The sequence below is a fragment of the Arachis hypogaea genome, chromosome 15, assembly GCF_003086295.3.
Source record: "Arachis hypogaea cultivar Tifrunner chromosome 15, arahy.Tifrunner.gnm2.J5K5, whole genome shotgun sequence".
Lineage (NCBI taxonomy): Eukaryota > Viridiplantae > Streptophyta > Magnoliopsida > Fabales > Fabaceae > Arachis > Arachis hypogaea.
In genome coordinates, this window is record NC_092050.1 from 107,397,034 (window position 1) to 107,469,122 (window position 72,089).

The 72,089-nt window shown below is 39.6% G+C and overlaps 2 non-coding genes across 2 annotated transcripts; both read right to left on the minus strand.

Annotated features, from left to right (window-relative positions):
• Positions 1-24,801: 24,801 nt before the first annotated feature.
• On the minus strand, positions 24,802-24,905 carry LOC112753195 (small nucleolar RNA R71). The gene has a single exon (XR_003177589.1). It is a non-coding gene; the product is annotated as a small nucleolar RNA R71 (small nucleolar RNA).
• Positions 24,906-46,871: 21,966 nt separating this feature from the next.
• On the minus strand, positions 46,872-46,975 carry LOC112753218 (small nucleolar RNA R71). Its single transcript, XR_003177611.1, has one exon. It is a non-coding gene; the product is annotated as a small nucleolar RNA R71 (small nucleolar RNA).
• Between the last annotated feature and the right edge of the window lie 25,114 nt (positions 46,976-72,089).

Here is a 72,089-nt window from a genome sequence, read left to right on the forward strand (position 1 = left end):
GGAGAACATTCCCTTCGATGAGAAGAGATTCAAGACTGCCTTCCATGAACGAGATTTGAGCGGATAAAGCTCAAAAAGATACTGCCCGAGTTAACCTTCCAAATCAATGAAGATGAATGCCCACAGATTCGGGAGAAGATTAAAGAAAGAGGGTGGCAATTGCTCACCAATCCAGAGGGGAAGATCAATGCAAACCTCATCAAAGATTTCTATGCAAATGTGGTCAGAGAAGACAAAACCAGAGCCCCAATCTTCAAAAGCTATGTAAGGGGAAAGGAGGTAGATTTCAATCCAAATGCTAAAATAAGAACTCTTCACCTGAAATCACCACACTTTGATGAGCCTAGCTATCATACAAGGATAAGTAAAAGCCAAGACAATGATGAGCTCACTGAGATAGTGACTGACATCTGTGTTATAGCAGCTGACTGGGAGAGGTATGGAGATGGGAGACCCCGTTTCATCAAGAGGGGAGACCTTAGCCCAGAAGCCAAGGGGTGGTTTGAACTCGTGAGGAGGTCTATTCTCCCAGCTGCAAATAATTCAAAGGTAAATATTAATCGAGCAACTATGGTACATTGCCTAGTACAAGGTGGAGAAATCAATGTGCATGAGCTTATAGCTGAGGGAATTCAAGATTCAGCTGAGAAGCTTGAATCAGGTGCCAGGCTTTGGTATCCCAGCACCATTCTCCGATTGTGCACAAAGGCCAAGGTGGTCTTTGAGGATAGTAATCCAGACTGGGTTAACCCAGGGAGGCTAATGACAACCCAGCGTATGGCCTATACTACACCTGCTCAGCAACAAAGAAGGCCACAAATAGGGAAACTAAAAGCAAGGGAAGGAACTCACCAAGAGGAGTCTCATCAGGAAGAATATCAACAGGGAGAGCATCCTTACCCAGCCGATCTGAATATAAATCATCTTCTAAGAGCTATTGAAGATTTGGGGATGAGACATATAGAAGGACAAGACCAAATATTGAACTGGATGAGCCAACAAGAAGATGGAAGATGGTGGTTTCTGGAAGAAGCTGCTTGGAAAAGGCAAGGGAAGTGGGAGCACAAGCAATCAAGAAGGAGAGCATGGACATCCACAAGAGTAAAAGGTGGTGGAGTTCCTTCTTTAGTCCATCTTTCTCTATGCTTTAAATAAGGAAGATCTTGTATGAAATAGAACTTGCTTCCATTTCAGTTTAAACATTTCTAAATTCCTTCTTTTAAGTTCTTGTTGAAGAGGTTTATGATATCTAGTCCTTATGTCACTGCATCTTTACCGTGCTTACTTGTATGTTTGTCCCTTTAAATCAGATGAAAAAGAGAATGAGTGTGTTTTTAAAAAGACCAGAGTGGAGTTCATAATATGGAAGTGCATTCCTGAGTTTTTGGTGTGATCATAAGTTAGCTAAGTTAGTTCAACCATAAGGTGGGAAGACAACTATCTGTCATGAATACTATACTTTAGACACACCCCATGAGACTAGATAAATAAAAAGATCCTAATAAGAAAAAGGGAAAGAACAATCAAAGTTGAGGAATAAAAGAAAAAGACTAAGCAATTAGGCTAGGCACCAATGGTTTTAAATCTTGAGGGATGTGTCTGTGGTGTTCCTGTGTGAGGGATCTACTTGGATGAATAAGCTCTTAGGGGTGCCTTATCACTTGGTAACTTGGGTTAACTAACTCGGGATTATCAGCTGAAAGTCCACTATCAATAGTAACCCTCACCACAGAACATTTAGTAACCCAAAGAGGTGCTGGACACCAAGGCCTCAAGAAAAGAAAATGAATAAACTATATGCCTGTGGTGTGTATGTATGGGGGAGAGACTTGAGGGAGTAAGTCCTTAGGGGTGTCTCAACACTTAGCACCTTGAACCAACTGGTTCGGGAGTGTTGGCTGAAAGCTTATCTTAAAGAGTTGCCCCCTTATAGAACACTTAGCCTAAGAACACAAATAAGCCCTGAAATAACAACAAAAGGATCAATAAATAAAAGTTTCATGGGATGCAATCATAGTGAGTATTCTAGGATATGATAAAGGTCTGAAAGCCAGGAATGAACCTAAGTTGCTATGCATGAAACCACCATAAAACCAAGGACATGACTTCCACAAGAATGACTCATTTCTCTTGGTATCCCATTCATCATTCTCTTGTTCCAGTACTTGCTTAGGGACAAGCAAGCTTTAAGTTTGTTGTTGTGATGCCAGGGCATTTTGGCCAATTTTACTGACCTTTTCTTTACTGTTTTTAGGATAGTTGCATGCATTTTCTTAGGAAATAAGCTAGTTTTGGGTAGATATTCACTTACACCTTGATTCAAGCATATATTGTGCATTTTACATGATTTCATGAGGATTTTGCATGAGTTTAGTGATAAATTGTATTCTGCATTACCCATGACTTGGACTAGAACTTTGATGCACTCTATTGCCTGATTTTAGGACCAAAGGAAGCAAGGAATGGGAGGTAACTTGCAAAGTTAATGAGAAAAGTGACTGCCAATGACGCTCTCGAAGCCATCATTACCCACGTTAAGAGTCACGTTAACTAAGTTAACGTGAACTCTAATGTGAAGAAGGGAATTTGAGCCAACGTTAGTGACACTTAACATTATCACTAACGTTGGCCAATGCTCACAAGCGGCCACGTTAGAGTCCACGTTAACTTAGTTAACGTGGTCTCTAACGTTAAAAGGGGGAAAGGAAGCAAACGTTAGTGACATTCAACATTGTCACTAACGTTGGCCTAAGTGCACAATGCCACGTTAACTCCCACGTTAACTTGGTTAACGTGGAAGCTAACGTGAAGAGGCAAGAGTGGTCGACAACGTTAGTGACACCCAACATTGCCACTATCGTTGGAAGCAACCACACAACCCCAAGGAGCCACGTTAACTTAGTTAACGTGGAGGCTAACGTGAGAGAAGAAGGTGATGGCCAACGTTAGTGACACTCAACATCGTCACTAACGTTGGAAGGAGCCACACAAGCCACTATGAGTCACGTTAACTCCCACGTTAACTTAGTTAACGTGGAAGCTAACGTGGATGAGGAATGATGAGCCAACGTTAGTGACACTCAACATTGTCACTAACGTTGGGGATGGCTAAGTATTGCCACGTTATAAGCCATGTTAACCTAGTTAACATGGATTCTAACGTGAGACATGGGGGCACATTGGAACGTTAGTGACAATGTTGAATGTCACTAACGTTCTCGAAGGATGGCAAGCCCACGTTAAAGAGCCACGTTAACTAAGTTAACGTGGGCTCTAACGTAGGAGCAATGGGGGCTTTTCAACGTTATTGGGAAAGTTAAGTCCCAATAACGTGTGCGAAGGACCTAGAGGCAACGTTGGTGACAACGTTTGTGCCACTAACATTGAGGTTAACGTGGCTTTTACTTAGGAACGTTAGTGAGAAAGTTGATTGTCACTAACGTTCTCGAACTCATATTTTCACTAAACGTTAACAACCGTAACGTCCTGAGCTAAAATCTCTGCCCACTTCACACTTTCTCTCTGCAAGTACAGCCAAGCCCAAATGAAGAAGAGAACTGCTTCAAACTCAAGATCCAAAGGCCCAAGACTTGAAGAGCCAACTAGAAGATGAGAAGAGTAGTATATATAGGAGTAGCTTTGAATTATTTTGGGGAGTTGCTGGGAGTTGGAAAATAGCATAGAACTACTTCCTGTATTTTACTTTCTTTGCTCTTCTAGTTTTCATCATGTATTCTCCATCTTTGTTTTCATTTTCCAGAGCTATGAACAACTAAACCCCTTTCATTGGGTTAGGGAGTTGTAATTTGATGGATCAATACTAGTTTTCATTATTCTTCTCCTATCTTTTCTCTTGATTTTACTTGAAAGCTTTCGATCTTCATCCAATTGGGTAGTTATCTTGGAAAAGAAACTATTCATACTTGGATCTCTTCTGAACCTTGGAAGAGGAATGAAGAGATCAAGCTAGAAAGGCTTTCTCTTGCTGGACCAAATTGGGTTTGGATGGATATGTGACTATAATCCTCTCAATGCTTGATTTGGGAAATGCATGTGGTATAATCAGTGACCATACTTCATCTCTTCTCATGAGCAATTGACCAAGGAATTGGCTATTGACCAAGATTTGAGAGATTGAATTACAAGAAATTGTAATTCAATCACTTAAGATTGCCAAGGAGATCAATGAGTGCATTGATTGAGGAAGAGATGTAAATGAGATTGATCCGGAGAATGCAACATCTCCTAAGCCCAATGAACTCCCCATTTCTGATCTTACCCATTCTCTTTAATTTCTGTCATTTACATTTATGAGCAATTCCCCCATTCCCATTTAAGATTCTGCAATTTACTTTCTGTCATTTACTTTCCCGCATTTAACTTTCTGCAATTCACAACTCAATTTCTGATTTGCTCAACTAGAACATTCCTCTAATTAAAGTTGCTTGATCAATCAATCCTTGTGGGATTCGACCTCACTCTATTGTGAGTTTTTACTTGACGACAAATTCGGTACACTTGCCGAAGGAAATTTGTTATGAGACAAGTTTTCCGTGCATCAAGTTTATGGCGCCGTTGCCGGGGATTGATTGTGCATCAATAATGATTAGATTGGAGGATAACTAAATTGAGCATTTTATTTTTGTTTGATTTAAATTTCTGTTTCAGTTATTTACTTACTGTTTTAGTTAATTTCTTCCCTTCCCCCTACTTTGTTTGATATATTGCATCACTCACACTAACAGAAATTCTGACAGATATACTTTTTGCACCTATTCTCTTTGCTTGTACTTGTTGGTTGTATGATAGGGAGAAGAAGCGGGGCTTCAACTTCCTTTGATTCTGAACCTGAGAGAACCTTCCTTAGACTAAGGAGGGAGGCAAGAGACAAACGTGTAGTTGGTGCTGAAGAAGAGGAGGAACACTTTGAGGAATACTTTGAACCAAACATAGAAGAAAACATGGAAAACCATCATGAAGAAGAAGCTCACAACCATGGCGGAAGAGGTCGAGCAAATCATACTGGGGAGGATAGAAGAGTTTTAGGCTCTTATATCAATTCAAACCCAGGAAACTGTGGAAGTAGCATTCAAAAGCCAACCATCCATGCCAACAATTTTGAACTGAAGCCACAGCTCATCACCCTTGTGCAGAACAACTGTTCGTTCAGAGGAAGTGTCCAAGAGGACCCAAATCAACATTTAACCACCTTCCTGAGAATATGTGACACAGTGAAGTCTAATGGTGTTCATCCTGACACCTATAGACTGCTTTTATTTCCATTCTCACTCAGGGATAAGGCAGCCAAGTGGCTAGAATCTTTCCCAAGGGAAAGCTTGACAACTTAGGAAGACATGGTGAACAAATTCTTAGCAAGATTTTACCCTCCTCAAAGAATCAATAGGCTGAGAGCTGAGGTCCAAACCTTCAGGCAACAAGATGGAGAGACTCTATATGAAGCATGGGAGAGGTTTAAAGACCTAACAAGGAGTGTCCACCTGACATGTTCAACGAATGGGTGCAGCTGCACATTTTCTATAAAGGGCTCTCTTACGAGTCAAAGAAGGCCGTAGACCATTCATCCGGAGGATCTTTGAACAAGAAGAAAACCATTGAGGAGGCTATAGATGTCATTGAAACAGTAGGAAAGAACGACTACTTCTATGTTCCGAAAGAGGGAACACAAGAGGAGTAATGGAGCTAAACAATGTAGATGCTCTGTTGGCCCAAAACAAGCTCATTACCCAACAGCTGGCTGACCTCACGAAGAAGATGGAGAGGAACCAAGTGGCAGCAATCTCCACTTCATCAACAACCTAAGAAGGAGTGAATGAAGAACCAGAGGGTAGTCAGGAGCAAGCCAACTACATTGGGAATTCACCTAGGCAGAACCATGATCCTTACTCCAAGAATTACAACCCTGGATGGAGGAATCACCCAAACTTTGGGTGGGGAAATCAACAAAACCAAAGCCTGGATCAAAGACGCCCAAATCCAAACAATTTCACATCTAGACCATATCAACATCCCAATAACAACACCTCTCCATGTTCATATCAAGGCCAGAACAACCCTCCTCAGCCTGACTTATCATCACTTGATGAAAGAATCTCAAGGATTGAAAATCTACTTGAAGGCATATGCAAGGATATCCAAGACAACAAGGTGTTCAAGGAGGAAGTGCGAGCCAGTTTCAAGAACCAGGGAGACACAATCAAGAGGTTGGAATCTCAAGTAAGATATCTTTCTGAGCAAATTTCCAAACCCACAGATGGATTCCCAAGTGACACAGAGAAAAATCCGAGAGGTGAAACAAAGAAAGTAAGATGGGAAGATTGCAAGATGGTCACTATAAGTGATAAGAAGATTGAGGACAAGCCAAGTAAGCTGTCAGAACAACCTGAAGATACCTTAGTAGAGGAGGTGGAAAAAGATTACCAAGAACCAGAAATCTCAAAACAGGAGTTGTTGAGACTCTATGCACATTTTCCCCAAATGCTCAATGGTGCTGTGGAGAAGAGAATATACTCAAGATTTCTTGACTTGTTTGCATCTTTGCATGTGAACATACCATTCATCAAGACTATCCAACAAATGCCTGCATATATCAAGTATATGAAGGAGCTGCTTCCTAGGAAAAGCTCACTCAAGGGAGGCCAGACTATAGTGATGAACAAGGGGTGTAGTGCCCTTATTCAACCACAGTTGCCTACGAAAAGAAAAGATCCAGGGAGTTTTCATGTCCCCTGTGCCATAGGAGAAACAATGTTTGATAGAGCACTCTGCGATTTGGGAGCAAGCATCAACTTAATGCCCTTAGCCCTGGTGAAGAGACTGCAGATCAATGAGATATTGCCCACAGATGTGGTCATCAGGCTGGCTGACAAAACTCAAAAACAAGCAATAGGGGTGGTGGAAAATGTGTTGTTAAAGGTTGGGAAATACTACCTCCCAACAGACTTTGTCATCTTGGACATGGAAGAGAGTCACACTCACCCAATCATATTGGGAAGACCATTCCTAGCTACAGCCAGAGCACTCATAGATGTGGAGCGAGGGGAGCTAATATTGAGGATCCATGATGAACAACTCAGCTTCAATGTCTTCAAACTCTCCCAAGAAGCTGACCAAGAAAATAAAGAACCAAGCAATGATCATAATGAGACAAGCACTGAGGCACCACCAACGCATCCAAAAACCCCACTGAATGATGAACAAGGCAAACAGCAATCGTCACAGCTCAAGGAGAAGCTGGAGGAACCTAAACCACCAGAGGCATGTGAAGACAACAACAAAATTCACTTAGAAGAAGAAGTCGCCAAGAGCAGGGAAGCATCAAAAGAGACAAATAAGAAGGTACCAAGGGGTGGAGGAACAAGAAGATCCCTACGGAAGATTTCTCTCCAGGAGATAAAGTGATCTCAGCTTACTTCCCAGATATCCCACCTGATCTCCCCACTGTACCATCTCAGTTACCTAAGGTCTTCACTATTAACAGAGTTCTCTCCTTGGAATATGTAGAGATCATTGATACAACCAATGGATATAAGTCCAAGGCAAGAGGGGAGGACTTGAAGCATTATCAACCTCCCTGATGAAGGAGAAACGTCAAGCTAGTGACGCTAAAGAAGCGCTTCTTGGGTGGCAACCCATATTTTATTAGCTTTTACTATTGAATAAGTCAATATTCATGAATTCCAACCCAAACTTGGTGAAGTCCTTATATTGCAGTATATAGTGAAGAACAAGTTTGGTGTTCAAAGCGTACCAAGAAAGCATGAATGCAACAGAGAGCATGCTAGTCTTGGAGCTTTGAACAAGACTTTTGATCACAGTGCTCCAAACTAAGTTTGGTGTCACCCCATGGTGCCACCAAAATGCATATAAGGATACATAGTTAGTTAGTTAGTTGGAGTTCATGAATAAACAATCTCATCTTTTCATCTCTTTATTATTTTAGCCGTAAAAATTTAAAGTGATTTTTTTTGTGATAATTCTTACTTTTCTTTTTTTATCTTTATAGGGAAAGGAAAGGAGCATTGAAAGAGATTGATTGGATAATTTAATGGGAAAGGTTCGGCCACTTCATGAAGAGGGCACTACACACGTGCCTCAAGGGGAATGCATTGGGAATGGTTGCCATTCAACATTGGAGGAAGAACAAACTTGGAAAGTGAACCAACTCCATCATAAAGTTGAGAATCCTCGTGCTTACTCCATATAAAACCCCATCCGTTCATCATACACTAATCCCATCAATCCACACCTTTCATCTCTTCATCACTTCCGTATATAAGTGAATCAAATCCACACCATCTCCACATTCGAAATTCGTACCCCTTGCACTTCACTTTCCAGCAACCAATTCTTCAACTTCTCACTCTCTAAATCCCACACCTCTTCCCTTCACTACACCCTTTTTGCTTTAACTTCATTCATGGCATCATCAAGCTCCAAGAGGCAGAAGAGAAAGGAACCAACGGAGAACATTCCCTTTGATGAGAAGAGATTCAAGACTGCCTTCCATGAATGAGAATTTGAGCGGATAAAGCTCAAAAAGATACTGCCCGAGTTAACCTTCCAAATCAATGAAGACGAATGCCCACAGATTCGGGAGAAGATTGAAGAAAGAGGGTGGCAATTGCTCACCAATCCAGAGGGGAAGATCAATGCAAACCTCATCAAAGAGTTCTATGCAAATGTGGTCAGAGAAGAGAAAACCAGAGCCCCAATCTTCAAAAGCTATGTAAGGGGAAAGGAAGTAGACTTCAGTCCAAATGCTATAATAAGAACTCTTCACCTAAAATCACCACACTTTGATGAGCCTAGCTATCATACAAGGATAAGTAAAAGCCAAGATGATGAGCGGATAATTTATACGCTTTTTGACATTGTTTTTAGTATGTTTTTAGTAGGATCTAGTTACTTTTAGGGATGTTTTCATTAGTTTTTATGTTAAATTCACATTTCTGGACTTTACTATGAGTTTGTGTATTTTTCTGTGATTTCAGGTATTTTCTGGTTGAAATTGCGGGACTTGAGCAAAAATCAAATTCAGAGGTTGAAGAAGGACTGCTGATGCTGTTGGATTCTGACCTCCCTGCACTCAAAGTGGATTTTCTGGAGCTACAGAACTTGAAATGGCGCGCTTTCAATTGAGTTGGAAAGTAGACATCCAGGGCTTTCCAGAAATGTATAATAGTCCATACTTTGGCCAAGTTTAGTTGACGCAAACTGGCGTTCAACGCCAGCTCTCTGCCCAAATCTGGCATCCAGCGCCAGAAAAGGAGCCAAAACCAGAGTTGAACGACAGAAATGGATCAAAACCAGGCGTTCAACTCCAAGAAGGACCTCTACACGTGCAACACTCAAGCTCAGCCCAAGCACACACCAAGTGGGCCCCGAAAGTGGATTTATGCATCAATTACTTACTTCTGTAAACCCTAGTAGCTAGTTTATTATAAATAGGACCTTTTACTATTGTATTAGGTATCTTTGATCAGTTGTATGCTATCTTAGATCACGTTTGAGGGCTGGCCTCTCGGCCATGCCTGGACTTTCACTTATGTATTTTTAACGGTAGAGTTTCTACACTCCATAGATTAAGGTGTGGAGCTCTGCTGTTCCTCAAAGATTAATGCAAAGTACTATTGTTTCTATCCAATTCATCTTGTTTTGCTTCTAAGATATTCATTCATACTTCAATCTGAATGTGATGAACGTGACAATCATCATCATTCCCTATGAACGCGTGCCTGACAACCACTTCAGTTCTACCTTAGACTGAATGAGTATCTCTTAGATCTCCTAACCAGAATCTTCGTGGTGTAAGCTAGAATGATGGCGGCATTCAAGAGAATCCGGAAGGTCTAAACCTTGTCTATGGTATTCCGAGTAGGATTCAACGATTGGATGACAGTGACGAGCTCCAAACTCGCGATTGCGGGGCGTTAGTGACAGACGCAAAAGGATAGTAAATCCTATTCCAGCATGATCGAGAACCGACAGATGAATAGCCGTGCCGTGATAGGGTGCGTTGACCATTTTCACTGAGAGGATAAGATGAAGCCATTGACAAGGGTGATGCCTCCAGACGATTAGCCGTGCCGTGACAGGGCATTTGGATCATTTTCCCGAGAGAAGACCGAAAGTAGCCATTGACAATGGTGATGTATCACATAAAGCCAGCCATGGAAAGGAGTAAAACTGATTGGATGAAGATAGCAGGAAAGCAGAGGTTCAGAGGAACGAAAGCATCTCCATTCGCTTATCTGAAATTCTCACCAACGAATTACATAAGTATTTCTATCCCTATTTTATTATATTATTTTCGAAAACCCCATTACTATTTTATATCTACCTGACTGAGATTTACAAGGTGACCACAGCTTGCTTCATACCGACAATCTCCGTGGGATTCGACCCTTACTCACGTAAGGTATTACTTGGACGACCCAGTGCACTTGCTGGTTAGTTATGCGAAGTTGTGAAGATATGTTTAGACCATGGTCCTGTGCATCCGTTTTTGGTGCCATTGCCAGGGAATCAATTTCGAACAACAATTCACAACCTGAGTAGCAATTTTGCATACCAAGTTTTTGGCGCCGTTGCCGGGGATTGTTCGAGTTTGGACAACTAACGGTTCATCCTGTTGCTCAGATTAGGTAATTTTCTTTTTGTTTTCTTTTCAAAAACTTTTCAAAAATGTTTCAAAAATTTTCTCATCTGTTTTCGAAAAAAAAAATGTGTTTTCAAAAATATATTTTTCTTCAGAATTTTTAAGAATGAATTCTAGTGTTTCATGAAGCATGGCTGGTTGTAAAGCCATGTCCAATACGACTGTAGGGTATGTCAGGCATGTCATGTCTGATTTACATGCTGAAGCTTGGCTGGCCATTGGCCATGTCTAGTGTTTTGGACCGGAGCTTTCATTGAAAGCTTGGCTGGCTAGTGAGCCATGTCTAATCCCTGGACTGAAGCTTTAGACTAAGAATGCAAGATTCCTGGAATTCATGTTAAAAATTTTGGAATCTTTATTTTTTCTTTTTCATATAATTTTCGAAAAAATCCAAAAAAATTAGAAAATCATAAAAATCAAAAATATTTTTTGTGTTTCTTGTTTGAGTCATGAGTCATGTCATAAGTTTGGTGTCACTTGCATATGCATCTTGCATTTTTTGAAAATTTCCATGTATTCATAGTGTTCTTCATGATCTTCAAGTTGTTCTTGGTAAGTCTTCTTGTTTGATCTTGATGTTTTCATGTTTTGTGTCTTTTCTTGTTTTACATATGCATTCTTGAATTCTTAGTGTCTAAGCATTAAAGAATTCTAAGTTTGGTGTCTTGCATATTTTCTTTGCATTAAAAATTTTTCAAAAATATGTTCTTGATGTTCATCTTGACATTCATAGTGTTCTTGGTGTTCATCTTGACATTCATAGCATTCTTGCATGCATCACATGTTTTGATCTAAAAATTTCATGCATTGCATCTTTTTAGTGTTTTTCTCTTTCATCATAAAAAATTCAAAAATCAAAAAAATATCTTTCCTTTTTTTTTCTCTCATCAAATTCGAAAATTTGGATTGACTTGTTCAAAAATTTTTAAAAATCAAGTTGTTTCTTATGAGTCAAATCAAATTTTTAATTTGAAAATCTCATCTTTTTCAAAATATTTTTCAAAAATCAAATCTTTTTCAAACTTCTTAGTTATTTTCGAAAATTCCAAAAATATTTTTCAAAAACCTTTTTCTTAATTTTATATCAAATTTTCGAAAATAACATAATCAATTAATGTTTTGATTCAAAAATTTCAAGTTTGTTACTTGCTTGTTAAGAAAGATTCAAACTTTAAGTTCTAGAATCATATCTTGTGATTTCTTATGAATCAAGTCATTAATTGTGATTTTAAAAATCAAATCTTTTTCAAAAAAATAAATTCAATCATATCTTTTCAAAATATCTTCTTATCTTATCTTTTTCAAAAATTTGATTTCAAAATATCTTTTCTAACTTCCTAACTTCTTATCTTTTCAAAATTTGTTTCAACTAACTAACTAACTCTTTGTTTGTTTCCTATCTTTTTCAAAACTACCTAACTAACTCTCTCTCTCTCTAATTTTCGAAAATATCTTCCCTCTTTTTCAAAAATTTCTTTTTTATTAACTAATTATTTTTATTTTTGATTTTAAAAAAAAAATTTCGAAAAAAAAAATACTAACCTTTTTCAAAAACTATTTTCGAAAATCACTAACTCTTTTTCAAAAATTATTTTCGAAAATTCTCCCTCTCCCATCTTATTCTATTTATCTATTCATTTACTAACATCTCATCTCACATCTCTGCCCTCTTCACAGTTGTGTTTCTTTCTTTACATCACATTCTTTGTCTCCCTCTTTTCTTCCACTCACAAAGGGATCCCTATACTGTGGTATAAAGAATCCATATTCTTATTATTATTTTTTTGTGCCCTCTTCTTTGTCATATGAGCAGGAGGAAGGACAAGAACATTCTTGTTGAAGCAGATCCAGAACCTGAAAGGACTCTGAAGAGAAAATTAAGAGAAGCTAAATTACAACAATCCAGAGATAACCTTTCAGAAATTTTCGAACAGGAAGAGGAGATGGCATCCGAAAATAATAATAATGCAAGGAGGATGCTTGGTGACTTTACTGCACCTAATTCCAATTTACATGGAAGAAGCATCTCCATTCCTGCCATTGGAGCAAACAACTTTGAGCTGAAACCTCAATTAGTTTCTCTGATGCAGTAGAACTGCAAGTTTCATGGACTTCCATCTGAAGATCCTTTTCATTTCTTAACTGAATTCTTGCAGATATGTGATATTGTTAAGACTAATGGAGTAGATCCTGAAGTCTACAGGCTCATTATTTTCCCTTTTGCTGTAAGAGACAGAGCTAGAATATGGTTGGACTCTCAACCTAAAGATAGCCTGAACTCTTGGGATAAGCTGGTCACGACTTTCTTAGCCAAGTTCTTTCCTCCTCAAAAGCTGAGCAAGCTTAGAGTAGATGTTCAGACCTTCAAACAGAAAGAATATGAATCCCTCTATGAAGCTTGAGAAAGATACAAACAGTTGACCAAAAAGTGTCCTTCTAACATGCTTTCAGAATGGACCATCTTGGATATATTCTATGATGGTCTGTCTGAGTTATCTAAGATGTCATTAGATACCTCTGCAGGTGGATCCATTCACCTAAAGAAAACGCTTGCAGAAGCTCAAGAACTCATTGACATGGTTGCTAATAACCAGTTCATGTACACTTCTGAGAGGAATCCTGTGAGTAATGGGACGCCTATGAAGAAGGGAGTTCTTGAAGTTGATACTCTGAATGCCATATTGGCTCAGAATAAAATATTGACTCAGCAAGTCAATATAATCTATCAGAGTCTGCATGGAATGTAAGCTGCATCCAGCAGTACTCAAGAGGCTTCTTATGAAGAAGAAGCTTATGATCCTGAGAACCCTGCAATAGCAGAGGTGAATTACTTAGGTGAACCTTATGGAAACACCTATAACTCATCATGGAGAAATCATCCAAATTTCTCATGGAAGGATCAAAAGCCTCAACAAGGCTTTAATAATGGTGGAAGAAACAGGTTTAACAATAATAAACCTTTTCCATCATCCAATCAGCAACAGACAGAGAACTCTGAACAAAATACTTCTAATTTAGCAAACTTAGTCTCTGATCTATCTAAGGCCACTGTAAGTTTCATGAATAAAACAAGATCTTCCATTAGAAATCTGGAAGCACAAGTGGGCCAGCTGAGTAAAAGGATCACTGAAATCCCTCCTAGTACTCTCCCAAGCGATACAGAAGAGAATCCAAAAGGAGAGTGCAAGGCCATTGACATAAGCACAGTGGCCGAACCCAAAGAGGGAGAGGAGGACGTGAATCCCAGTGAGGAAGACCTCCTGGGACATCCAGTGGTCAATAAGGAGCTTCCCTCTGAGGAACCAAAGGACTCTGAGGCTCATCTAGAGACCATAGAGATTCCATTGAACCTCCTTATGCCCTTCATGAGCTCTGATGAGTACTCCTCTTCTAAAGAGAATGAGGATGTTACTGAAGAGCAAACTGCCAAGTTTCTTGGTGCAATCATGAAGCTGAATGCCAAATTATTTGGTATTGAAACTTGGGAAGATGAACCTCCCTTGTTCACCAATGAACTAAGTGATCTGGATCAACTGACATTGCCTCAGAAGAGACAGGATCCTGGAAAGTTCATAATACCTTGTACCATAGGCACCAGGATCTTTAAGGCTCTGTGTGACCTTGGTTTAGGGATAAACCTCATGCCCTTCTCTTTAATAGAGAAACTGGGAATCTATGGGGTGCAAGCTACCAAAATCTCATTAGAGATGGCAGACAATTCAAGAAAACAGGCATATGGACAAGTAGAGAACATGTTAGTAAAGGTTGAAGGCCTTTACATCCCTGCTGATTTCATAGTCCTGGATACTGGAAAGGAAGAGGATGAATCCATCATCTTAGGAAGACCTTTCCTGGCCACAGCAAGAGCTGTGATTGATGTTGACAGAGGTGAACTAGTCCTTCAATGGAATGAGGACTCCCTTGTATTTAAAACTCAAGGATCTCCCTCTGCAACCATGGAGAAGAAGCATGAAAAGCTTCTCTCAAAGCAGAGTCAACCCAAGCCCCCACAGTCAAACTCTAAGTTTGGTGTTGGGAGGCCACAACCAAACTCTAAGTTTGGTGTTGAACTCCCATATCCAAACTCTAAGTTTGGTGTTGGAGGGTCTCAACAATGCTCTGAACATCTGTGAGGCTCCATGAGAGCCCACTGTCAAGCTATTGACATTAAAGAAGCGCTTGTTGGGAGGCAACCCAATTTTTATTTATCTAACTATATTTTTCTTAGTTATATGTCTTTATAGGTTCATGATCATGTGGAGTCACAAAATAAAGGGAAAAATTGAAAACGGAATCAAAAACAGCAGAAGAAAAATCACACCCTGGAGGAAGCATCTGCCTGGCGTTCAACGCCAGAACAGAGCATGGTTCTGGCGCTGAACGCCCAAAATGGGCAGCATTCTGGCGCTGAACGCCCAGAACAAGCATGGTTCTGGCGTTCAACGCCAGAAATGGCAACAAATGGGCGTTGAACGCCCAAAATGGGCACCAACCTGGCGCTGAACACCCAGAGTTGTGTGCAAGGGCATTTTGCATACCTAATTTGGTGCAAGGGTGTAAATCCTTGAACACCTCAGGATCTGTGGACCCCACAGGATCATCTCAGGATCTGTGGACCCCACAGGATCCCCACCTACCTCCACTCACCTCTTCTCACCACTCTCTTTCACACATCCCCATAAACACTCTTCCCCAAAAAACCCTTCACCAATCACCTCACTCTCTCTTCCCCATCACCTCTTCACCACTCACATCCATCCACTCTTCCCTATAAACCTACCTCATAAACTCTACCTACCTTCAAAATTCAAAACCAATTTCCCACCCAAACCTACCCATATGGCTGAAACCTTTCCCCCCTTCCCTATATAAAGCCCTCCATTCTTCATCAAATTCACACAACACACCCCTCTACACCCTTCTTGGCCGAAACACTTCCCACTCTCCCTCTCCTCCATTTCTTCTTCTTCATCTATTCTTTCTTTTATTGCTCGAGGGCGAGCAAAATTCTAAGTTTGGTGTGGTAAAAGCATAAGCTTTTTGTTTTTCCATTACCATTGATGGCACCTAAGACCGGAGAATCCTCTAGAAAGGGGAAAGGGAAGACAAAAGCTTCCACATCCGAGTCATGGGAGATGGAAAGATTCATCTCCAAAGCCCATCAAGACCACTTCTATGATGTTGTGGCCAAGAAGAAGGTGATCCCTGAGATCCCTTTCAAACTCAAAAGAAATGAGTATCCAGAGATCCGACATGAAATTCAAAGAAGAGGTTGGGAAGTTCTAACAAATCCCATCCAACAAGTCGGCATCCTAATGGTTCAAGAGTTCTATGCCAATGCACGAATCACCAAGAACCATGATCAAAGTAAGAACCCGGATCCAAAGAACTATGTTACAATGGTTCGGGGGAAATACTTAGATTTTAGTCTGGAGAATGTGAGATTGGCGTTTAACTTACCCATGATGCAAGGAGATGAACGCCCCTACACTAGAAGGGTCAACTTTAATCAAAGGTTGGACCAAGTCCTTATGGACATATGTGTAGAAGGAGCTCAATGGAAGATTGACTCCAAAGGCAAGCCGGTTCAACTAAGAAGATTGGACCTCAAGCCTGTAGCTAGAGGATGGTTGGAGTTTATTCAATGCTCAATCATTCCCACTAGCAACCGGTCTGAAGTTACTATAGACCGGGCCATTATGATCCATAGCATCATGATTGGAGAAGAGGCGGAAGTTCATGAGATTATACCTCAAGAACTCTACAAGGTGGCTGACAAGTCTTCCACTATGGCAAGGTTAGCCTTTCCTCACCTCATTTTCCACCTATGCAATTCAGCTGGGATTGACATAGAGGGAGATATCCTCATCAAAGAGGACAAGCCCATCACTAAGAAAAAGATGGAGCAAGCAAGAGAGCCCACTCATGGAGCTCAAGAGGTGTATGAAGCTCATCACCATGAGATCCCGGAGATGCCTCAAATGCACTTTCCTCCACAAAACTATTAGGAGCAAATCAACACCTCCCTAGGAGAATTGAGTTCCAATATGGGACAACTAAGGGTGGAACATCAAGAGCACTCCATCATCCTTCATGAAATTAGAGAAGATCAAAAAGCAATGAGGGAGGAGCAACAAAGACAAGGAAGAGACATAGAAGAGACAAGGACATCATTGGTTCCTCAAGAAGAAAACACCACCATCACTAAGGTGGATTCATTCCTTGTTCTTACTTTCTCTGTTTTTCGTTTTCTATGTTATGTGCTTATCCATGTTTGTGTCTTTATTACATGATCATTAGTAGTAGTAACTATGTCTTAAAGTTATGAATGTCCTATGAATCCATCACCTCTCTTAAATGAAAAATGTTTTAATTCAAAAGAACAAGAAGTACATGAGTTTCGAATTTATCCTTGAACTTAGTTTAATTATATTGATGTGGTGACAATGCTTCTTGTTTTCTGAATGTATGCTTGAACAGTGCATATGTCTTTTGAAGTTGTTGTTTAAGAATGTTAAATATGTTGGCTCTTGAAATAATGATGACTAGGAAACATGTTATTTGATAATCTGAAAAATCATAAAAATGATTCTTGAAGCAAGAAAAAGCAGCAAAGAACAAAGCTTGCAGAAAAAAAAAATAAATAGGCGAAAAAAAATAGAAAGAAAAAGCAAGCAGAAAAAGCCAATAATCCTTAAAACGAAAAGGCAAGGGCAAATAAAAAGGATCCCAAGGCTTTGAGCATCAGTGGATAGGAGGGCCTAAAGGAATAAAATCCTGGTCTAAGCGGCTATACCAAGCTGTCCCTGACCATGTGCTTGTGGCGTGTAGGTGTCAAGTGAAAACTTGAGACTGAGCGGTTAAAGTCAAAGTCCAAAGCAAAAGAAGAGTGTGCTTAAGAACCCTGGACACCTCTAATTGGGGACTTTAGCAAAGCTGAGTCACAAGCACATGAGGTTCACCCAATTATGTGTCTGTGGCATTTATGTATCCGGTGGTAATACTGGAAAACAAAGTGCTTAGGGCCATGGCCAAGACTCATAAAGAAGCTGTGTTCAAGAATCATCATACTGAACTAGGAGAATCAATAACATTATCTGAACTCTGAGTTCCTATAGATGCCAATCATTCTGAACCTCAATGGATAGAGTGAGATGCCAAAACTATTCAAGTGGCAAAAAGCTATAAGTCCCGCTCATTTAATTGTAGCTATGTTTCATTGATAGTTTGGAATTTATAGTATATTCTCTTCTTTTTATCCTATTTGATTTTCAGTTGCTTGAGGACAAGCAACAATTTAAGTTTGGTGTTGTGATGAGCGGATAATTTATACGCTTTTTGACATTGTTTTTAGTATGTTTTTAGTAGGATCTAGTTACTTTTAGGGATGTTTTCATTAGTTTTTATGTTAAATTCACATTTCTGGACTTTACTATGAGTTTGTGTGTTTTTCTGTGATTTCAAGTATTTTCTGGCTGAAATTGAGGGACTTGAGCAAAAATCAGATTCAGAGGTTGACGAAGGACTGCTGATGCTGTTGGATTCTGACCTCCCTGCACTCAAAGTTGATTTTCTAGAGCTACAGAACTCGAAATGGCTCGATTCCAATTGCGTTGGAAAGTAGACATCCAGGGCTTTCCCGAAATGTATAATAGTTCATACTTTGGCCAAGTTTAGACGATGCAAACCGGTGTTCAACGCCAGCTCTCTGCCCAAATCTGGCGTCCAGCGCCAGAAAAGGAGCCAAAACCAGAGTTGAACGACAGAAATGGATCAAAACCAGGCGTTCAACTCCAAGAAGGACCTCTACACGTGCAACACTCAAGCTCAGCCCAAGCACACACCAAGTGGGCCCCGAAAGTGGATTTATGCATCAATTACTTACTTCTGTAAACCCTAGTAGCTAGTTTATTATAAATAGGACCTTTTACTATTGTATTAGGTATCTTTGATCAGTTGTATGCTATCTTAGATCACGTTTGAGGGCTGGCCTCTCGGCCATGCCAGGACTTTCACTTATGTATTTTTAACGGTAGAGTTTCTACACTCCATAGATTAAGGTGTGGAGCTCTGCTGTTCCTCAAAGATTAATGCAAAGTACTATTGTTTCTATCCAATTCATCTTGTTTTGCTTCTAAGATATTCATTCGTACTTCAATCTGAATGTGATGAACGTGACAATCATCATCATTCCCTATGAACGCGTGCATGACAACCACTTCAGTTCTACCTTAGACTGAATGAGTATCTCTTAGATCTCCTAACCAGAATCTTCGTGGTGTAAGCTAGAATGATGGCGGCATTCAAGAGAATCCGGAAGGTCTAAACCTTGTCTGTGGTATTCCGAGTAGGATTCAATGATTGGATGACAGTGACGAGCTCCAAACTCGCGATTGCGGGGCGTTAGTGACAGACGCAAAAGGATAGTAAATCCTATTCCAGCATGATCGAGAACCGACAGATGAATAGCCGTGCCGTGACAGGGTGCATTGACCATTTTCACTGAGAGGATAAGATGAAGCCATTGACAAGGGTGATGCCTCCAGACGATTAGCCGTGTCGTGACAGGGCATTTGGATCATTTTTCCGAGAGAAGATCGAAAGTAGCCATTGACAATGGTGATGTATCACATAAAGCCAGCCATGGAAAGGAGTAAGACTGATTGGATGAAGATAGCAGGAAAGCAGAGGTTCAGAGGAACGAAAGCATCTTCATTCGCTTATCTGAAATTCTCACCAATGAATTACATAAGTATTTCTATCCCTATTTTATTATATTATTTTCAAAAACCCCATTCCTATTTTATATCTGCCTGACTGAGATTTACAAGGTGACCATAGCTTGCTTCATACCGACAATCTCCGTGGGATTCGACCCTTACTCACGTAAGGTATTACTTGGATGACCCAGTGCACTTGCTGGTTAGTTATGCGAAGTTGTGAAGATATGTTTAGAGCATGGTCCTATGCATCCGTTTTTGGTGCCATTGCCAGGGAATCAATTTCGAACAACAATTCACAACCTGAGTAGCAATTTCGCATACCACAAGACAATGATGAGCTCACTGAGATAGTGACTGACATCTGTGTTATAGCAGCTGACTGGGAGAGGTATGGAGATGGGAGACCCCGTTTCATCAAGAGGGGAGACCTTAGTCCAGAAGCCAAGGGGTGGTTTGAACTCGTGAGGAGGTCTATTCTCCCAGTTGCAAATAATTCAAAGGTAAATATTAATCTAGCAACTATGGTACATTGCCTAGTACAAGGTGGAGAAATCAACGTGCATGAACTTATAGCTGAGGGAATTCAAGATTCAGCTGAGAAGCTTGAATCAGGTGCCAGGCTTTGGTACCCCAGCACCATTCTCCGATTGTGCACAAAGGCCAAGGTGGTCTTTGAGGATAGTAATCCAGATTGGGTTAACCCAGGGAGGCTAATGATAACCCAGCGTATGGCCTATACTACACCTGCTCAGCAACAAAGAAGGCCACAAATAGGGAAACTAAAAGCAAGGGAAGGAACTCACCAAGAGGAGTCTCATCAGGAAGAATATCAACAGGGAGAGCATCCTTACCCAGCCGATCTGAATATGAATCATCTTCTAAGAGCTATTGACGATTTGGGGATGAGACATATAGAAGGACAAGAGCAAATATTGAACTGGATGAGCCAACAAGAAGATAGAAGATGGTGGTCTCTGGAAGAAGCTGCTTGGAAAAGGCAAGGGAAGTGGGAGCACAAGCAATCAAGAAGGAGAGCATGGACATCCACAAGAGTAAAAGGTGGTGGAGTTCCTTCTTTAGTCCATCTTTCTCTATGCTTTAAATAAGGAAGATCTTGTATGAAATAGAACTTGCTTCCATTTCAGTTTAAACATTTCTAAATTCCTTCTTTTAAGTTCTTGTTGAAGAGGTTTATGATATCTAGTCCTTATGTCACTGCATCTTTACCGTGCTTACTTGTATGTTTGTCCCTTTAAATCAGATGAAAAAGAGAATGAGTGTGTTTTTAAAAAGACCAGAGTGGAGTTCATAATATGGAAGTGCATTCCTGAGTTTTTGGTGTGATCATAAGTTAGCTAAGTTGGTTCAACCATAAGGTGGGAAGACAACTATCTGTCATGAATACTATACTTGAGACACACCCCATGAGACTAGATAAATAAGAAGATCCTAATAAGAAAAAGGGAAAGAACAATCAAAGTTGAGGAATAAAAGAAAAATACTAAGCAATAAGGCTAGGCACCAATGGTTTTAAATCTTGAGGGATGTGTCTGTGGTGTTCCTGTGTGAGGGATCTACTTGGATGAATAAGCTCTTAGGGGTGCCTTATCACTTGGTAACTTGGGTTAACTAACTCGGGATTATCAGCTGAAAGTCCACTATCAATAGTAACCCTCACCACAGAACATTTAGTAACCCAAAGAGGTGCTGGACACCAAGGCCTCAAGAAAAGAAAATGAATAAACTATATGCCTGTGGTGTGTATGTATGGGGGAGAGACTTGAGGGAGTAAGTCCTTAGGGGTGTCTCAACACCTAGCACCTTGAACCAACTGGTTCGGGAATGTTGGCTAAAAGCTTATCTTAAAGAGTTGCCCCCTTACAGAACACTTAGCCTAAGAACACAAATAAGCCCTAAAATAACAACAAAAGGATCAATAAATAAAAGTTTCATGGGATGCAATCATAGTGAGTATTCTAGGATATGATAAAGGTCTGAAAGCCAGGAATGAACCTAAGTTGCTATGCATGAAACCACCATAAAACCAGGGACTTGACTTCCACAAGAATGACTCATTTCTCTTGGTATCCCATTCATCATTCTCTTGTTCCAGTACTTGCTTAGGGACAAGCAAGCTTTAAGTTTGGTGTTGTGATGCCAGGGCATTTTGGCCAATTTCACTAACCTTTTCTTTACTGTTTTTAGGATAGTTGCATGCATTTTCTTAGGAAATAAGCTAGTTTTGGGTAGATATTCACTTACACCTTGATTCAAGCATACATTGTGCATTTTACATGATTTCATGAGGATTTTGCATGAGTTTAGTGACAAATTGTATTCTGCATTACCCATGACTTGGACTAGAACTTTGATGCACTCTATTGCCTGATTTCAAGACCAAAGGAAGCAAGGAATGGGAGGTAACTTGCAAAGTTAATGAGAAAAGTGACTGCCAATGATGCTCTCGAAGCCATCATTACCCACGTTAAGAGTCACGTTAACTAAGTTAACGTGAACTCTAATGTGAAGAAGGGAATTTGAGCCAACGTTAATGACACTTAACATTATCACTAACGTTGGCCAATGCTCACAAGTGGCCACGTTAACTTAGTTAACGTGGCCTCTAACGTTAAAAAGGGGAAAGGAAGCAAACGTTAGTGACATTCAACATTGTCACTAACGTTGGCCTAAGTGCACAATGCCACGTTAACTCCCACGTTAACTTGGTTATCGTGGAAGCTAACGTGAAGAGGCAAGAGTGGTCGACAACGTTAGTGACACCCAACATTGCCACTAACGTTGGAAGCAACCACACAACCCCAAGGAGCCACGTTAACTTCCACGTTAACTTAGTTAACGTAGAGGCTAACGTGAGAGAAGAAGGTGATGGCCAACGTTAGTGACACTCAACATTGTCACTAACGTTGGAAGGAGCCACAGAAGCCACTATGAGTCACGTTAACTCCCACGTTAACTTAGTTAACGTGGAAGCTAACGTGGATGAGGAATGATGAGCCAACGTTAGTGACACTTAACATTGTCACTAACGTTGGGGATGGCTAAGTATGGCCACGTTATAAGCCACGTTAACCTAGTTAACGTGGATTCTAACGTGAGACATGGGGGCACATTGGAACGTTAGTGACAATGTTGAATGTCACTAACATTCTCGAAGGATGGCAAGCCCACGTTAAAGAGCCACGTTAACTAAGTTAACGTGGGCTCTAACGTAGGAGCAATGGGGGCTTTTCGACGTTATTGGGAAAGTTAAGTCCCAATAACGTGTGCGAAGGACCTAGAGGCAACGTTGGTGACAACGTTTGTGCCACTAACATTGAGGTTAACGTGGATTTTACTTAGGAACGTTAGTGAGAAAGTTGATTGTCACTAACGTTCTCGAACTCATATTTTCACTAAACGTTAACAACCCTAACATCCTGAGCTAAAATCTCTGCCCACTTCACACTTTCTCTCTGCAAGTACAGCCAAGCCCAAATGAAGAAGAGAACTGCTTCAAACTCAAGATCCAAAGGCCCAAGACTTGAAGAGCCAACTAGAAGATGAGAATAGTAGTATATATAGGAATAGCTTTGAATTATTTTGGGGAGTTGCTGGGAGTTGGAAAATAGCATAGAACTACTTCCTGTATTTTACTTTCTTTGCTCTTCTAGTTTTCATAATGTATTCTCCATCTTTGTTTTCATTTTCTAGAGCTATGAACAACTAAACCCCTTTCATTGGGTTAGGGAGCTCTGTTGTAATTTGATGGATCAATACTAGTTTTCATTATTCTTCTTCTATCTTTTCTCTTGATTTTACTTGAAAGCTTTCGATCTTCATCCAATTGGGTAGTTATCTTGGAAAAGAAACTATTCACACTTGGATCTCTTCTAAACCTTAGAAGAGGAATGAAGAGATCAAGCTAGAAATGCTTTCTCATGCTGGACCAAATTGGGTTTGGATGGATATGTGACTATAATCCTCTCAATGCTTGATTTGGGAAATGCATGTGGTATAATCAGTGACCATACTTCATCTCTTCTCATGAGCAATTGACCAAGGAATTGGCTATTGATCAAAATTTGAGAGATTGAATTACAAGAAATTGTAATTCAATCACTTAAGATTGCCAAGGAGATCAACGAGTGCATTGATTGAGGAAGAGATGTAAATGAGATTGATCCGGAGAATGCAACATCTCCTAAGCCCAATGAACTCCCCATTTCTGATCTTACCAATTCTCTTTAATTTCTGTCATTTACATTTATGAGCAATTCCCCCATTCCCATTTAAGATTCTGCAATTTACTTTCTGTCTTTTACTTTCCCGCATTTAACTTTCTACAATTCACAACTCAATTTCTGATTCGCTCAACTAGAACATTCCTCTAATTAAAGTTGCTTGATCAATCAATCCTTGTGGGATTCGACCTCACTCTATTGTGAGTTTTTACTTGACGACAAATTCGGTACACTTGCCGAAGGAAATTTGTTATGAGACAAGTTTTTCGTGCATCAAGTTTATGGCCCCGTTGACGGGGATTGATTGTGCATCAACAATGATTAGATTGGAGGATAACTAGATTGAGCATTTTATTTTTGTTTGATTTAAATTTCTGTTTGAGTTATTTACTTCCTGTTTTAGTTAATTTCTTCCCTTCCCCCTACTTTTTTTCTGTTATTTACATTTCATCTCACTAACCCACTAACTTTTTGATATATTGCATCACTCACACTAACAGAAATTCTGACAGATATACTTTTTGCACCTATTCTCTTTGCTTGTACTTGTTGGTTTTATGACAGGGAGAAGAAGCGGGGCTTCAACTTCCTTTGATTCTGAACCTGAGAGAACCTTCCTTAGACTAAGGAGGGAGGCAAGAGACAAACGTGTAGTTGGTGCTGAAGAAGAGGAGGAACACTTTGAGGAATACTTTGAACTAAATATGGAAGAAAACATGGAAAACCATCATGAAGAAGAGGCTCACAACCATGGCGGAAGTGTGGTCGAGAAAATCATACTGGGGAGGATAGAAGAGTTTTAGGCTCTTATATCAATCCAAACCCAGGAAACTATGGAAGTAGCATTCAAAAGCCAACCATCCATGCCAACAATTTTGAACTGAAGCCACAGCTCATCACCCTTGTGCAGAACAATTGTTCGTTCGGAGGAAGTGTCCAAGAGGACCCAAATCAACATTTAACCACCTTCCTGAGAATATGTGACACAGTGAAGTCTAATGGTGTTCATCCTGACACCTATAGACTGCTTTTATTTCCATTCTCACTCAGGAATAAGGCAGCCAAGTGGCTGGAATCTTTTCCAAGGGAAAGCTTGACAACTTGGGAAGACGTGGTGAACAAATTCTTAGCAAGATTTTACCCTCCTCAAAGAATCAATAGGCTGAGAGCTGAAGTCCAAACCTTCAGGCAACAAGATGGTGAGACTCTATATGAAGCATGGGAGAGGTTTAAAGACATAACAAGGAGGTGTCCACCTGACATGTTTAACGAATGGGTGCAGCTGCACATTTTCTATGAAGGGCTCTCTTATGAGTCAAAGAAGGCCGTAGACCATTCATCCGGAGGATCTTTGAACAAGAAGAAAACCATTGAGGAGGCTATAGATGTCATTGAAACAGTAGCAGAGAACGACTACTTCTATGCTTCCGAAAGAGGGAACACAAGAGGAGTTATGGAGCTAAACAATGTAGATACTCAGTTGGCCCAAAACAAGCTCATTACCCAACAGCTGGCTGACCTCACCAAGAAGATGGAGAGGAACCAAGTGGTAGCAATCTCCACTTCATCAACAACCCAAGAAGGAGTGAATAAAGAAGCAGAGGGTAGTCAGGAGCAAGCCAACTACATTGGGAATTCATCTGGGCAGAACCATGATCCTTACTCCAAGAATTACAACCCTGGATGGAGGAATCACCCAAACTTTGGGTGGGGAAATCAACAAGACCAAAGCCTGGATCAAAGACGCTCAAATCCAAACAATTTCACATCTAGACCATATCAACATCCCAATAACAACACCTCTCCACATTCATATCAAGGCCAGAACAACCCTTCTCAACCTGACCTATCATCATTTGATGAAAGAATCTCAAGGATTCAAAATCTACTTGAAGGCATATGCAAGGATATCCAAGACAGTAAAGCATTCAGAGAGGAAGTGCAGTCAAATATGCAAAATCAGGATGCTGCCATCAAGAAGCTTGAGACACAAATTGGCTATTTATTCAAGCAAATTCCCAGCCACAACCTTCACAGTAAAACTAACTCAACCAAAAGGGAGGAGTGTCAGGCTATCACCCTTCGGAGTGGGAGGAACTGAAGGAAACCCCCCAGAAACCACAAGAAGAGCAGGACGAAGTTCAAGTTCTGACTTTGAGTTCACAAAAAAGGGAAGGAGTGCTGAAACCAGACATCCCAAGAGTCCCATACCCTCAGCAACTAAAGAAGAAGGGAGATGACAATCAGTTTTCGAGATTTTTGGAAATCTTCAAGAAGCTACAAATGAACATACCCTTTGTTGAAGCAATAGAAGAAATGCCACTCTACGCCAAGTTCTTGAAGGAGCTCATGACTAAGAAAAGAAGTTGGAAGAACAACGAGACTGTGATACTAACAGAAGAGTGTAGTGCTATCATTCAGCACAAACTGCCCCAGAAATTGAAGGATCCTGGGAGTTTTCAGATCCCTTGCATTATAGGGGAAATCACAGTGGAGAAAGCCCTTTGTGACTTAGGAGCCAGCATCAACTTGATGTTAGTAGCTATGATGAGGAAGATGATGATAGAGGAGGCTAAACCAACAAAAATGGCCCTACAGTTGGCTGACAGGTCGTTCAAGTTCACGCATGGCGTCGTAGAAGATTTGCTGGTGAAAGTGGGAGATTTTATCTTCCCAGCAGACTTTGTAGTGCTGGACATGCAGGAGGAAGCCAAGGCTTCCATCATCCTGGAAAGACCGTTCTTGGCCACTGCTGGAGCTGTCATTGATGTCCAAAAAGGTGATCTTACCTTAAGACTACACAATGAAGAGATGACATTCAATGTGTTCAAGGCCATGAGTTACCCACCAGAACAATTGGGGGAATGCATGAGGTTAGATGTACTTGAGGAGGAAGTGCAAGAGAATTTTGAAGAAGAAGAACCTGAAGAACCTGAGAGATTGGTAGATGAGGAATCTGAATCAAGTGAAGAGGTTGCAACAGCAGAGATTCATATACAAGGTGCACCAAAGGAAGAAAACGAAAAGTCAGAAGCACCCAAACTTGAACTTAAAGCACTACCACCCACTCTCAAATATGCATACTTAGGAGAACACGAAAGTTACCCAGTGATCATAAGTTCATGCCTCAGCCGAGATCAAGAGGAAGAATTGCTCAAAGTACTGCGACAACACAAAGACGCCATTGGTTGGACTCTTGCTGACCTAAAGGGGATAAGTTCAGCCATATGCATGCACAAGATACTGTTGGAAGATGATGCCAAACCATCCATTCAATCCCAAAGGAGGTTGAACCCTATTATGAAGGAAGTAGTACAGAAAGAAGTTATGAAGTTATGGCAGGGAGGGGTGATCTACCCAATCTCAGACAGCCCGTGGGTTAGCCCCGTGCATGTTATCCCAAAAAAAAGGAGGAATCACCATGGTTCCTAATGAGAAGAACGAATTAATTCCTACAAGGACAGTCACAGGATGGCGGATGTACATAGACTACAGGAAGCTCAATGAGACTACACGAAAAGATCATTTCACCTTTCATTCATGGATCAGATGTTGGAAAGACTTGCAGGGCACGCATATTATTGTTTTCTCGACGGTTATTCAGGATACAACCAAATAGTGGTTGATCCCAGAGATCAAGAGAAAACCTCATTCACTTGCCCATATGGAGTGTTTGCCTACAGGCGCATGCCATTTGGGTTATGTAATGCACCTGCAACTTTCCAACGCTGCATGCTTTCTATCTTTTCAGATATGATAGAAAAATTCATTGAAGTTTTTATGGATGATTTCTCGGTATTCGGAGATTCCTTCCCTAGTTGTCTACATCACCTCGCCTTGGTATTGAAAAGATGCCAAGAGACGAATTTGGTCTTGAACTGGGAGAAATGCCACTTTATGGTGACAGGAGGAATAGTCCTGGGTCACAAGGTTTCTAACCAAGGCATTGAGGTTGACAGAGCTAAAGTAGAACTCATTGAAAAACTGCCTCCACCCAGTGATGTCAGGGCAATTAGGAATTTTTTGGGGCATGCTGGTTTTTACAGAAGATTTATTAAAGATTTTTCAAAGATAGCCAAGCCCTTAAGCAATCTCCTTATATCTGATACACCATTCATCTTTGATGAAACATGCATGTTAGCCTTTGAAAATTTGAAAATGAGGTTGTCGTCTGCTCCTATCATTTCCCCACCTGATTGGAATTTACCATTTGAATTGATGTGTGATGCATCTGATTTTGCAGTTGGGGCAGTGTTAGGACAGAGAAAAGACAACTTAGTCCATGTGATATACTATGCTAGCAAAGTTCTTAATGATACTCAAAGAAATTATACCACTACTGAAAAGGAGTTACTAGCAATAGTTTTTGCATTTGACAAGTTTAGATCATACCTCATTGGTGCTAAAGTGATTATTTTTACAGATCACAGAGCACTTAAATATTTGTTTGCCAAGCAAGAATCAAAACTAAGACTAATAAGATGGATCTTATTGTTGCAGGAATTCAATATTGAAATTAGAGACAAGAAGGGAGTGGAAAACAAGGTAGCAGATCACCTATCCAGGATCCCTCATGATACAGGTGGAGCACATGATACAAGTGTAAACGAGCTCTTCCCGGATGAGCAGTTGATGACAATTCACAAAGCACCATGGTTCGCAGACATTGCCAACTTCAAGGCATCTGGAGCATTACCTCCAGAGATAAATAAACATAAAAAAAGAAGCTCATGAATGATGCAAAATACTTTGTCTGGGATGAGCCATATCTCTTCAAGAAGTGTTCAGATGGGATCCTTAGAAGATGTGTTTCAGAAGGAGAAGGACGAGAGGTCCTATGGAACTGCCATGGCTCATGTTATGGAGGACACTTTAGAGGAGACAGAACTGCAGCAAAAGTGTTACAAAGCGGATTCTTTTGGCCCACCCTTTTTAAAGATGCAAAAGAACTAGTAAGGAGCTGCAATGAATGCCAAAGATATGGAAACTTACCCAAACGAAATGAGATGCCACAGAATTTCATCTTGGAACTGGAACTGTTTGATGTGTGGGGAATTGATTTCATGGGACCATTCCCAACCTCATATGCAAACAATTACATTTTGGTGGCAGTAGATTACGTCTCCAAGTGGATAGAGGCTATTGCAACGCCAACAAATGATAACAAGGTTGTCATGAACTTCCTCAGGAAGAATATCTTTAGCCGGTTTGGAGTCCCACGAGCACTCATCAGTGATGGAGGGAGCCATTTTTGTAACAAACCACTAGAAGCTCTTCTCCTACGATATGGGGTAAAACATAAGGTAGCTACACCATATCATCCCCAAACAAGTGGACAAACTGAGATATCCAACAGAGAGCTAAAGAGGATTCTGGAAAAGACTGTGGGTGCATCAAGAAAGGATTGGTCGAAAAAGCTGGATGATGCTCTTTGGGCATACAGAACAGCATTCAAAACACCACTTGGGATGTCCCCTTATGAACTGGTTTATGGGAAAGCTTGTCACTTACCACTGGAGCTAGAACACAGGGCTCTCTGGGCTATCAAGATACTAAACTTTGACAGCATTGCTGCTGGTGCAAAGAGGATCTTGCAGCTGCAAGAAATGGAGGAATTCAGGTCACAAGCCTATGAAAACACCAAGATGTATAAAGAGAAGGCAAAGAGAAGACATGACCTGCATGTTGTACGTAGTTTCGAAAAGGGGCAACGAGTACTTGGTAGCACGAATTGCGAATCACACTTTTCACAACGCGTACCACTGACCAGCAAGTGCACTGGGTCGTCCAAGTAATACCTTACGTGAGTAAGGGTCGAATCCCACGGAGATTGTTGGTTTGAAGCAATCTATGGTTATCTTGTAAATCTTAGTCAGGAAGTCAATTATGTTTATCAGTTGAATTGTGAATAACCAGTAGAGCATAAATTAAAAGTTACTTGTTGTGCAGTAATGGAGAATATGTTGGAGTTTTGGAGATGCTTTGTCCTCTGAATCTCTGCTTTCCTCTGTCTTCTGATTCACGCACGCACGTCCTCCTATGGTGAGCTGTGTGTTGGTGGATCACCGTTGTCAATGGCTACCTTCCATCCTTCCAGTGAAAACTACGCTCACGCGCTCTGTCACAGCACGGCTAATCACCGGTTGGTTCTCGATCCGGTTGGAATAGGATTTACTATCCTTTTGCGTCTGTCACTAATGCCCAGCCTTCAGGAGTTTGAAGCTCGTCACAGTCATTCAATCATTGAATCCTACTCGGAATACCACAGACAAGGTTTAGACTTTCCGGATTCTCATGAATGCCGCCATCAATTCTAGCTTATACCACGGAGATTCTGATTAAAGAATCTAAGAGATACTCATTCAATCGTATATAGAACGGAGGTGGTTGTCAGGCACACGTTCATGATTTGAGGAAGGTGATGAGTGTCACAGCTCATCACCTCCATCACAGTTAAGCGCGAATGAACATCTTAGATAGGAACAAGCGTGTTTGAATGGAAAACAGAAATACTTGCATTAATTCATCGAGACACAGCAGAGCTCCTCACCCCCAACAATGGGGTTTAGAGACTCATGCCGTCAGAGAATACAAAGTTTAGATCTGAAAATGTCATGAGATACAGAATAAGTCTCTAAAAGTTGTTTAAATACTAAACTAGTAGCCTAGGGTTACAAAATATGAGTGGACTATGATGGATGATGCATAGATCCACTTCTGGGGCCCACTTGGTGTGCTGGGGCCCACTTGGTGTGTGCTGGGGCTGAGACTTTAAGCAATTCACGTGCAGAGGCCATTTGTGGAGTTGAACGCCAGTTTTTATGCCAGTTTGGGCGTTCAACTCCAGTTTTTGATCCTTTTCTGGCGCTGGACGCCAGATTTGGGCAGAAGGCTGGCGTTGAACGCCAGTTTACGTCATCTATCCTCGGCCAAAGTATGGACTATTATATATTTCTGGAAAGCCCTGGATGTCCACTTTCCAACGCAATTGGAAGCATGCCATTTCGAGTTCTGTAGCTCCAGAAAATCCACTTTGAGTGCAGGGAGGTCAGAATCCAACAGCATCAGCAGTCCTTTTTCAGCCTAAATCAGAATTTTGCTCAGCTCCTTCAATTTCAGCCAGAAAAATACCTGAAATTACAGAAAAACACACAACTCATAGTAAAGTCCAGAAATATGAATTCTTCCTAAAAACTAATAGAAATAGACTAAAAACTAACTAAAACATACTCTAAACTATATGAAATTATCCCCAAAAAGCGTATAAAGTATCCGCTCATCACAACACCAAACTTAAACTGTTGCTTGTCCTCAAGCAACTAGACAAATAAAATAGAAGACTAATAGGTTGAGAAGCAATAATATCTCAGAGTTTTTTTGATTGAAGCTCAGATTCTAATTAGATGAGCGGGACTAGTAGCTTTTTGCTTCTGAACAGTTTTGGCATCTCACTTTATCCATTGAAGCTCAGAGTGATTGGCATCTATAGGAACTCAGAATTCCGATAGTGTTATTGATTTTCTTAGTTCAGTGTGATGATTCTTGAACACATCTTCTTTATGAGTCTTGGCCGTGGCCCTAAGCACTTTGTTTTCCAGTATTACTACCGGATACATAAATGCCACAGACACATAACTGGGTGAACCTTTTCAGATTGTGACTCAGCTTTGCTAAAGTCCCCAATTAGAGGTGTCCAGAGTTCTTAAGCACACTCTTCTTTTTGCTTTGGACCTTGACTTTAACCGCTCAGTCTCAAGTTTTCACTTGACACCTGCACGCCACAAGCACATGGTTAGGGACAACTTGGTTTAGCCGCTTAGACCAGGATTTCAGTCCTTTAGGCCCTCCTATCCACTGATGCTCAAAGCCTTGGGATCCTTTTTAATTGCCCTTGCCTTTTGGTTTTAAGGGTTATTGGCTTTTTCTGCTTGCTTTTGCTTTTGCTTTTTTTTTTTTTTTTGCAAGCTTTGTTCTTTGCTGCTTTTTCTTGCTTCAAGAATCATTTTTTTATGATTTTTCAGATTATCAATAACATGTCTCATGTTCATTATTCTTTCAAGAGCCAACAGATTTAACAGTCTTAAACAACAAATTCAAAAGACATATGCACTGTTCAAGCATTCATTCAGACGACAGAAAGCATTGCCACCACATTTAACTAATTAGAATTTGTTTTATTTAAACTCGAAATTTTATTGCTTCCTATTCAAAAGATCTACTATTTTATTCATGTTTAATGATGATGAGAAAAATAAACTATAGCTTAATTGGAGATAAAATCAAATAGATACTAATTACTATTATATGACGTCTAAGGTAAACTTTTTATAAGGACACTGTCACAGAGTTAAGGTAGAAATTGGAAGTTAACAACCTTTATTCTGGGGGTATGGGAATTCCTCTGATCCTTGGGAGGCTTGGTATCACAGAAGACTTTTGGCGCTTCAGTTCCCTTAAGTCACGTCCCTGCTCCTCTTGTTCTTTAAGCATATGGGTCAGCATTTGACTGTGTTCCTTCTGTTGTTTTATTATTCGCTCCATAGCTTCCTGTATCTTGGTGACAGACGTCTCAAGATGTTCCCAATATTCTGCTTGAGGAATCTCTGGAAGGAATTCCTGTGCTCTTTTCTTTATAGGATCCTCCTGTGCTTGTTGTCTCTCCATTGATGCTTTGGTGATTGGCCTTTCAATTAGGATATATTCAGTTATTCCCATCTTGACTCCAGCGTCCTTGCAGAGCAGAGAAATCACGCTTGGATAAGCCAACCTGGCCTCTCTTGAATTTTTGTTAGCAATCTTATAGAGCTCTGTTGAAATCAGCTGATGAACCTCCACTTCCTTTCCCATCATGATGCAATGAATCATCACTGCTCTTTTAACTGTGACTTCAGAACGGTTGCTGGTGGGCAACAGAGAACGCCCAATGAAGTCCAGCCATCCTCTGGCAACTGGTTTGAGATCCTCCCTCTTGAGTTGATTTGGGACGCCCTTTGTGTTGGTGGTCCACCTGGCTCCAGGAATACAGATGTCCTCTCCAATTTTATTCAGGCCAATGTCTGCTCTCATCATCCTCCTGTTGAAGGAGTCTGGATCATCCTTTAGCTGAGGTAGCTTTAGTATCTCTCTGATCTTGTCAGGGGTGGTATGAACAATCTTTCCCCTGACCATGGTCCGAAATTCGTAGCAGGCTGTTCCAGATAGTCTTTGCTTGTCAGTCTGCCACATATTAGCATAGAACTCCTGGACCATGTTCCTTCCTACTTTCGTTTCAGGATTAGCTAGGACTTCCCAGTTCTTGATTCGAATTTGCTCCTGGATCTCCGGATATTCATCTTCTTTCAGATCGAATCTAACTTCCGGGATCACTGATCTCAGACCCATTACTTTAAGATAATGGTCTGAATGTTCTTTAGATAAGAACTTCCCTTGATTCCAAAGTGGTTTTGGAACGCTCTCTTTCTTGTCTCTAGGAGTGTATTGTTTCCCTTTGGGAGCCATGATCTTAGTGATTTCGGAAAAACACACCAAACTTAGAGGTTTGCTTGTCCTCAAGCAAAAGAAAAGAAAGGAGAGGGATAGAAGGAGATTGAGTAGCACTTGTTGATGAAGGAGGGGGGGAGGCCGAACCCAATATAAAGGGGGGGAGGGTGGATTTTCGAAAAATTGGAGGAGATAAGATAAAAAGATTGAGTTGAAAAAGATAAGATAGAAGATATAGTTTAATTTTGAAAAGATAGGATAGTTTTTTGAAAAAGATAATTCCCTATTTTGAAAAAGATAATATGAAAAAGATATTGAAAAAGATATGGATTAGTTGAAAAGATTTTTGAGTGAAAAAGATAGATTTTTCAGAAAAGATTTTGAAAAGAGTTAGATTGAATTTGGAAAAATGGATTTTTAAAAATTAAGGATTTTAGAAATCAGGGTTCTTGATATATTCATGTAAAAATCATGCATTGAAGCATTCAAATTTAAAATTAAATTGGAAATTCGTGTGGAATCACTGGAAATGGCTCCTCCCTGTCCTCCTGGCGTTTGAACGCCCAAACACTGCCTGTTTTGGGCGTTCAGCGCCCAAATGCTGATCTCCTGGGCGTTCAGCGCCCAGTTGCTGCCATTACTGGCGTTCAACGCCCAGTGGGTGGCCATTCCTGGCGCTGAACGCCCAAATGCTGCCATTACTGGCGTTCAGCGCCCAGTGGAAGCCCATTTTGGGCGCTGAACGCCCAAAATACCCCTTTACTGGCGTTTTCTTGCCATTGAGCTCTTTTACTCTGTTTTGTGTGCCGAGGTCTTCTGTAAATGATTATTTACCTTGTTGTCAATGAACTATATATAAAATATAAAGATAGAAATAGGGCAAAATGCTTGGAGGATTGTTGCCCCATGGCTGGGTTGCCTCCCAGCAAGCGCTTCTTTATTGTCTTTAGCTGGACCTTGCTGAGCTTTTAATCTAGCTTCAGCCTTGAGCATTCTTGCTCAGTGTTGCCTTCAAGATAATGCTTGATTCTCTGTCCATTGACAATGAACTTCTTATCAGAATCAATATCTTGAAGCTCCACATAACCATATGGTGACACACTTGTAATCACGTATGGTCCCCTCCACCGGGATTTCAGTTTCCCGGGGAATAGCCTGAGTCTAGAGTTAAACAACAGGACCTTCTATCCTGGTTCAAAGATTCTAGATGACAGCTTTCTGTCATGCCATTTTTTTTATTTTTCTTTATAAAGCTTGGCATTTTCGAAAGCTGTGAATCTGAATTCCTCTAGCTCATTTAGCTGGAGCAATCGTTTTTCTCCTGCTAATTTGGCATCTAAGTTTAGGAATCTGGTTGCCCAATAGGCCTTATGTTCCAGTTCCACGGGCAAGTGGCATGCCTTACCATACACGAGTTGGTATGGAGAGGTCCCTATAGGGGTCTTGAATGCTGTTCTGTAAGCCCATAGAGCATCATCCAAGCTCCTTGCCCAATCCTTTCTACGGGTATTTACTGTCCGTTCCAGGATTCTCTTTAATTCTCTGTTAGAGACTTCAGCTTGCCCGTTGGTTTGTGGATGATATGGAGTGGCCACTTTGTGGCGAATTCCATACCGAACCATGGCAGAGTAAAGCTGTTTATTGCAGAAGTGAGTGCCCCCATCACTGATTAACACTCTAGGGACACCAAACCTGCTAAAGATATGTTTCTGGAGGAACTTCAGCACTGTTTTAGTATCATTGGTGGGTGTGGCAATAGCCTCAACCCATTTTGATACATAGTCAACTGCCACCAGAATATAAGTGTTTGAGTATGATGGTGGGAAAGGTCCCATGAAGTCAATTCCCCATACATCAAACAACTCTATTTCCAAGATTCCTTGTTGAGGCATGGCGTACCCATGAGGCAGATTACCAGCTCTTTGGCAACTGTCACAATTACGTACAAACTCTCGGGAATCTTTATAGAGTGTGGGCCAATAGAAGCCACATTGGAGAACCTTGGTGGCTGTTCGCTCACCTCCGAAATGGCCTCCATATTGAGATCCATGGCAATGCCATAGGATTCTCTGTGCTTCCTCTCTGGGGACACACCTACGGATAATTCCGTCTGCACATCTCTTAAAGAGATAGGGCTCATCCCACAAGTAGTACTTTGCATCAGTAATTAGTTTCTTTTTTTGTATTCTATTGTACTCCTTGGGTATGAACCTTGCAGCTTTATAGTTTGCAATATCGGCAAACCATGGTGCTTCCTGAATGGCAAATAGATGCTCATCAGGGAACGTCTCAGAGATCTCAAGGAAGGGGAGGGACGTCCCTTCCACTGGCTCTATCCGGGACAGATGATCAGCCACTTGGTTCTCTGTCCCTTTTCTGTCTCTTATTTCTATATCAAACTCTTGCAGAAGCAATACCCATCTGATGAGCCTGGGTTTTGAATCCTGCTTTGTGAGTAGATATTTAAGAGCAGCATGGTCAGTATACACAATCACTTTTGATCCTACTAAGTATGATCTGAACTTGTCAATGGCATAAACCACTGCAAGTAGTTCTTTTTCTGTGGTTGTGTAATTTTTCTGGGCATCATTTAGAACGCGACTGGCATAATAAATGACATGCAGAAGCTTGTCATGCCTCTGTCCCAATACTGCACCAATGGCATGATTACTGGCATCACACATTAACTCAAATGGCAATGTCCAGTCTGGTGCAGAAATGATTGGTGCTGTGACCAGCTTAGCTTTCAGCGTTTCAAACGCCTGCAGGCATGCTGTGTCAAACACAAATGGCGTGTCAGCAGCTAGCAGATTGCTTAGAGGTTTTGCGATTTTTGAAAAATCCTTTATAAACCTCCTATAGAATCCTGCATGCCCCAGAAAGCTTCTGATTGCCTTAACATTGGCAGGTGGTGGTAATTTTTCAATTACCTCTATTTTTGCTTGATCCACCTCTATTCCCTTGTTTGAGATTTTATGCCCAAGAACAATCCCTTCAGTCACCATGAAGTGACACTTTTCCCAGTTTAAAACTAGGTTGGTTTCTTGGCATCTTTTCAGAACAAGTTTTAGGTGATCAAGACAGGAGCTGAATGAGTCTCCATATACTGAGAAGTCATCCATGAAGACTTCCAGAAATTTTTCCACGATATCCGAGAAAATAGAGAGCATGCATCTCTGGAAGGTTGCAGGTGCATTGCATAGCCCAAAGGGCATCCTTCTATAAGCAAACACTCCGGATGGACATGTGAATGCTGTTTTCTCTTGATCCTGGGGATCTACTGCAATCTGGTTATAGCCTGAGTAGCCATCCAAAAAGCAGTAGTAATCATGACCTGCTAGTCTCTCTAGCATCTGGTCTATGAATGGTAAAGGAAAATGATCCTTTCTGGTGGCTGTATTGAGCCTTCTGTAGTCAATACACATGCGCCACCCTGTAACTGTTCTTGTAGGAACCAGTTCATTTTTTTCATTATGAATCACTGTCATGCCTCCCTTTTTTGGGACGACTTGAACAGGGCTCACCCAGGGGCTGTCAGAAATGGGATAAATAATCCCAGCCTCTAGTAATTTGGTGACCTCTTTCTGCACCACTTCCTTCATGGTTGGATTTAGCCGCCTCTGTGGTTGAACCACTGGTTTGGCATTATCCTCCAATAGGATTTTGTGCATGCATCTAGCTGGGCTTATGCCCTTAAGGTCACCTATGGACCACCCAAGAGCTGTCTTGTGTGTCCTTAGCACTTGAATAAGTGCTTCCTCTTCCTGTGAATTTAAAGCAGAGCTTATGATCACTGGAAAGGTGTCACCTTCTCCTAGAAATGCATATTTCAAGGATGGTGGCAGTGGCTTGAGCTCTGGTTTAGGAGGTTTTTCCTCTTTCAGAAGAAAGTTCAGAGGCTCTTTCATGTCCCCTGAATCCTCCAAATCAAGCTGAACATCTTTAAAGATGTCTTCCAACTCTGATTCGAGACTCTCAGCCATATTGATCTCTTCTACCAAAGAGTCAATAAGGTCAACTTTCATGCAGTCTGTTGATGTGTCTGGATGCTGCATGGCTTTGACAGCGTTCAACTTGAACTCGTCATCGTTGACTCTCAGGGTTATTTCCCCCTGTTGGACATCAATGAGGGATCGTCCAGTTGCTAGGAAGGGTCTTCCTAGAATGAGAGTGGCACTCTTGTGCTCCTCCATTTCCAGTACAACAAAGTCAGTGGGAAAGGCGAATGGCCCAACTCTGACAATCATGTCCTCAATCACGCCTGATGGGTATTTAGTGGAACCATCAGCAAGTTGGAGACATATCCGGGTTGGTTTAACTTCATCAGTTAAGCCAAGCTTTCTGATAGTGGATGCAGGTATCAGGTTGATGCTTGCCCCAAGATCGCATAAAGCTGTCTTGGTGCAATCACCTTCTAATATGCATGGTATCAGAAAACTCCCAGGGTCTTTAAGCTTTTCAGGAAAGCTTTTCAGAATGACTGCACTGCATTCTTCAGTGAGGAGAACTCTTTCTGTTTCTCTCCACTCCTTTTTATGACTCAAGATCTCTTTCATGAACTTGGCATAAGAAGGTATTTGCTCAAGTGCCTCTGCAAATGGAATCTTTATTTCAAGAGTCCTTAGATAATCTGCAAAGCGAGCAAATTGCTTATCCTGCTCCTCTTTCCGGAGTTTTTGAGGATAAGGTATCTTGGCTTTATAATCCTCAACCTTAGTGGTTAGAGGAGCCTTTTTAGAGGGGTTGTTATCAGCACTTGTGTGTGTCTGATCCCTCACTGGCAATTGCGTACCAGAGTTAGAAGTTGGAGTGACGTTAGACGCCAACTTACTGTCTGTTCCTGGCGCCTGAACGCCAGAAATGTGCCCCTGTTGGGCGTTCAACGCCAGATTCTTGCTCATTTCTGGCGTTGAACGCCAATCCTGCCTTGTTTCTGGCACTGAACACCAGTTTTGGGCATGGTCTGGGCGTTCAGCGCCAGCCTTCCACCCATTTTCTGGCGTTTTAGTGCCAGAATTATTTTTCCCTGGGCTCTTACTGTCCTCAGGGGGATATTTGTTGGGTTGCTCATTTCTTGAATTTTTGATGCCTTGAGGTGGGGCATTTAATGTTTTCCCACTTCTTAATTGAACTGCTTGGCATTCTTCTGCTATTTGCTTTGATAGCTGCTGCTTTGTTTGCTTAAACTGTTCTTCCATATGTATATTAGCTATCCTTGTCTCCTGTAACCTGTCTTTGAATTCAGCTAGCTGCTTTGTTAGAAAATCTAATTGATGATTGAATTCGGCAGCTTGTTTTACAGTACTGAATTCAGCAGTTACTGTTTTAACCTCTTCATTCATGGAAGGGTTGCTGCTTAGATACAGATGCTGATTCCTGGCAACTGTATCAATGAGCTCTTGAGCTTCTTCAATTGTCTTTCTCATATGGATAGATCCACCAGCTGAGTAATCTAAAGACATCTGAGCTCCTTCTGCAAGCCCATAGTAGAAGATGTCTAACTGAACCCACTCTGAAAACATTTCAGAGGGGCATTTTCGTAGCATCTCTCTGTATCTCTCCCAGGCATCATAAAGAGATTCATTATCTCCTTGTTTAAAGCCTTGGATGTCCAGCCTTAGCTGTGTCATCCTTTTTGGAGGGAAATATTGATTCAGGAATTTTTCTGTCAGCTGTTTCCATGTTCTTATGCTGGCCTTAGGTTGGTTATTTAACCACCTTTTAGCTTGATCTTTTACAGCAAATGGAAACAGTAATAGTCTGTAGACATCCTGATCTATTTCCTTATCATGTACTGTGTCAGCAATTTGTAAAAATTGTGCCAGAAACTCTGTAGGTTCTTCCTGTGGAAGACCGGAATACTGGCAACTTTGCTGCACCATGATAATGAGCTGAGGATTCAACTCAAAGCTACTAACTCCAATGGAGGGTATGCATATGCTACTCCCATACGAAGCAGTAGAGGGGTTAGAATATGACCCCAAAGTCCTCCTGGACTGTCCATCTCCACTTATGTCCATGATGGATCTATGGATATAACTTGGACTGATTTACCTTTTTATTTATTTTATTTTATAAGAAGTAAATACTTAAATAAAATAAAATAACTAAAAAGAATTTGAATTTTGAAAAAAAAAAAAATTTTAATTTTTTTTAATTTTTTTTTTCGTAAAAAAAAAATTAAAAATAATTAGTTAAAAAAATGAAATTTTTGAAAAAGAAGGAAGCTATTTTCGAAAATTAGGGAGAGAGGGAGTTAGTTAGGTAGTTTTGAAAAAGTTAAGAAACAAACAAAAAGTTAGTTAGTTAGTTGAAACAAATTTTGAAAAGATAAGGAGTTAGGAAGTTAGAAAAGATATTTTAAAAAGATATTTTTGAATTTAGTGAGGAGAGAGAAAAACAATAAGATAGTACTAGATTTAAAATTTTTAGATCTAATGCTCCTTGTTTTTTCGAAAATTTTGGAGGGAAAACACCAAGGAACACCAAACTTAAAAATTTTAAGATCAAGATACAAGGAAAACTCAAGAACACTTTGAAGACTCACAAGAACACAAGAACATGAAGGAAGAACACCAAACTTAAAATTTTTAGAAAACCAAACCAAAATTTTCGAAAATCAAAGGGGAATCAACAAGAAAACACCAAACTTAAAGTTTGGCACAAGATTTAATAAAAAATATTTTTGAAAAAGAAGGTTTTGAAAAGAGTATAAAAGATTCTAACCCAATCAAATTAATGTTCTAGCCAAATGAGTTATGGGACCTTCAAAAAATTTTAAGAAAGATTATTTTTGAAAACACCAAACTTAAAGTTTGGCACAGGATTTAATAGAAAAATTATTTTTGAAAAAGGTTTTTTTTTTTAAAAAAAATATGATAGCCAATTATCATGAACATAAACACCACGCTCTAACTAACTGAGTTATAAATTTAAAGTGTTTTAACAAGGGATAAATAATAAAAGACTCTAAACCAAAAAGAAAGATTTTTTTTCTAATCTAAGCAACAAAATAATCCGTCAGTTGTCCAAACACGAACAATCCCCGGCAACGGCGCCAAAAACTTGGTAGCACGAATTGCGAATCACACTTTTCACAACGCGTACCACTGACCAGCAAGTGCACTGGGTCGTCCAAGTAATACCTTACGTGAGTAAGGGTCGAATCCCACAGAGATTGTTGGTTTGAAGCAATCTATGGTTATCTTGTAAATCTTAGTCAGGAAGTCAATTATGTTTATCAGTTGAATTGTGAATAACCAGTAGAGCATAAATTAAAAGTTACTTGTTGTGCAGTAATGGAGAATATGTTGGAGTTTTGGAGATGCTTTGTCCTCTGAATCTCTGCTTTCCTCTGTCTTCTGATTCACGCACGCACGTCCTCCTATGGTGAGCTGTGTGTTGGTGGATCACCGTTGTCAATGGCTACCTTCCATCCTTCCAGTGAAAACTACGCTCACGCGCTCTGTCACAGCACGGCTAATCACCGGTTGGTTCTCGATCTGGTTGGAATAGGATTTACTATCCTTTTGCGTCTGTCACTAACGCCCAGCCTTCAAGAGTTTGAAGCTCGTCACAGTCATTCAATCATTGAATCCTACTCGGAATACCACAGACAAGGTTTAGACTTTCCGGATTCTCATGAATGCCGCCATCAATTCTAGCTTATACCACGGAGATTCTGATTAAAGAATCTAAGAGATACTCATTCAATCGTATATAGAACGGAAGTGGTTGTCAGGCACACGTTCATGATTTGAGGAAGGTGATGAGTGTCACAGCTCATCACCTCCATCACAGTTAAGCGCGAATGAACATCTTAGATAGGAACAAGCGTGTTTGAATGGAAAATAGAAATACTTGCATTAATTCATCGAGACACAGCAGAGCTCCTCACCCCCAACAATGGGGTTTAGAGACTCATGCCGTCAGAGAATTCAAAGTTTAGATCTGAAAATGTCATGAGATACAGAATAAGTCTCTAAAAGTTGTTTAAATACTAAACTAGTAGCCTAGGGTTACAAAATATGAGTGGACTATGATGGATGATGCATAGATCCACTTCTGGGGCCCACTTGGTGTGCTGGGGCCCACTTGGTGTGTGCTGGGGCTGAGACTTTAAGCAATTCACGTGCAGAGGCCATTTGTGGAGTTGAACGCCAGTTTTTATGCCAGTTTGGGCGTTCAACTCCAGTTTTTGATCCTTTTCTGGCGCTGGACGCCAGATTTGGGCAGAAGGCTGGCGTTGAATGCCAGTTTACGTCATCTATCCTCGGCCAAAGTATAGACTATTATATATTTCTGGAAAGCCCTGGATGTCTACTTTCCAACGCAATTGGAAGCATGCCATTTCGAGTTCTGTAGCTCCAGAAAATCCACTTTGAGTGCAGGGAGGTCAGAATCCAACAGCGTCAGCAGTCCTTTTTCAGCCTAAATCAGAATTTTGCTCAGCTCCTTCAATTTCAGCCAGAGAAAAATACTTGAAATTACAGAAAAACACACAACTCATAGTAAAGTCCAGAAATATGAATTCTTCCTAAAAACTAATAGAAATAGACTAAAAACTAACTAAAACATACTCTAAACTATATGAAATTATCCCCAAAAAGCGTATAAAGTATCCGCTCATCAGTACTCCTCTACAATTCCAAATTGAGACTATTCCCAGGAAAACTCAAATCAAGGTGGTCCGGACCCTTTCTTGTCACAAAAGTTTCGCCTTATGGACATATTAAAATCATGGATGAAGGCTCTGAAAGGACTTTTACAGTGAATGGACAAAGACTCAAGCATTATCTGGGCAACATAGGGGAAAATCCCAGAGTAAATTACCACCTCAAGTAAAGGAGGAATCGTCGAGCTAGCGATGATAAAAGAGCGCTCTGTTGGGAGGCAACCCAACCTCAGGTAGTTTCCTTTTCATCTATATTTCAATAAGGATCACAAGTTGTTTCCCCTTGTATTGCGAGGAGCTAAGTTTGGTGTTCCACACCAAAACAAGTCAAGAGTGAAAGTGTGATTCTAAGTTTGGTGTTCCACCAAAGACATTAGAATTACACCCCACTCCCAAAACACATTGCTAGCTCCAACCAATCAAGGAAAACTACTTAGATGTAGTTAGACTTTAGTAATAATTGTCATATTAACAACAAGATATGAGGTTCTCTGCATATATGCAATGTTTTGTACTGGGCAAGGAAATAAGTTTGGTATTCGCACACCAAAGTAAGTTCAACAGCCACAAGCACACATACAAGCTAATTATGTCTCAAGTGCTTTGGGAACAAGCAACTTCCAATAACTTTACAGGAATCTTATGAGGAAATAGTGCATCTTCACCCAAGGAAGTGAAGTTGCAAGGACTAGGATGATGACAAAGAAAGAGAGCAACTAGAAATCATCACCCGAAGGTTGTATTGTCACTTAATTCCATTATAATAAGAATTGTTGAAAATTGGAAGTCCGAATGCACATTTGATTAATAGAAACTCATAGTTGGAACCTTTTTCAATTCTGTCTTTTAAGTTTTTGGTATTGAAGAAAGTCTCTGTGTGCTAGTCTTTATGTTACTACACCATCTCCTTACTTAATTGTATGTTTGTCCCTTTAAATCAAATGAAAAAGAGAATGAGTGTGTTTTTAAAAAGACCAGAGTGGAGTTCATAATATGGAAGTGCATTCATGAGTTTTTGGTGTGATCATAAGTTAGCTGAGTTGGTTCAACCATAAGGTGGGAAGACAACTATCTGTCATGAATACTATACTTGAGACACAACCCATGAGACTAGATAAATAAGAAGATCCTAATAAGAAAAAGGAAAAGAACAATCAAAGTTGAGGAATAAAAGAAAAAGACTAAGCAATAAGGCTAGGCACCAACGGTTTTAAATCTTGAGGCATGTGTCTGTGGTGTTCTTGTATGAGGGATCTACTTGGATGAATAAGCTCTTAGGGGTGCCTTATCACTTGGTAACTTGGGTTAACTAACTCGGGATTATTAGATGAAAGTCCACTATCAAGAGTAACCCTCACCACAGAACATTTAGTAACCCAACGAGGTGCTGGACACCAAGGCCTCAAGAAAAGAAAATGAATAAACTATATGCCTGTGGTGTGTATGTATGGGGGAGAGACTTGAGGGAGTAAGTCCTTAGGGGTGTCTCAACACCTAGCACCTTGATCCAACTGGTTCGGGAGTGTTGGCTGAAAGCTTATCTTAAAGAGTTGTCCCCTTACAGAACACTTAGCCTAAGGACACAAATAAGCCCTGAAATAACAACAAAAGGATCAATAAATAAAAGTTTCATGGGATGCAATCATAGTGAGTATTCTAGGATATGATAAAGGTCTGAAAGCTAGGAATGAACCTAAGTTGCTATGCATGAAACCACCATAAAACTAGGGACATGACTTCCACCAGAATGACTCATTTCTCTTGGTATCCCATTCATCATTCTCTTGTTCCAGTACTTGCTTAGGGACAAGCAAGCTTTAAGTTTGGTGTTGTGATGCCAAGGCATTTTGGCCAGTTTCACTGACCTTTTCTTTACTATTTTTAGGATAGTATCATGCATTTTCTTAGGAAATAAGCTAGTTTTGGGTAGATATTCACTTACACCTTGATTCAAGCATACATTGTGCATTTTACATGATTTCATGAGGATTTTGCATGAGTTTAGTGACAAATTGTATTCTGCATTACCCATGACTTGGACTAGAACTTTGATGCACTCTATTGCCTGATTTCAAGACCAAAGGAAGCAAGGAATGGGAGGTAACTTGCATAGTTAATGAGAAAAGTGACTACCAATGACGCTCTCGAAGCCATCATTACCCACGTTAAGAGTCACGTTAACTAAGTTAACGTGAACTCTAATGTGAAGAAGGGAATTTGAGCCAACGTTAGTGACACTTAACATTATCACTAACGTTGGCAAATGCTCACAAGTGGCCACGTTAGAGTCCACGTTAACTTAGTTAACGTAGCCTCTAACGTTAAAACGGGGAAAAGAAGCAAACGTTAGTAACATTCAACATTGTCACTAACGTTGGCCTAAGTGCACAATGCCACGTTAACTCCCACGTTAACTTGGTTAACGTGGAAGCTAACGTGAAGAGGCAAGAGTGGTCGACAACGTTAGCGACACCCAACATTACCACTAACGTTGGAAGCAACCACACAACCCCAAGGAGCCACGTTACCGTCCACGTTAACTTAGTTAACGTGGAGGCTAACGTGAGAGAAGAAGGTGATGGCCAACGTTAGTGACACTCAACATTGTCACTAACGTTGGAAGGAGCCACACAAGCCACTATGAGTCACGTTAACTCCCACGTTAACTTAGTTAACGTGGAAGCTAACGTGGATGAGGAATGATGAGCCAACGTTAGTGACACTCAACATTGTCACTAACATTGGGGATGGCTAAGCATGGCCACGTTATAAGCCACCTTAACCTAGTTAACGTGGATTCTAACGTGAGACATGGGGGCACATTGGAATGTTAGTGACAATGTTGAATGTCACTAACGTTCTCGAAGGATGGCAAGCCCACGTTAAAGAGCCACGTTAACTAAGTTAATGTGGGCTCTAACGTAGGAGCAATGGGGGCTTTTCAACGTTATTGGGAAAGTTAAGTCCCAATAACGTGTGCGAAGGACCTAGAGGCAACGTTGGTGGAGACGTTTGTGCCACTAACATTGAGGTTAACGTGGCTTTTACTTAGGAACGTTAGTGAGAAAGTTGATTGTCACTAACGTTCTCGAACTCATATTTTCACTAAACGTTAACAACCCTAACGTCCTGAGCTAAAATCTCTGCCCACTTCACACTTTCTCTCTGCAAGTACAGCCAAGCCCAAATGAAGAAGAGAACTGCTTCAAACTCAAGATCCAAAGGCCCAAGACTTGAAGAGCCAACTAGAAGATGAGAAGAGTAGTATATATAGGAGTAGCTTTGAATTATTTTGGGGAGTTGCTGGGAGTTGGAAAATAGCATAGAACTACTTCCTATATTTTACTTTCTTTGCTCTTCTAGTTTTCATCATGTATTCTCCATCTTTGTTTTCATTTTCCAGAGCTATGAACAACTAAACCCCTTTCATTGGGTTAGGGAGCTCTGTTGTAATTTGATGGATCAATACTAGTTTTCATTATTCTTCTTCTATCTTTTCTCTTGATTTTACTTGAAAGCTTTCGATCTTCATCCAATTGGGTAGTTATCTTGGAAAAGAAACTATTCACCCTTGGATCTCTTCTGAACCTTGGAAGAGGAATGAAGAGATCAAGCTAGAAATGCTTTCTCATGCTGGACCAAATTGGGTTTGGATGGATATGTGACTATAATCCTCTCAATGCTTGATTTGGGAAATGCATGTGGTATAATCAGTGACCATACTTCATCTCTTCTCATGAGCAATTGACCAAGGAATTGGCTATTGATCAAGATTTGAGAGATTGAATTACAAGAAATTGTAATTCAATCACTTAAGATTGCCAAGGAGATCAATGAGTGCATTGATTGAGGAAGAGATGTAAATGAGATTGATCTGGAGAATGCAACATCTCCTAAGCCCAATGAACTCCCCATTTCTGATCTTACCCATTCTCTTTAATTTCTGTCATTTACATTTATAAGCAATTCCCCCATTCCCATTTAAAATTATGCAATTTACTTTCTGTCATTTACTTTCCCGCATTTAACTTTCTGCAATTCACAACTCAATTTCTGATTCGCTCAACTAGAACATTCCTCTAATTAAAGTTGCTTGATCAATCAATCCTTGTGGGATTCGACCTCACTCTATTGTGAGTTTTCACTTGACGACAAATTCGGTACACTTGCCGAAGGAAATTTGTTATGAGACAAGTTTTTCGTGCATCAAGTGTGGGATTGATTGTGCATCAACAATGATTAGATTGGAGGATAACTAGATTGAGCATTTTATTTTTGTTTGATTTAAATTTCTGTTTGAGTTATTTACTTCCTGTTTTAGTTAATTTCTTCCCTTCCCCCTACTTTTTTTCTGTTATTTATGTTTTATCTCACTAACCCACTAACTATTTGATATATTGCATCACTCACACTAACAGAAATTCTGACAGATATACTTTTTGCACCTATTCTCTTTGCTTGTACTTGTTGGTTTTATGACAGGGAGAAGAAGCGGGGCTTCAACTTCCTTTGATTCTGAACCTGAGAGAACCTTCCTTAGACTAAGGAGGGAGGCAAGAGACAAACGTGTAGTTGGTGCTGAAGAAGAGGAGGAACACTTTGAGGAATACTTTGAACCAAACATGGAAGAAAACATGGAAAACCATCATGAAGAAGAGGCTCACAACCATGGCAGAAGAGGTCGAGCAAATCATACTGGGGAGGATAGAAGAGTTTTAGGCTCTTATATCAATCCAAACCCAGGAAATTGTGGAAGTAGCATTCAAAAGCCAACCATCCATGCCAACAATTTTGAACTGAAGCCACAGCTTATCACCCTTGTGCAGAACAACTGTTCGTTTGGAGGAAGTGTCCAAGAGGACCCAAATCAACATTTAACCACCTTTCTGAGAATATGTGACATAGTGAAGTCTAATGGTGTTCATCCTGACACCTATAGACTGCTTTTATTTCCATTCTCAATCAGGGATAAGGCAGCCAAGTGGCTGGAATCTTTCCCAAGGGAAAGCTTGACAACTTGGGAAGACGTGGTGAACAAATTCTTAGCAAGATTTTACCATCCTCAAAGAATCAATAGGCTGAGAGCTGAGGTCCAAACCTTCAGGCAACAAGATGGTGAGACTCTATATGAAGCATGGGAGAGGTTTAAAGACCTAACAAGGAGGTGTCCACCTGACATGTTCAACGAATGGGTGCAGCTGCACATTTTCTATGAAGGGCTCTCTTATGAGTCAAAGAAGGCCGTAGACCATTCATCCGGAGGATCTTTGAACAAGAAGAAAACCATTGAGGAGGCTATAGATGTCATTGAAATAGTAGCAGAGAACGACTACTTCTATGCTTCCGAAAGAGGGAACACAAGAGGAGTAATGGAGCTAAACAATGTAGATGCTCTGTTGGCCCGAAACAAGCACTGAGGCACCACCAACGCATCCGAAAACCCCATTGAATGATGAACAAGGCAAACAGCAATCGTCACAGCTCAAGGAGAAGCTGGAGGAACCTAAACCACCAGAGGCATGTGAAGACAACAACAAAATTCACTTAGAAGAAGAAGTCGCCAAGAGCAGGGAAGCATCAAAAGAGACAAAGAAGAAGGTACCAAGAGAGTGGAGGAACAAGAAGATCCCTACGAAAGATTTCTCTCCAGGAGATAAAGTGATCTCAGCTTACTTCCCAGATATCCCCCCTAATCTCCCGACTGTACCATCTCAGTTACCTAAGGTCTTCACTATTAACAGAGTCCTCTCCTTGGAACATGTGGAGATCATTGATACAACCAATGGATATAAGTCCAAGGTAAGAGGGGAGGACTTGAAGCATTATCAACCTCCCTGATGAAGGAGAAACGTCAAGCTAGTGACGCTAAAGAAGCGCTTCATGGGAGGCAACCCATGTTTTATTAGCTTTTACTAATAAATAAGTCAATATTCATAAATTCCAACTCAAACTTGGCGACATTCTTATATTGCAGTATATATAGTGAAGAACAAGTTTGGTGTTCAAAGCGTACCAATAAAGCATGAATGCAACAGAGAGCATGCTAGTCTTGGAGCTTTGAACAGAACTTTTCATCACAGTGCTTCAAATTAAGTTTGGTGCCACCAAAATGCATATAAGGATACACAGTTAGTTAGTTAGTTGGAGTTCATGAATAAACAATCTAATCTTTTCTTTTCTTTATTAATCATAGCCGTAAAGGCTAAATTGTCTTTTTGATATTATGTCTTACTTTTCTTATTTTATCTTTATAGGAAAAGAAAAGAAGCATTAAAAGGGATGGATTGGACAACTAAACAAAGAAGGATCGGACACCACAAAAGGAGGGGGTACACACTTGTTCTAAAAAGGGAATACATTGGAAAATGTTGCCATGCAACATTGGAAAAATGGGACCCCTAAAAGACCGAGCAATCTCATTCATAAAGTGATGATCCTTGTCTTTTGTCCATGCATAACCCCAACCGTCCATCAAGTAACCACTCCATCAATCCATACCCTCCACTCTCTCACAACGTCCCTATATATGACCCTTGTTCCGTACCCACCTTCATGGTCATCACCCACTCTTCACAACTCTTCATTTCGGTACAAGAAACTCCTTACTCCATTACAAACATTTCCCCCTCACTCTCTTCATTGCAATAAAACCCTAAACAACCAAAAGTCCATTCCAATCATGTTTTGAGCTAAGAACACAAGCATGTGAGAATTGAGCCTAATTGTGTGGTTACATCATACATAACCACTTACTTCCATTCTTGTGTGCATTATTCTCCTCCTATGATTGTAATCCTTGATTTTTTTTATTCTTTATGTCCATTATCATGTGTATACATACATTTATATGATTGAGGCTATTGTTCAAATAGCTCACTTACCCAAATAAGCCTACCTTTTATCTTCCATTGCTAGCCAATTTTGAGCCTATGTTTAACCCATTTGTTCTTAATTGTAGCACATTACAAGCCTAAGTGAAAAATAATAAATGTCCTTAATTTCGATCTTTGATTAGCTTAGACTAGTGAGAGTGTTCATCAATTGATTTTGGGAAGTTGGGAACATGGGGTAGAGATAAAAGTATGTTTGATGAAAAATCTTGGGAATTGAGTACATGCTCATGTATTAATCATGTGTAAACCATATGCATTGATGTTCTTGTACATATTTTAGTTTAAAAAAAAAGGGGAGATAGAAAAAGGAAGAAAAAGAAAAGCAATAGAAAGGGGACAAAATGCCCCAAAGTGAAGTTCAATAAAAGTCAATGCATATGTGTGGTGATCAAAAAGAGAATACATGAGTGTGTGAGAAAAGTGAAGAATGGGTAGTTAGGTTTGTTTAGAATTGTATAGGTTGTCATAGGTTAGGTGGAAAGTTTAAGTTAATCAAAGATTCGAATTTCTAGCTCACTTAACCATATGCATCCTACCTTGACCCTAGCCCCATTACAACCTATGGAAAAGACCTCATGATATTTGTATGCATGCATAAAGTAATTGTTGATTGTTAGATGAAAAACAAATCTTGGAAAGCATGAGTAGGGGAGAATTGAGTGAATCAACCCCATACACTTGAATGCCTAGAGCGGATACACATCCGATGAGGGTTCGATCGCTCGATTACATGTTTCCACCCATGATCAACTTTTCTTGCAAGTTTGTGAACTCATTCAATGATTCAATCCAATTGTGGTTTTCTTGATTGCTAATACCTTGGCCCTTGTGCTTGTATGCATATTCTTGAAGATTGATTTATTTTGACTAAACCATTGCATCATGTAGATAGATTGCATTTAGTAATTGCATTGAATAAATGTTAATACCCTTTTGCTTCTTCTTGATTTTAGCATAAGGACATGCTTAGTTTAAGTGTGGGGAGATTTGATAAACCCCGATTTCATGATTTATCTTGTGCTTATTTTGGGGAATTTTGTCACCTTTTCTCACATTTATTCAATGAAATAGCATGATTTTGTAATTCTCCCTTGAATTTTGCTTAAGTGTAAAAACATGCTTTTTAGGCTCCAAATTGGTGATTTTAATTCACTTTAATTCCATTCGATGCCTTGATGTGTTTGATGAGTGATTTCAGGATTCATAAGGCAAGTATTGGATGGAAGAAATGAGGAGAAAAGCATACAAAAAGAGAGAATGCATGAAGAGACAAAGATTGGGAATGCACCAAAGGACGCGCACGCGCACCAGGCGCGTACGCGCAAAAGTGGTTTCGCCAATAGACGCGCATGCGTACACGCCGCGTCCGCGCGGGTTGAGAATTTGCCGGTCGACGCGCACGCGCCGATACTCTCACGTGGCCCACTTGAAGGCAAAACGCTGGGGACAATTTCTGAGCAGTCCAGGCCCAAATCCAACTTGTTTCTGAGTGTATTTCATACAGAATTGAAGTCCAAGCAAAGGGAGAGCAATTAGTTTAGCCAACATGAGCCTTTAGTTAGTTTTCTAGAGAGAGAAGCTCCCTCTTCTCTCTAGAATTAGGTTAGGATTAGGTTAGATTATCTTAATTTCATGTTTAATTACTTGATCTCATCTTGTTTCTTTGATAATTTCTCATTTCTATATCTTGATTCTCTTAGTTTTTAGGTTAATTTCCCATTTTGCTCTCTTTTGTGATGATGACTCATGTTGGATTTGTTTACATTTAATGCAATTTTGATGTTGATGTTTTCTTAATTAATGAATTGAGTTGTGATCTCACTTTTCTTGCAATTAATAGTGATGGATTTTAGTATTCTTGCAATTTATGATGCTGATTTTTATTGCATTCTACGTGTTTGATGAAATGATCTCTTTAGTTTTTGAGTAGTTTTGTCAACTCTTGGCCTAAGCCAAGGGACTTGAGTGATCTTGAGTTTTTGGACATAATGGATTTGGTGATTTGAGAACCCTGGGTGATCAATTTGAAGCCCATTGACGCTAACCCACTACTAAGTCAATTAGTAGGTAGGTTAGGATTTAAGGGTGGATGTGATCAAGCCTATTTGACATAATTCAATTCTAGGAGTAAATGTTACGTACTTAAGGCTTCGAGAAGTAGACTTAATGGGTTGGCCTCTCATAATTGTCAATAATTGGTTTGTTGACTAGGATGGTGATCTCAAGTACCCAAGTCTTAGCCAAGAGTTCTTTATTTTGCTTTCTTTACTTACTCACTCAGTTTACTTTCTTGCCATCTCATAAACAAAACCCCCCTTTTACCCCATCATAGCCAATACGCATGCACTTCATTGTTTCCTAGGGAGACGACCCGGAGTCCAAATACTCCAGTTATTTCTTAATTGGGGATTGTTCTTTGTGACAACCTAAAAATTTAATTTGATTTGAGGATTAACTATTGGTTTGGACTATACTAACAACGGCATTATTTTGTGGAATTCTGAACCGTTGTAAATCCGGCATATCAAGGACGAGCAATTATGGCAAAAGCGTTGCTTTTTGTTTTTCCATAACCATTTATGGCACCAAAGGCCGGAGAAACCTCTAGAAAGAGGAAAGGGAAGGCAAAAGCTTCCACCTCCGAGTCATGGGAGATGGAGAGATTCATCTCAAGGGTGTGTCAAGACCACTTCTATGAAGTTGTGGCCAAGAAGAAGGTGATCCCCGAGGTCCCTTTCAAGCTCAAAAAGGGTGAATATCCGGAGATCCGACATGAGATTCGAAGAAGAGGTTGGGAAATTCTCACCAACCCCATTCAATAAGTCGGGATCTTAATGGTTCAAGAGTTCTATGCCAATGCATGGATCACCAAGAACCATGATCAAAGTGTAAACCCGGATCCAAAGAATTGGCTTACAATGGTCCGGGGGAAATGCTTAGATTTCAGTCCGGAAAATGTAAGGTTGGCATTCAACTTGCCCATGATGCAAGGAGATGCACGCCCCTACACTAGAAGGGTCAACTTTGATCAAAGGTTGGACCAAGTCCTCATAGACATTTGTGAAGAGGGCGCTCAATGGAAGAAAGATTCAAGAGGGAAGCCGGTTCAACTAAGAAGGCATGACCTCAAGCCCGTGGCTAGGGGATGGTTAGAGTTCATCCAACGCTCAATCATACCCACTAGCAACCGGTCTGAAGTTACTATAGACCGGGCTATCATGATCGATAGCATCATGATTGGAGAGGAAGTAGAAGTTCATGAGGTTATCTCCCTAGAACTCTACAAGGTGGCAGACAAGTCGTCTACTTTGGCAAGGTTAGCCTTCCCTCATCTCATTTGTCACCTCTACAATTCAGCTGGAGTTGACATAGAGGAAAACATCCTCATTGATGAAGACAAGCCCATCACTAAGAAAAGGATGGAGCAAACAAGAGAGCCCACTCATGAACCTCACCAAGAGCATGAGGAAATTCCTCATCATGAGATTCCTGAGATGCCTCAAGGGATGCATTTTCCTCCAGAAAACTATTGGGAGCAACTCAACACCTCCCTAGGAGACTTAAGTTCCAATATGGGACAACTAAGGGTGGAACACGAAGAGAATTCTATCCTCCTCCATGAAATAAGAAAAGACCAAAGAGTCATGAGGGAGGAGCAACAAAGGCAAGGAAGAGACATTGAGGAGCTCAAGCACTCCATAAGATCTTCAAGAGGAAGAACAAGCCGACATCACTAAGGTGGACCCGTTCTTTAATATTCTTGTTCTTATTTTTCTGTTTTTTTTTTGAAAATTATGCTTTATATTTTATTTATGTTTGTGTCTTATTACATGATCACTAGTGTCTAAGTGTCTGTGCCTTAAAGCTATGAAAGTCCTATGAATCCATCACCTTTCTTATATAAAAAGTGTTTTTAATTGCAAAAAGAAAAAGAAGTACATGAATTTCGAATTTTAAAACAGATTAATTACTTTGATGTGGTGGCAATACTTTTTGTTTTTCTGAATGAATGCTTGAACAGTGCATATTTTTGAATTTGTTGTTCATGAATGTTAAAATTGTTGGCTCTTGAAAGAATGATGAGAAAAGGAGAAATGTTATTGATAATCTGAAAAATCATAAAAGTTGATTCTTGAAGCAAGAAAAAGCAGTGAAAAGCTTGCAGAAAAAAAATATATGCGAAAAATAAAAAAAAAGAGAGAAAAAAGAGAAAGAAAAAGTAAGCAGAAAAAGCCAATAGCCCTTTAAACCAAAAGGCAAGGGTAAAATAAAAAGGATCCAAGGCTTTGAGCATCAGTGGATAGGAGGGCCCACAGGAATAAAATCCTGGCCTAAGCGGCTAAACCAAGCTGTCCCTAACCATGTGCTTGTGGCGTGAAGGTGTCAAGTGAAAAGCTTGAGACTGAGCGGTTAAAGTCGTGGTCCAAAACAATAAGAGTGTACTTAAGAGCTCTGGACACCTCTAATTGGGGAATATAGCAAAGCTGAGTCACAATCTGAAAAGGTTCACCCAGTTATGTGTCTGTGGCATTTATGTATCCGGTGGTAATACTGGAAAACAAAATGCTTAGGGTCACGACCAAGACTCATAAAGTAACTGTGTTCAAGAATCAACATACTGAACTAGGAGAATCAATAACACTATCTGAATTCTGAGTTCCTATAGATGCCAATCATTCTGAACTTCAAAGGATAAAGTGAGATGCTAAAACTGTTCAGAAGCAAAAAGCTAATAAGCCCGCTCATCTAATCAAGACTGATCTTCATAGATGTTTTTGGAGTTAATTGTATATTCTCTTCTTTTTATCCTATTTGATTTTCAGTTGCTTGGGGACAAGCAACAATTTAAGTTTGGTGTTGTGATGAGCGGATAATTTATACGCTTTTTGGCATTGTTTTTAGGTAGTTTTTAGTATGTTTTAGTTAGTTTTTATTATATTTTTATTAGTTTTTAAATAAAAAACACATTTCTGGACTTTACTATGAGTTTGTGTGTTTTTCTGTGATTTCAGGTATTTTTTGGTTAAAATTGAGGGACTTGAGCAAAAATCTGATTCAGAGGCTGAGAAAGGACTTCAGATGCTGTTGGATTCTGACCTCCCTGCACTCGAAGTGGATTTTCTGGATCTACACAGACCCAATTGGCGCGCTCTTAATTACGTTGGAAAGTATACATTCTGGGCTTTCCATAAATATATAATAGTTCATACTTTGCCCGAGATTTGATGGCCCAAACTGGCGTTCCAAGTCAGCATAAAAATTCTGGCGTCAAAACGCCATAACTGGCATAAAAGCTGGAGTTAAACGCCCAAACTGGCACCCAAGCTGGCGTTTAACTCCAAGAAACATCTCTACATGTGAAAGCTTCAACGTTCAGCCCAAGCACACACCAAGTGGGCCTGGAAGTGGATTTCTGCATCATTTACTCATTTCTGTAAAACCTAGGTTACTAGTTCTCTATCAATAGGACCTTTTGCTATTGTATTTTCATCTTTTAATCATCTTTTTAATCATGTTTTGATGATTGAACCCTCTTAAGGAGGCTGGCCATTCGGCCATGCCTATACCTTTTGTTCTTATGTATTTTCAACGGTGGAGTTTCTACACCCCATAGATTAAGGTGTGGAGCTCTGCTGTTCCTCATGAATTAATGCAAAGTACTATTGTTTTTCTATTCAACTCAAGCTTATTTCTTCTCCAAGATATTCATTCGCACTTAAGAACATGATGAATGTGATGATTATGTGACACTCATCATCATTCTCACCTATGAATGCGTGCCTGACAACCACTTCCGTTCTACATGCAAACAAGCTTGAATGTGTATCTCTTGTGTTTCTAATCTAAAATTGGAACCTTCGTGGTATAGGCTAGAATTATTGGCAGCCATTCCTGAGATCCGGAAAGTCTAAACCTTGTCTGTGGTATTCCGAGTAGGATCTGGGAAGGGATGACTGTGACGAGCTTCAAACTCGCGAGTGTTGGGCGTAGTGACAAACACAAAAGGATCAGTGGATCCTATTCCAACATGATCGAGAACCGACAGATGATTAGCCGTGCGATGACAGCGCATTTGGACTATTTTCACTGAGAAGACGGGAGGTAGCCATTGACAACGGTGAAACCCAACATACAGCTTGCCATGGAAAGGAGTATGAATGATTGGATGAAGACAATAGGAAAGCAGAAGTTCAGGAGGAACAAAGCATCTTCATGCGCTTATCTGAAATTCTCACCAATAAATTACATAAGAACCTCTATCTTATTTTATGTTTTATTCATCTTTTAATTATCAATTCTCTATAACCATTTGAATCCGCCTGACTGAGATTTACAAGATGACCATAGCTTGCTTCAAGCCGACAATCTCCATGGGATCTACCCTTACTCACGTAAGGTTTATTACTTGGACGACCCAGTGCACTTGCTGGTTAGTTGTGTGGAGTTGTGACAAAGAGTTGAGATTACAATTGTGCGTACCAAGTTGTTGGTGCCATTGATGATCACAATTTCGTGCACCAACAAGTAAACAAGAACCAACTTAACAATCAAAGACTACTAAAGTTAACTAAAGAGGAATATGGTATTTACAATTAGAGCCAAGTAGCAAACCAAAATCAAGTATTCACAATATTCACATATTTACAACCACCAAAATAGTAGCACTCATTGCACTTAAAGTGAACTCCCCGGCAATGGCGCCAAAATTTGATGGAGAGGCTAGGATCAATTCGCATGTGGGTTAGGAACTCAGTTATCCAAGAAAAACGGATTTAACGTTGCAAGTATAGTCCCAACCTGACGAATTGGCCCCTCGGATCAAATTGGAAATTCACAAGATATGTCACAAGCAAAACCAAATTAAAACCGAGAGTATTAGACTCCCGAGTCGTCTCCCTAGGAGCACTTTAGAGCAACGAGTGTGCAATTTCGGTTGTAGTGATCAACGATTTGTGAATGAAGAAATGAACATATAAAGCAATAAAAGAACATGAAAAATTTTAATGATTGAACTAATTAAGAAATTAAAGAACCGACTATGTAATATAAACAAGTAAAGTATAAAAGAAATCAACATATAAAGGTATAAAAGATTGAAAGCATCAAAAAGAGTCTTGGCTTGGAGTGAGCTAAGGGTCCTTTCATTGTTGGAACCACAACTATGAAAATTATAATAGATTAGTCTCACTTGATCAACCATCACATCGGAAAGTAAGTTAAATGAGCATAAGTGTCCTTAACCCACAAATCCTAACTTGCTTGCTAATTACCTTAGCAACAAATTAGCATTAGTGGGAACAAGAACAATTAACAACCCAAAAATTGAAACTAAATGTTGGACATTCCAACTCTAGGAACCCAATTGCTCACTTTATCCAAGCCAAGAATAAAAAATTTAGCCTAAAACCATGTTTGACATTTTGTCAAACACTTGGTGGGCAAAAAGCTTAAACATGAGAAAAATGAGTAAAAACTTGAAACTAAAAGCAACAATTGATCTCAATCAACAAGGATAACACAAGAGAGCATATAATCAACATCCAACATCAAATTCATCAACAAGAAATTGAAATTGTAAGAGAAAAGCAAAAATTGAACTATAACTTGAATTAGAAGAAAGAGTAATGACAATGTAACTATAAAGAGTAATAACAAGGAAATACTTACAATGAGAGCTTGCAAAATCCAAGATAAAAAATGGAAATCGAACTTGAATGCAAAATCCAAGCGCCTGTTCGTCATTAGCTTGACATCCTCCTTCTTTGTTCCAAGATCCTCCCAGATATTGCTTAGCTCTTTGACCATTTGCTGTGATTATGTCCTTTGTTGCTTCATTCAGAAGTTCAAGGCTTCCATGTGGGAAAACCTTGGTTATCAGATAGGGGCCAGTCCATTTAGACTTGAGTTTGCCAGGAAAAAATTTGAGCTTGGAATTATATAAGAGCACTTGTTGTCCTGGTTTAAACTCTCTTTTCAAGATTTTCTTGTCATGCCACTTTTTAGCTCTCTCCTTGTATATCTTTGCATTTTCATAAGCTTCCAATCTGAATTCATCTAGTTCATTAAGTTGAAGTAGCCTTTTCTCTCCTGCTGCTTGAGAATCAAGATTGAGGAGTTTAGTGGCCCAATAAGCCTTATGTTCTAGTTCCACAGGAAGGTGACATGATTTCCCATAGATCAGCTAAAAGGGTGACTTTCCAATTGGGGTTTTGAATGCAGTTCTATATGCCCATAGAGCATCATCCAACTTTCTGGCCCAGTCTTTCCTTGTAATCCCAACTGTCTTATCCAGGATTCTCTTTAGCTCCCTGTTTGCTAATTCAGTCTGTCCATTAGTTTGAGGGTGGTATGGTGTTGTCCTTTCCTCAGTTTTCTTCATACCTATCCATTTTAATCAATGCAACAGTAAGCAACAAAATTTGAGTTTAGCCTGGTGGTGGTTAGCAAGTGGAAAATATAGAAAAGCAAAATTAAAAGTGGTTATATGTTTCTTATTTCTGAAAAACTGATGAGCGGATAATTTATACGCTTTTTGGCATTGCTTTTAAGTAGTTTTTAGTATGTTTTAGTTACTTTTTATTATATTTTTATTAGTTTTTATGAAAAAATCACATTTCTGGACTTTATTATGAGTTTGTGTATTTTTCTGTAATTTCAGGTATTTTCTGGCTAAAATTAAGGGATCTGAGCAAAAGTCTGATTCAGAGGCTGAGAAAGGACTGCAGATGCTGTTGGATTCTGACCCTCCTACATTCAAAGTGCATTTTATGGAGCTACAAAATCCAATTGGCGTGATCTCAATTGCATTGGAAATTATACATCTTGGGCTTTCCATCAATATATAATAGTCCATACTTTTTCCGAGATTTGATGGCCCAAACGGGCTTTCAAACGCCAGCCAGAGACCCTTTCTAGCATAAAATGCCAGAACTGGCACCAGAACTGGAGTTAAATGCCCAAACTGGCATCAAAGCTGGTGTTTAACTCTAGAAAAGGTCTATGCACGTGTAAAGCTCAATGCTCAGCCCAGGCACACACCAAGTGGGCTCCGGAAGTGGATTTCTACACTATCTGCACTTAGTTACTTATTTTCTGTAATCCTTAGTAACTAGTTTAGTATAAATAGCACTTTTTACTATTGTAATCAGAGAATCTCATGCAGTTTTTCACATTTGGGAGGCTGGCCATTCGGCCATGCCTAGACCTATTTCTCTTATGTATTTTCCAACGGTGGGGTTTCTACACCTCATAGATTAAGGTGCGGAGCTCTGCTGTTCTTCATGAATTAATGCAAGTACTATTGTTTCTCTTTCAATTCACGCTTACTTATTCTCCAAGATATACTCTCATACTTAATTCAGTTAAGTCAGAATGAAAGGGTGACTCGTGACAATCACCCACTATCTTCGTTACTCACTTAGCCAAGATTCGCGTGCCTGACAACCACAAGCGGTCTACATGATATTCCACATAGTCATTGGATGACAGACGGACTATAGTCTCTTGGGTCTCTGATCCACGGATTTGACTTGCCTCTCCTGACAACAAAGCATTTGAATTCGTGAGATTAGAACCTTCGTGATAGAGGCTAGAACCAATTGGCAGCATTCCTGAGATCCGAAAAGTCTAAACCTTGTCTGTGGTATTCCGAGTAGGATCTGGGATGGGATGACTGTGACGAGCTTCAAACTCACGAATATTGGGCACAGTGACAGTGTGCAAAAGGATAGAGAGATCCTATTCTGACACAAGTGAGAACCGACAGATAATTAGCTGTGCCTGGTATTTTTCATCCGAGACGAGAGATCTGATAGTTGATTAGCCGTACAAAAACTGTACCTGGACCATTTTCATTGAGAGGATGGATGGTAGCCATTGACAACGGTGATCCACCAACATACAGCTTGCCATGGAAGGGAGCACGCATGATTGGATGAAGACAATGGAAAGCAGAGGTTCAAAAGTAACAAAGCATCTCCAAACGCTTATCAGAAATTCCCACCAATGAATTACATAAGTATCTTTATTTTAATTTACGTTTTAATTATCTTTCAATTATCAAAACTCATAACCAATTGAATCCGCCTGACTAAGATTTACAGGATGACCATAGCTTGCTTCAAGCCGGCAATCTCCGTGGGATCGACCCTTACTCGCGTAAGGTTTTATTACTTGGACGACCTAGTGCACTTGCTGGTTAGTTGTACCGGAGTTGTGAAAAGTGTGATCACAATTCCGTGCACCAAGTTTTTGGCGCCGTTACCGGAGATTGTTTGAGTTTGGACAACTGACGGTTTATCTTGTTGCTTAGATTGGGTAAATTTATTTCATGTTTAAGCTTTTTATTTTTATTTTCGAAAAAAAAAACAAAAAAAATTAGTTTTCGAAAAATTCTAAAAAAAAATTTAAGAATGAATTCTAGAGCTTCATGAGATATGTTGAAGCCTGATGACCGGAATTCACTACCCACATATAATGAATGGTAAATCCATTCTTTTGGCAAGCGCACCAAATATCGTCAAGTAATAACCCACTAGGAGTGGGGTCGAATCCCACAGAGATTAACAGATTAAGGCAAACAATAGTTGATTGATTATGCTAGTTAGACTATTCAGATTTGAGTGATATTCAAACAGGAAATGTAAATGACATGAAAGTAAAGGAAAGCAATAAAGTGCAAGAAAGTATATGGCAAGGAAAGTAAAGTACAAGAAAGTAAAGTGCTAGAAATGTAAAGTCCAGAAAATGTAAATAACCATAAAGTAAATAAAAGAAAGAAAGATAAAATAAGCATTGGGATCAAGAGATATTGTATTCTCTGGATTAATTGATTTCATCTCATCTTCAATCATGCAACTCATTGACCTCTTGGCAATCATGATTGATTAAGCCCCAATCCCTTGGTGACTCAATCTCTCAAATCTTGATCAATAGCCTCCGAATATGCTTGGTCCCTGATTATACCACACACCATTATAGGTCCATGTAGAAGGAGGATTATATGTCACATATCCAAACACCAAAACCCAGATTCTACTCAAGTGTGAGAAATAATTTCAAGAATGGTTTTATGTTTCCTCTTCCAAGGTTCCCATAAAACCAAATTACATTTAATCTCTTTTCCAAGATAATTGAATGCTAGAATGAAGAACGAAATTCTTTCTAGTAAATTAAAGAGAAATGAAGAGAAGAAGAAGAATAAAAACAATAAATCCATTGAAAAACAATAGAGCTCTCTTTCCCAATGGAAAGAGTTAGTAATTCATAACTAAATTATTTACAAAGTAAGAAAGAAAAGAGAAGAAATTGATGGTGAATAGAAAGGGTCCGAAGACTTCCCCCAATCCAGCCATGCCTAATTCTATGAAACTAAGGCCTTTAAATAGGCTCTCCTAAATTACAAACTTAAATGAAATTAAAAGCAAATTACAATGAAATGAAAATAAACAATTCTAGATTCTTCTTGTGGCCTTGATTGATTGATAAGTGTGGCTTGAATGAGAGTTAGAGTGGGCTTGATTGAAGGTTGGAGGTTGCAGGAAGAAGTTGGCATGTGGTTTCAAGTGCCACTCCCAGTTGATTTTGCCCTTTGGAGTATGACCCACTTTGCAACGTTGAAAGTATGGAGTTGGTTGGGCCTCAAAATGAATATCCACTATGAAGTATTATATATTGTTGAAAATTCCTGGATGTTAGCTTTCCAACGCCTTTGGAATCAACTCATTTGGACCTCTGTAACTCAAGTTATGCCCATTTGAAGGTGGATAGGTCAGTGTGTCAGGTAGCCCGGCGTGCCACGCCCACTTCTGGTGTGCCACGCCCCATATGTTGTGAAGCTGGCGTGCCACGCCCAAACCTGGCATGCCACACCTTAATGATGCACCAAAATCTCCTCTCTGGCCATTTGAACTGGTGTGCCATGCCCATAATTCCAAGTGGCACGCCGATTATGAAAACAGAGATGGCGTGCCACGCCTTCGATATCAAGTGGCACGCCCAGGTTTTGTAACGCTAATATAATGGCCTTTTTCACCTCCAGTTTTAACGTCCACCCTAGAGTGTTATATATCATTGGAAAGCTCTTGATGTCAGATTTCCAACGCCACCAAGGTAACATCATTTGGACCTCTACAACGCAAGTTATGTTCCTTTGTAGATGAAGAGGTCAGGCTGGTAACTCTGCAGTGACATGTTTTTCTCCATGTATTTTTGGGGTCAATATCTTCCTCCATTCTAGTGTTAATTATAAAATGTTATATATGGTTGGAAAGCTCTGGATGTCTACTTTATAATGGAACCAAAATCGTCTCATTTGGAGTTGTGTAGCTCAAGATATCTTCATTTGAATGAGAGGAGGTCAGACTAGCATATGCCCCGGCGTGTCACGCCCAATGCTTGGCGTGCCACGCCCATAGTGGGGCTCAAAATCCCTCCTCTGGAACTTAAGCCTAGCGTGCCACACCCAAAACACCAAGTGGCATGCCCTCTTTGACATCTTGCCTTCACAAACTTGGCGTGCCATGCCCAGAGCTCCAAGTGGCACGCCCATGTAAAATTCTTCAACCTTCTTTGCTGGAATGTTGGCCTGGCGTGCCACGCCCATAGCTTCAAGTGGCACGCCCATTGTTGAAAGTTGGTTCAAATGCTTGGCGTGCCACGCCCAGAGCTTCAAGTGGCACGCCTAGCTTCACACGCCCATCCTTATTTATTGTTTTCCTTCCCCTTTTGTTGCTCTTATCAGCTGAAATTCAGCACAACCTATTTCAAAGCAATGTACCATAATATATATCATTTGGTTTATGAAATTGCATTGATAAATGAGATTATGCTCTTTTATGGTTCTTTTAGATAAGAAAAAGGGTACATGATGCGCAGTCATCAAAGCCTGGCTAGCTGTTAAGCCATGTCTAATCTTTTGGACTGAGGTTTCCACTTTCCATTGTAGAAAGGACATGTTTGTATTTGTTATGCTAAAGCTTGGCTGGCGATTTTGCCATGACTAATTCTTTTGGACCGAAGCTTTAGACTAACATTGCATGAATCCTGGAATACTTATTAAAAATTTTGAATTTCTTTATTTTCTTTTTCCAAAATAATTTCGAAAAAAAATTAATAAAATCATAAAAACCAAAAAAATTTTGTGTTTCTTGTTTGAGTCTAGTGTCAAATTTTAAGTTTGGTGTCAACTGCATATTTTTAATTTCTCTTAGATTTTCGAAAATTCATGCATTGTGTTCTTCTTTGATCTTCAAGTTGTTCTTGATGATTTTCCTTGTTTGATCTTTAATTTTTCTTGTTTTTCTTGTGCATTATTGAATTGTTAGTGTCCCTATTAAAAAAATTTCTAAGTTTGGTGTCTTGCATGTCTTTCTTTTCTTAAAAATTTTCAAAAATATGTTCTTGATGTTCATCATGATCTTCAAAATGTTCTTGGTGTTCAACTTGACATTCAAAGTGTTCTTGCATGCATTATTTGTTTTGATCTTAAATTTTTATGTTTTGTTTCATTTTGTTATTTTTCTCTCTCCTCATTAAAAATTCAAAAGTAAAAAAAATATATTTTCCTTATTCTTCTCATAATTTTCGAAATTTTGAGATGACTTGGTCAAAAAATTATTAGTCAAGTCAAAATTTCAATTTAAAAACTTTATCTTTTCAAATCTTTTTCAAAATCAATTCTTTTTCATTTCTTTTATGATTTTCGAATTTCACTCTTAAAACTTTTCAAAATATTTTTCATTTCTCTTTTAAGTTTGTTTTCGAAAATTTTAAAAATTAATTTTTCAAAATCTTTTTCTTATTTTTACTTCATATTTTTGAAAACTTTACTAACAATTAATGTTTTGATTAAAAAATTTCAAGTTTGTTACTTTCTTGTTAAGAAAGGTTCAATCTTAAAGTTCTAGAATCATATCTTTTAGTTTCTTGTTATTCAAGTCATCAACTTTAATTTTAAAAATCAAATCTTTTTAATTTCTGTTTCAATTCTTTTTCAAAATAAATTTCAATCATATCTTTTTAAAATTTTAATTTCAAAATCTTTTTCTAACTTCTTATCTTTTCAAAATTTATTTTCAAATCTTTTTCAATTAACCACTTGACTTGTTTGTTTTAATTTTAAAAAGTTTACTAATTCTTATATTTTTCAAAACCACCTAACTACTTTTCTCTCTCATTAATTTCAAAAACTAACTAACAATTTTTTTAAAAATCTTTTTAATTAATTAATTTATTTAGTTTTCAATTTGATTTTATTTCTTTTCTTACATTTCGAATTCTAACTTATAATTAAAATAAAAACAAAAATATTTTTATTTTCTTTTAATTAATATTCGAATACTCTCTCTCTCTCTCTCATCTCTTTCTATTTTTTTTATTTATTCACTAATACTTCTCTTCTACTCATCTAATAATTCGAACCCTCTCTCTCTCTCTCTCTGTGTTCGAATTTCTTCTTCTTCCTTCTTCATTCTATTCTTCTTTTCCTCTGATACATAAAGGAATCTCTATACTGTGACATAGAGGATTCCTCTTCTTTTCTGTTCTCTTTTTTTACATATGAGCAGGAACAAGGACAAGGACATTCTTGTTGAAGCTGATCCTGAACCTGAAAGGACTCTAAAGAGGAAGCTAAGAGAAGCTAAAGCACAACACTCCGGAGAGGACATTACAGAAAATTTCGAAAAAGAAGTAGACATGGCAGCCGAACCTGAGAACAATGGTGGAGATGCAAGGAAGGTGCTTGGTGACTTTATTGCACCAACTTCCAACTTCTATGGAAGAAGCATCTCAATTCCTGTCATTGGAGCAAACAACTTTGAGCTTAAGCCTCAATTAGTTTCTCTAATACAGCAGAACTGCAAGTTTCATGGACTTCCATTGGAAGATCCTCATAAGTTCTTAGCTGAATTCTTGCAGATCTGTGATGCTGTTAAGACCAATGAGGTTGATCCCGAGGTCTACAGACTTATGCTTTTCCCCTTTGCTGTAAGAGACAAAGCTAGGATATGGTTGGACTCACAACCTAAAGAAAGCATGAACTCTTGGGAAAAGTTGGTCAATGCTTTCTTGGCCAAATTCTTTCCAGCTCAAAAGATGAGCAAGCTTAGAGTGGAAGTCTAAACCTTCAAACAGAAGGAAGGTGAACCCCTCTATGAAGCTTGGAAAAGATACATGCAATTGATCAGAAGGTGTCCTTCTGACATGCTTTCAGAATGGAGCATCTTATGTATATTCTATGATGGTCTGTCTGAATTGTCCAAGATGTCATTGGACCACTCTGCTGGTGGATCTCTTCATCTGAAGAAAACCCCTGCAGAAGCCCAGGAACTCATTGAGATGGTTGTAAACAACCAGTTCATGTACACTTCTGAAAGAAATCCTATGAATAATGGGATGACTCAGAAGAAAAGAGTTCTTGAGATTGATACTCTGAATGCCATATTGGCTCAGAAGAAAATATTGGCTCAGCAAGTCAATATGATTTCTCAGAATCTGACTGGATTGCAAGCTGCATCTGGCAGTACTAAAGAAGCCTCCTCTGAAGGAAAAGCTTATGACCCTGAGAATCCTGGAATGGAAGAAGTGAATTACATGGGAGAATCCAATGGAAATACTTACAATCCTTCTTGGAAAAATCATCCTAATTTCTCATGGAAGGATCAGCAGAAGCCTAATCAAGGCTTCAATAATAATAATGGTGGGAGAAATAGGTTTGGCAATAGCAAACCTTTTCCATCATCTTCTCAACAACAGACAGAGAATTCTAGGCAGAGCCTCTCTGATTTAGCAACCATAGTCTCTGATCTATCTAAGACCACTCTCAGTTTCATGACTTAAACAAAGTCCTCCATCAGAAATTTGGAGGCACAAGTGGGTCAGTTGAGTGAAAGAGTTACTGAAACTCCTCCTAGTACTCTCCTAAGCAATACAGAAGAGAATCCCAAAAGAGAGTGCAAGGCCATAACTATAGCCAAAGGAGTAAAAAGAGAGCTCAAAGATAGTGATTTCCAGTGAGGAAGACCTTGCTGGACGTCCATTGACCAATAAGGAGTTCCCTATTGAGGAACCAAAGGAATATGAGGCTCATATAGAGACCATAGAGATTCCATGGAAGTTAATGCTGCAGTTCATGAGCTCTTATGAAGATTCTTCCTCTGATGAGGATGAAGATGTTGTTGAAGAGCAAGTAGCTCGGTATCTAGGAGCAATCATGAAACTGAATGCCTTGGTTCAACAGAAGTTACCTCAGAAGAAATCGGATCCCGAAAAGTTCTTAATACCTTGTACCATAGGCACTATGACCTTTGAGAAGGCTTTGTGTGACCTGGGGTCAGGAATAAACCTCATGCCACTCTCTGTAATGGAGAAACTAGGGATCTTTGAGGTACAAGCTGTAAGAATCTCACTAGAGATGGCAGACAAATCAATGAAACAGGCTTATGGACTTGTAGAGGATATCTTAGTGAAGGTTGAAGGCCTATACATCCCTGCTGACTTCATAATCCTAGACACTGGGAAGGATGAGGATGAATCCATTATCCTTGGAAGACCCTTCCTGGCCACAGTAAGGGCTGTGATTGATGTGGACAGAGGAGAGTTAGTCCTTCAATTGAATGAGGACTACCTTGTGTTTAAGGCTCAAGGATCTTCTTCTGTAACCATGGAGAGGAAGCATGAAAAGCTTCTCTCAATACAGAGTCAAACAGAGTTCCCACACTCAACTTCTAAGTTTGGTGTTGGGAGGCCACCATTAAGCTCCGAGTCTCTGTGAAGCTCTCTAAGAGCTCACTGTCAAGCTATTGACATTAAAGAAGCGCTTATTGGGAGGCAACCCAATGTTATTTAATTATATTTATTTTTTATAGACATTTGTTTTCCATTGCCATGTTATGTTTTCTTTAGGTTGATGATCATGTGGAGTCATAAAAATAGCTGCAGAATGAAAGCAAAATCAAAAACAGCATCAAAAACAGCACAGCCTAGAGGACAGCCTTACTGGCATTTAATCAGATTGATACTTGATCCTAGATCACACAATGCCTTATCAATGGATATATTGCCAATGGTGCTAGGCAGAAAGAAACTCCCAGGATCTTTGAGTTTGGGTGGGAGCCCTTTTTGGATGACTGCACTGCATTCTTAGGTTAAAAACACTGTCTCTTTTTCGTTCCAACTTCTCTTGTTGTTGATAAGCTCCTTAAGGAACTTAGCATGCAAGGGCATTTTCTCTAATGCTTCAGCAAGTGGTATGTTAATTTCCAACTTTTTAAAAACCTCTAGAAACTTGGGAAATTGTTGATCTTTGAGCTCTCTTTGCAATCTTTGAGGGTATGGCAGAGGAGGAGTGTAAGGCTTCACTTCCTTCCTCTGTTCTTGTGAGTTTTCTTCCATGACTTGCTTTTCCTTCTTTGAAGCTTATGGCTCTTCATCCTTCTTCTTGAGCTCTTCCTGGTCCTTCTCTTTAATTGCCACTTCCTCCTTACTGCCAACCTTGTCATCCTCCAATATTCTTCCACTCCTGAGTTGAATTACTTTGCATTCTTCTTTGGGATTTGGAATGGTGTCACTTGGGAAAGTGTTGGTTGGTCTTTTTGGCTATTTGGATAGTTTTCCTATTTGTCTTTCCAAGTTTCTCAATAAGACTTCATGATTCTTGTTAGCCAACTCTTGATTCTTCATCATCTTCTCCATCATCATCTCCAAATTGGAGATTCTTTGGGATTCTTGGGGTGGTTGTGGCTGAGTGTGAGCTGAAGGTGGTTAGTGGAAATTATTTTGGTTAGTAGATGGGTTATGAGGTGGATAGAAGTTAGAATTGGGGTAGTTGGTTTGTGGTTTTCTGTATGGATTTTGGTTAGTTTGCTGATGGTTCTGGTGGTTTGTGTTGCGTGAGTTGTTTTGGTTGGAGTTCTTTTGTCATGAATTTTGGTTCCAGTTATCTCCCCACCTTAGATTGGGATGGTTCCTCCAAGAGGGGTTGTAAGTGTCTCCATGAAATTCATTCTGTCCAGCACCTTGGTTGTGCATATAGTTAACTTGTTCTGGCTGCTGCTCTTTGATGAGATATTTTGGAGGAAAAATAAATCTCTCCCAAAACACACAAATCTAACCGGCAAGTGTACCGGGTCGTATCAAGTAATAAAAACTCACGGGAGTGAGGTCGATCCCACAAGGATTGAAGGATTGAGCAATTTTAGCTTAGTGGTTAATTTAGTCAAGCGAATCAAGATTTGGTTGATGGTTTTGTGACTTGCAGAATTAAATTGCATTGAAGTAAAGAGAACAAGAAATAAATTGCTGAAACGTAAAGGACAAGAAATTAAATAGCAAAAACTTAAAGTGCAAGAAATGTAAGTTACGGAATCTTAAAGTGCAAGAAATGTAAATTGCTTGAAATGTAAAGGGGATTGGGGAATGGATTTGCAGAATTTAAACAAAGAAAAGTTGAATTGCATTAAACAGAAGAGGGAAAGGGAATTGAGATTGAACCGGATATGAAGCAGAAAAGTAAATGAACATAGAAAGGAAAGAAACAGAATGTAAATTGGGGATTTGGATCTCAGGACCCAGAGACTAGAAAACCAAGTCTAGATCTCAATGCCTTCCTAGATCCAACAAGAACAAGTGCAAAGAAAATGTAAATTGCAAAGAAAAGATGAAGAGCAATTAACCAGAAACGAAATTCAATTAACAGTAAAGAAAACAGAGAGATCCAAGATTGAGATTGAAACAGAATTTCTTCAATTCTCTAATCCAAGATCCAAGACAAGTGTAAAATGAAATTGAAAGCAATGAAAACAAAGAAATTAAAGTTCACTCAATAACAAAAGCTCTCCGAAAACTATTATGAAAATTCCAAAAGAAAAGCTCCCCGAAGAACTTGAATTCTATCCTATTTATACACTTTCTTCAAATGATCTTCAAGCCTTGAGTTGGGCCTTTGCTCTTGGTGGAATTGGGTTGAAAAAGGCCTTGGTTGATTGCTCTTGAAGTTTGGAGAAGAACCGAAGTGAACCAATTGAACCGGTTTTGATGTTAGCAAAAGTTGGACCAAAAGTTTGAGCCAAAGTTAGGGGTCTAACTTTGGCTCCAACTTTTCATATCAGTTAGCACATTTTTCTGGTATGGACGTTGGTGCCAACGTTAAGGGTCTAACTTTGACCCTAACGTTGGCAATGCCATGTGTGCTAGTGGCGCCAACGTTAGCCTCCAAGTTAGGGGGCTAACGTTGGCGCAAACTTTTGCTCCTTCCCCATTGATTTTCATGTGCCAACGTTAGCCTCCAAGTTAGGGGTCTAACGTTGGCGCAAACGTTGGTGCCCAGGGGAGAAATTCTCAAGTTCCAACGTTAGCCTCCAAGTTAGGGGGCTAACGTTGGAGCTAACTTTTGCTCCTCTTCCTTGAATATTCATGTGCCAACGTTAGCCTCCAAGTTAGGGGGCTAACGTTGGCGCAAACTTTTGGAGCCCAGGGGAGAATTTTTTAAGTTCCAACGTTAGCCTCCAAGTTAGGGGGCTAACGTTGGGGCTAACTTTTCAACCAAAAGTTTGTGCAAAAGTTTGATGCTAACTTTAGGTCCAGCTTCTTGCTTCCTGGTTCAATTTCACTTATTCCATTGTCCTCTCTTCACTCCTAGCCATTCCTTCTTGCTTCAACCTTTCTCCCAGCTTTCTTCTCCTATCATTAATCAACCAAATATGCAACAAATATAGCATAAAACCTCATGAAATGGCATGAATTCATATATGGTTGGTTCAATCAAGGGAAACATGAAAATCTACTCAATTAGCTTGCTTGTAGCTCAAGAAAGTGCATAATTCTAATGAAAACAAAAGAAAAAGACTAGCTAAAATAGGCTAGGATGACTTGTCATCACACTTCAATGCTTTCTTCATTTTGTCCCCATCCAGTTGGTGGTTGACTTGTAGTGCTCACTGCTGCTATTTGAAGACCATCAATCCTCTTAGCCATCATCTCCATTTGCTGCTGGATTTGTTGGTGCATCACTTTATTTTGTGCCAAGATAGTGTCTACACCTTCCATCTCCAACACACCTTTCCTTTGAGCTGGTTGGCATTGCCTTTGATGACCATAGAAGTATTGGTTGTTGGTCACAGTGTCTATAAGATTTTGGGCTTCCTCAGCTGTCTTCATGAGTTGTAATGAACATCCTGCTGAATAATCAAGGGCCTTTTGAGCTTTCAGTATCAATCCTTCATAGAAATTTTGGAGTTTATTCCATTCACTAAACATCTCTGGTGGGCACTTCCTAATCAAGGTCTTGTATCTTTCCCAGGTATCATAAAGTGATTCTCCATCCATTTGAGTGAATGTTTGCACTTTTGTCTTCAATCTAATGATCCTCTGAGGTGGGTAGAATTTGGCTATGAATCTGCTCACTAGATCTTCCCAATTATTGATGCTTTCCTTGGGAAATGTTTCTAGCCATTGAGAAGCCTTATCCTTTAAGGAGAATGGGAATAGCAGTAGTTTGTAGATGTCTAGATGCACTCCATTTGTTTTGACAGTTTCACAAATCCTCAGGAAGATGGATATATGTTGGGTTGGATCTTCAAGTGGCCCTCCTCCATAGGAACAATTGTTCTATACCAGAGTAATAAGTTGAGGTTTCAACTCAAAGTTATTTGCATGAACATTGGGAGTGAGTATATTGCTCCCACAGTTTCTTGGATTGGGGAATGTGTAAGAAGCTAGAACTCTTCTCTAAGGTAGGCCATTGTTGTTGGCCACTTCCTCTGGTGGATTAGGGAGATTCCCCTCTATTTCTTGGTTTTCCTCTTCTGATTCTTCTTCTCCAATAATACCTTTCCCTCTTGCTTCTCTCCTCAATTTCAAAAATGTTCTCTCTGGCTCAGAATCAAAGGAGGTGGATTCACGTCTTCTTCCTCCTAGCATACAACATAAACAAAACCAGAACAAAAAATAAGACACTCTACTGCTAGAGTTAGGTTAATGTTAGCTTAAACAAAATCTCAAATAGTTAGTATACTTAACAAAAAAAAAAGAAAAAAATGCTTAATCTAGATTATCACCTACGTAATCATTGTCAATCTAAATCAATCTCCGACAACGGCGCCAAAAACTTGATGAGGGAAAATCGATTCCACACAAACTCATCGGCAAGTGTACCGGGTTGCATCAAGTAGTAAAACTCACAAAAGTGAGGTCAATCCCACAGGGATTGATGGATTGAGAAACTTTAGTATGATGATGAATTTAGTTAATCGAATATTTGATGAATTTGGTGAAATTTGATTAACAGAAGGGAAATTGCAAGTAAACTAGAGTGCATAATGAAAATTTGTAGAATCCTAAAGTGCAGAAGAGGTGAATTGCAGAAACTTAAGGTGCAAAAAATTTAAAAGAGCTGAAATTTAAATTGCAAGAAAGGTAAATAGCTGAAACTTAAAGTGCAAGTAATTTAAATTGCAGAATCTAAATTGCTAAGAAACTTAAATTTCATGAATAATAAAAGAAATTGGGTGCTGGAATATCAAAATAGAAGTTAACAAGGTAAACTGTAGTGAATCCGAGAAAAGAATGCAAAAGATGTAAACTAGAAATAATGCTCAGATCTGATTTAGAATTCCAAAGCAGAAAAGGAAAATTGCAGAAGGAAAACAAACAAAGAGGAAAGCTTAGATTAAATTCTAAATTCTTAAACAGGAAGATGAAATTGCAGAAGAATAAAAGACCAGAAAGAAAAATTACAGAGCAAAGGAAAACAGAAAAGAAAACTCATATCTGATCTCCAATTCTCCAATTCTAAATACAACAGAAGAAAATTAAAAGAAAACTTCAGCACCAGTGCAGAAAATGAAGAACAAAAGGAAAACAGAAAAGAAGCTAACTCAGATCTCCTCCCTACCCAATTACCAAAAGAAAAGCTTAAAGAGAAATCAAAACTAAAAGGCAAAATAAAAGATCCAGCCTCTTAATGAAATCAAATTTTCTCCTATTTATACACTTTCTAATTTAGTCATCAAGTACTTGGAGTGGGCTTTTTGGCCTTTGTTGCAATGGGTCAGAATGGCATTTGATTCCAGTTTCCAGGAAAACGTTGCATTTTGAAAGTGAGCGCAATGTTCATTCATCCACGCGTACGCGTCTACTGCGCCCGCGAATCTCTTTGCAGTTTTGCTCATCGACGCGTATGCGTCACATACGCGTACGCGTTATTGCCATTTTCAGCTTCCAGCATGCTTCCGCGCCATATTCACGCGTACACGTCTTCGATAGCATTCTCTTATTGAGCGCTACGTTGGCTTAATAAATGCTGCCCACACGTGCGCGTCCTCTGTGCGTGCGCGTGGGTAGCAAAAATATCAATTCCATGCTTCAGCCCCATCCACGTGTGCGCGTGCTTCATCCCAGATTCTTCATCGACGCGTGCGCGTCATTGATGAGAGGACTTTTGACGGTTTAGAATTCACAAATGAAAGCTCGTTGCAATATAGTATAGTTTCTAAACTAATCAATAATCCTTTCATACAAAAGATTGTTTGTCACTAAAACAAACCGCTAAATTTATAAACCGAAGTATTGGAACCTCGGGTCGTTCTCCCTAGGAATTGCAATAAAGTGTCTTGTTATTGGTTATGGAGTATGTTTTGGGGTTTCTGGGATAAGAGACATGAAATATAAATGGCAATAAAAATAAACTAACAACTAGAAAAGTCTTGGCAAGGTTTGGTGGTCAAGGATCTCTATCCTTATCACTAACCACAACATGAGAATTGACAAGGATCAATCCGACTAAGTCAACCCCTAACTAATAGTAGAGGAAAGTAAAGTGAGCTATATCAATCCAAGTCCATAAGTCCTAGTTCTCCACCAAATCAATTAGTGAGATCTAGAGTTAATGGCTCCCAATCGTCAATCACTTAGACATTAGTGACTCAAGAGTTCCTAAGTTACCTTCCCAAGCCAAGAGCATAAAATTCTATACTAAAATCCTTCCAAGCATTTCATCAAAAACTTGGAAGGCACAAAAGGAAAGCAAAGTAAAATTTCAAGAAAAGTAAATCTACACTACTCAATTTCAAGGAATTAAACAACAACAAATCAAATGAACAATAAAGGAACATGAAAACATAAATTGCATTAAAGAGAAATAGAAGAACAAAAGTGCATCAACATAAAAGTAGAGAATTACATGAATTAAATGCTAAACTAGAGAGAGGAGAAGTAGAAGAAGAGGAATTGATAAAGGAAAAGTAAATCAAAGCATGAAATTAACCTAGATCTAAGAATTCTTAATCTAGATCTAACCTACTCCTAATTCTAGAGAGAAGAGAGAGCTTCTCTCTCTAGAAACTAAATAAGGCATGATAAAACTCAAATAAAACTAAACTAATGACTAGACGTCTCATCCCT